Source organism: Pleurodeles waltl, chromosome 12, assembly GCF_031143425.1.
Source record: "Pleurodeles waltl isolate 20211129_DDA chromosome 12, aPleWal1.hap1.20221129, whole genome shotgun sequence".
NCBI classification, from domain to species: domain Eukaryota; kingdom Metazoa; phylum Chordata; class Amphibia; order Caudata; family Salamandridae; genus Pleurodeles; species Pleurodeles waltl.
Genome location: NC_090451.1, coordinates 451,531,784 through 451,603,872, shown reverse-complemented (window position 1 = coordinate 451,603,872; position 72,089 = coordinate 451,531,784).

Here is a 72,089-nt window from a genome sequence, read left to right as displayed (position 1 = left end):
CACTGTCATTAGTTGCTTTAAAATATTGACAGTATTTAAACAAAAAAAGGTGTACTCTGTTTTGTAACTTTTTATTTATCCTCCAGATTATAGCCAGACCAAACTCTTTGGTCTTCACATTTGTCTGTACTCATATTTTGGAATAATACCCATGTTTAGTATCTCAAAAAGATTTTCTTTTTTTGAATTCTAGGGTGTGGTGTCATGACACTAGGTACGCTAGAATCCTTGCGGATCGGGGCAGATTTATTCAATATATCATGGTACTTATTGGGAGAGGTTAAGGTGTGGCTATTAACAGTTATGATGTAAACAGTGAACAGTGTGTGATTGTATGCTGAGGATTGAAGATGTCTAATCCAGAGCCCCACTTGTGGCATGTTCTTCTGCATGATCTTGGGCTAGGGAGGACGCTACAACTGGTGACATGTAGGGAATCTGTACCCAGAAGAAATGAGACTGCTCTCCAACAGAGTTTGCAACAAAATATCAAACTGCTTGTGCATGCCACATATGCCCACATTGATCAGAGGCAATTTGAAGTTAACATGTGTGGAGCCGAAACCCAGCTCTAGCCCCTCAAAGAAGTGGAAGGACTGATGCAGTATCGTACTGAATGTCAACTGTGAAAGGTACATTTTCAATCAAGTGAGACAGAAAGCTGATGAAATGATGGATGAGTTTGTTGAAAGACTTGATGTGCTCATTAAACACTGCAAGTTTGGTGAATTTAATTATGAAATAGCCATACACCTTAGAGTCATTGATGGCTGCCTGTCAGACTCTTTCAGAAGATACATCTTGAGAGAGGTTCTCAGTTTAAAAACATTCTACGGGCTGCGGGCTACAAGAGCTGATAAAGGAGCAGACTGACAGGCTGTTGATATAGAAGCAGTAACAGCCAAAAATGAATCAACGATGGTCATGAAAAGCAAGTACGAGTCAAGCAGATGCATGCAAGTCGACATCTTTGAAAAAGGAAAGGTCGTGTTTCCGATGTGGGTTTTCATATCCCCACAAAGTTAAATGTCCAGCCATAGGACAGGCATGCAAAGGTTTCAGAAAAGCACTTCTTGATGTTTGCAAAGCGAAAGAGAAACCAAATACATCACAGCGAGAAGAGAACATTGACAATGACATTTCCAGAAGCATTCTCGCCATCCCACCAAGGCCAAAAAATGACAGCAGTTACAACAAGTAGAAAATAAACAAAGTCAATCATCGTCAAGCTCATTCTGCAAAGCCTCTTCAATGTCATTATCAAGGCCCAGCGAAGAATATGAATGTGAAATGATAATGTCAACCAAAGGATGCCAGGCGCATATTGATTTAGATGTGTGCAAGGAAGAACACAAGACAAAGACAGATCATCAAATCATACAAACAAGTTCATTTGAACACTGCCCCAAGATTACAACAACGGTCAACTGTTGCCCCATAACCAACATCATAGACAGTGGTGCAGTGATGAACATCATGACAGTTGAGAAGTATAATAAAGTGTCTCCTGTGCCACACCTAAACCTGTAAACCTGAAGGTAAACACATGGGCTGCTGCTAAACCATTACAAAGTTAAGGGTCTTTCACAGCGACAATGTGATACAAAACAGTGCCCATGTAAGAGCCAATTCATTTTCTTCAGGTAACTTCATCCAGTGGATGTCTATTCTGTTTTGCCACTACTGCTGACATGGATATCTCTCAATTACACCCTACACATTCAATTCAAATTTGTGAATCAGTTTCTGTCATTGTTTCATGGCCTAAGAAGCCTGAAAGGAATGAAAATGCAACTTCACATTAATGAGGACATCCGTTCTGTTGCCCAGCGAGACTTCAGAATTGCCTTTCATTTGGAAGAAGCTGTTGAGAAAGAACTGAACATTGTTGTTCAAGCAATACATTATTGAGCATTCCACCGGTCCTACACAATGGGTTTTGCTCATAGTGGTGGTGCCAGAAAAGGAAACATGAGGTGCAGTGTGCATCTGTGTTGACATGCACCAGGTAAACAAAGCAATTGAGAAAAAAAGATATCCAGGTCCACACAGAACAGACATGATCATACAACTGATTGGTTCCAAAGTCTTTTCTCATCTTTTCCTGAACAAGGGATGCCACAAACCTGAGCTGGAAGAGAACTGCAGATACATCACAACTTTTTTGACTCATGCTGGTTTGTTCAGATATTAAAGGTTGAGTTTTTGAGTGTGGTCAGCTGCAAACATATTTCAAGATGTCATACGATGAATAATTCAACCAGTCATGAATGATTTTAACTACAGTGGTGACATACTGAGAAACAAAAGAGGAGCATAACAAGGCTCTATTACAAGTGTGCCAGTTGCTTGCTGATACAGGTCTCACTCTGAATGCAGCAAAGTGTGAGTTTCGCAAGAATAAGTTGAAATTCTTTGGACACATAGGAAGTCATTACAACATTGGCGGTAAAAGCCGCTTACTGCTGTGCAGAAGACTGCCAACACACCGCCGCAGCCGCATAATTCCGCCACAGCTATTATGACCCACAGCACGGAATCCACCAAAATTCAGACACCCACACAAGTCCGCCACACCAAAGGTCAGTGATAAACTGGCGAAAACAAAAACCTCCACCGTCACGGCAACAGAAATACGCCCACACTATCACGACCCACGAATCCACGTGTCTTTCAACCGCGGTATTCCATTGGCGGTACACACTGCAGCGCTCAAAATACACACACACATACAAAACACAGCCACATTGGACAATTCGAAATACACACACCTGATACACATACACACACCACTCCCACACACCCAATACAATATAAAACACACACCAACATCACCCACAAACCCCTATGACCACAATTGAGAAAGAAGCACAGAGAGAGACACCACCATCAACAATACTAGCACCCACAGGCACACAACACCATCACCCACATAACTTCCACGCACCTCACAAAACACCCCACTACATATCAGCACACTTATCACCACACACACCACCCCACACATCACCCACACCACCCCATGGCACGGCAAAGACACCCCAGGTTCTCGGAGGATGAGCTCAGGGTCATGGTGGAGGAAATCGTCCGGGTAGAGCCACAGCTATTCGGATCACAGGTGCAGCACACCTCCATTGCAAGGAAGATGGAGCTATGGCGGAGAATAGTGGGTCAACGCAGTGGGACAGCACCCAAGGAATCGGGATGACATCAGGAAGAGGTGGAACGATCTATGGGGGAAGGTGGTTCTGTGGTATCCAGACACCACCTTGCGGTACAGAGGACTGCCGGCGGACCCCCACCTCCTCCCCCACAACTAACAACATGGGAGGAGCAGGTCTTGGCAATTCTGCATCCTGAGGGCCTCACAGGACTAGATGGAGGAATGGACTCTGGTAAGTCAAAGCTTAACTATTACATCCCCCACCCTACCTGCATGCCATCACATACCCCCACCCTCACCCTCACCCCCATCATTCCAACTCCTCACAAATGTCCCAATATCACAAACCACACATCCTAACACAAAGCCCTGCATGCAACAACAAAGCATGGACACCCATCACTAAAGCATGTCCACTGCACATACCCATACACCCCCCTAAACCATCATCACACAAGGTCCCACACAGGAATGCAAGCACTGGGGTACACGGTCACCGACCCATTGCACACCATGCCACACACAGATGTAGTAACCATCCTTTTATACCCCTGCAGGACCCCTACCCAACGTCACCGGACAGGAGGGTCCACACATGTCCACACCACCAACAGAAGAGGCCCACAGTGATGACAGTACCACTGTCCAACTGAATCTAGATGACCAGCCCGGCCCATCGGGGACCTCGGGACAGTCGGTACCCATCCCACAGTCACAGGCCACTACAGAGCTTCCCCCCTCTGGAAACACCAGCACAGCACCCACCCAGCGGGCCCATACCTCCGTCCCCAGGACACGTCAATCAGCAGTGTGTCCACCACTACAGGGAACCCAGGCTAATACACCACCCCAACAACAACAGGGACCTGGGGGCAGTGGCAGTAGGCACACGGTCCAGGGGACGGAGGCACAGGAACACAGGGGAACTGGGAGGGCTGCTGTGTGACAGGGGGAGGACAAGCCAAGGGAACCCACTCTCCACGAGGCCCTCTCCAACATCATGGGAGCCTACCACCAATCCCAGGAGACAATGGCAAGGGTACTGGCCAAGTTTCAGGAGATCCAGCGCCTGCAGGTGGAACAGTATTTGGGCATCAGGGAGGAACTCAGAGCCATCAATTCCACCCTGGGCACCATCGTAGGAGTGCTGAAGGAAGTACTCAACACCAGGAGGGACACTGTGGCACAACAAGGGGCCCCTGACACTAGCATAGACGATGAACTGCCCACCACCTCCGCCGGCGCTAGTGGACAGGACACCCCGCCACAGGACCACCACACCAGCACCCCACCCCCTGGAGAGGGAGAACCACCCCGCAAACGTTCCCTGAGATCCAGGACAAAGACAGAGAACGATGCCAAGACCCCCGCCAAGAAATGAGACCACCCTGAATGTCATCCTTCTCTCCCACTTTGTCACCCTGTCCATCCTTAAAATGCCCCAGCTCCACTTCCTATGCCCTTTTGGACAATGCACCTGTGAGACTAATAGCTCGGACTCTGCCATGGACATTCCTCCACCATCCCCCCTCACCATTTTACAACCCCCTCCAATATTGAGCACTTAAATAAACACACTTAAAGCACAAAACAATCTGGAGTAGGTCTGTAATTTTGAAAATGTGTATTAGCAATGACAGTGACAAAATGCTCTTTCAATTGTAATGTCAACATACCCATGTCACACAGCTGTAGTCCATGTGGAATCAAAGCAGATGTCACACTGTGGGACCCACATCTGTGAAATCGTAAGGGAAAGTGACAACTCAGTGACCATACAGTGGGTGAAAAAGACAGACGGTTGAGAGGTAGTAATGTTAAAGTACATGTAGTAGGCAGGTTTGTATTCTTACCTGTGTTTCACTGGAACTATTGCTTGATCACTGAGTCCCTGTTGTCCATGTCTTCTTCTTCTGCTTCCTCGTCTTCACTGTCCACAGGCTCCACAGCTGCAACAAGACCGCCAACTGGACCATCCTCCTGCAGAAAAGGCACCTGTCGTCGCAAAGCTAAGTTGTGAAGCATACAGCAGGCCACGATGATCAGGAGGCCAAAGGTCCGTTCTATAATCCCCAAGTTCGCCCATGGGCCTCATTGTAACGTTTCTCTGCCCTTGTCCTGGGATTCCTCACTGGGGTCAGTAGCCATGACAGGTTGGGGTAACCAGAGTCACCTGCAAATGACGAGGGACAACTGTTAGACACACACTAACCTACAGGGATATCCCCAGACCCAGACAACCATTCCCACTGTCTTGCTTCCAGGTGCTCACCTGATAGCCACACATGGTGCCTCTAGAGTTGACCCATCACATAAGGGATGCTGCTATTCTGCAGGATGTAGGCATCATGCACTGAGCCAGGGAACTTGGCATTCACATGGGAGATGTACTGGTCTGCCAAACATAACATCAGTACATTCATGGAATGGTAACTCTTCCGGTTTCTGTACACCTGTTCACTCCAGCGGGGGGGACCAAAGCTGCATGGGTCCCATTAATGGCACCTATGATGTTGGGGATATGTCCCAGGGCATAGAAATCACTTTTCATTGTAGGCAAATGCTCCACCTGAGGGAAAACGATGTAGCTCCGCATGTGTTTCAGCAGGGCAGACAACACTGGACAACACGTTGGAAAACATAGGCTGGGACATCCCTGATGCTATGGCCACTGTTGTTTGAAATGACCAACTTGCCAGGAAATGGAGCACTGACAGCACCTGCACTTGAGGGGGGATTCCTGTGGGATGGTGGATAGCTGACATCAGGTCTGGCTCCAGCTGCGTACACAGTTCCTGGATTGTGGCACGGTCAAGCCTGCAGGTGATGATCACATGTCTTTCCTCCATTGTCGACAGGTCCACCAACGGTCGGTACACTGGAGGATGCCGCCATCTCCTCACATGTCCCAGCGGACGGTGCCTATGAAGGACAACAACGAGCACAGAGTCACCCAACTCAGAGGTACGTACCCACAGCTTACACAGAACACGAATCATAATCCAAAATGTGGCCTGTATGTGTGTTGAGTCTAGGTCTAGGCCCAGGTATGTGTGACACAGCTAAAAATTAAGCCATGTGGGCCCCTGAAATGGCAGCTGCCTGACCTCTAAAGTTGGACAATGGGATGTGAATTAACTGCGCTGGCGTTGTACACCGTCACGGTGGGCGGTCTAAGACCGCGGCGCAATGCTGCATTGGTTACCATTGGACCCTATGGGTCCCAGGAGCCAATGACGTTGTACGCCGGCGGTGCCGGTATGCACCGCTGCGGACGTGACTGGCATTTTCTATCTGTTCAATCACTCGATACCTGATCTTCGACAGGAGAGGACCTACACTGCAAGTGCTGCGGTGGCCTTGTTCTGGAAGAGACAATGGCTTGAGTGTCTGGGGAAAGGGCCCCTGCCTTCACATCGGCGGAGTTGGAGAAACTCGTGGATGAGGTCCTCCCCCAGTACACGCTACTCTACGGTCCTCCAGACAAACAGGTAAGAACACTCGGAGCATGCTGTATGGGCTATGCCTGTGTGGAGTGGGGTGGATGTAAGAAGGGGGGAGATTGCTGCGTGCATGAAAAGACGGTGAGTGCATGTGCCCCATGGCAAGGGTAGGGATGGGGGCCAATGACTGTGACGGTGCAGTTGGTAATAACTTTTCCTTTCCCCCTGTACAATTAATGTAGGTCAGCGCCCACCAGAAAAAATATATTTGGCGTGCCATCGCCAAGGACGTCCGGACCCTTCAGGTCTACCACAGACGGAGCACCCATTGCCGGTAAAGATGGGAGGACATTCGCTGCTGGAGCAAGAAGACGGCGGAGAGTCAGCTGGGGATGGCCTACCAACGGGGGAGGGGTTCCCGTAGCACCATGACCCCCCTGATGTTCAGGATCCGGTGGCGTACCCGGAGTTGAATGGACGCTTGAGGGCATCACAGCAGCCACAAGGGGGTGAGTACACTCTCATCCTACTGATTTAGCGCGCAGTGGAGGTGTCTGGGTGGGGGTGGTGGGCTGTGGGTTTCCCTAGGCCAGGGCGAGTTTCGTAGGCAAGGTCCCTCCGTAAGGCAGGCCATGTGGCACACTACCCCACCTCTGTAGAGTGCCAAGTACACCTAGTCATGCCCCTGTGTCATCCATGTGTGCAGATGTCGTCCATAGACTAGTAGGCCATTTCCCAGGGATTGAACAGTGGAGCCAAAGAGCGCGGCGTAGTGCAGGGGGCTTCTGTGTCTGTGTCACCGGAGCAAGAGGGGGCTGCATCCCACATGGCCATGGGGGGCCACACTACAGACTTGGAATTCACCAGTGGGACGGAGGGCGAGGGGAGCTCCATGTAAGGGACAGGAGCTGAGACCAGCGACACAGACTTGTCCTCTGATGGGAGCTCCCCAGTGGTGGCAGCAACATCTGTGCCCCCCCATCTACAGGTACTGCCGCCAACCCCCCTACCAGCACCGCCCTCCCAGCAGCCCCTCAGCCTTTGCCCCGTGCCCGCTCACCCGGGAGGGTGGGCATCACCTTCGCCTAAGGCACCTCAGGCCCTGCCCCTGTCACCCCTGCTGCCCTCAGTGAGGAGGCAATTGACCTCCTCAGGTTCCTCACTGTTGGGCAGTCTACCATTTTGAATGCCATCCAGGGTGTAGAAAGGCAGTTGCAACAAACAAATGCATTCCTGGAGGGCATTCATTCTGGTCAGGCGGCCCTTCAGCAAGCTTTTCAGACTCTGGCCTCAGCACTGATGGCAGCCATTGTCCCCGTCTCTAGCCTCCCCCTCCAACTACCCCCACCCAGACCTAATCCCCTGTACCCCAGCCTATCACGAGCACACCTACAGACCAGCATGCACACACGTCAACACACAAGGGAAGCTCTGGCAAACATAAGCACCACACAACCCACAGGCACTCACGCAAACATCACACACATGCAGACACTCCAACATCCACTGCCTCCACTGTGTCCCCTCTCCTCCTCGTCTCCCTCCTCCCTCCCAGTCTCGTCTACACTCACACTTGCATGTACTACACCTACAGCCCCTACTGCCATCACCAGCACACCCACCACCACACACCGCTCATGTGCAGTCACCACCCCCACTACCATTCACACGTCCCCTGTGTCCTCTCCCAGTGTGTCTGTGACGCCACCTCCCAAGATACACAAACGCAGGCACACACCCACCCAACAGCCATCCACCTCACGACAGCCTCCAGCCCATGCACCTTCACCCAAAGTCAGCAAACGAACACCTCCTACAACCACAACCTCTTCCTCCACTCCCAAAACCCCTCCAGCTACCCGTCCCAGTGTCTCCAAAAAACTTTTCCTGTCCAACCTTGACCTCTTTCCCACACCTCCCCCACCCCGTCCATCTCCTAGGTACCAACCTAGCACCTCAGCCACAATATCTCCTGGACCAGTGGTGCCTGTAGTCGCCGGAATCTGGAGTGCACCGGCCACCAGGGCAGCCAGTGTGGCACGGAGCCACAGCACCGACAGTCCCCCACCTGTGAAGCATCAAAAGTTGGCCAGTGCCCGGCGGGAGAGGGGGAAGACTCCAGCCACCAAAGCCGCTCCCAGGGGTCGCGGTGGGAGTGTGGAGTCAGCTGCGACATCTTCCAAGGTGGGGAAGGGCCACAAGAAACCAGGAAAGTCTGAGAAGAGCAGCACAGCGGAGGCCACCACCACCATCGCCGCTGCCCAGGAGGCCACCGCCATCATCCCTGCTGCCCAAGAGGCCACCGCCATCATCCCCGCTGCCCAGGAGGCCACCGCCAACATCCCCGTTGGCCAGGAGGCCACCGCCATCATCCCCGCTGGGCTACAGAGGACCGCCAGCACAATCCCCGCTGGGACAGAGAGGACCGCCAGCACAAGCCCCTCTGGGACAGAGAGGACCGCCAGCACAAGCCCTGCTAGGCTAGAGAGTACCGCCAGCACAAGCCCCGCTGGGCTAGAGAGGACTGCCAGCACAAGCCCCGCTGGGCTAGAGAGGACCGCCAGCACAAGCCCCGCTGGGACAGAGAGGACCGCCAGCACAAGCCCCGCTGGGCTAGAGAGTACCGCCAGCACAAGTCCTGCTGGGCTAGAGAGGACCGCCAGCAAAAGCCCCGCTAGGCTAGAGAGGACCGCCAGCACAAGTCCCACTGGGACTGAGAGGACCGCCAGCACAAGCCCCGCTGGGCTAGAGAGGACCACCAGCACAAGCCCCGCTGGGACAGAGAGGACCGCCAGCACAAGCCCCGCTGGGACAGAGAGGACCACCAGCACAAGCCCCGCTGGGCTAGAGAAGACCACCAGCACAAGCCCCGCTGGGCTAGAGAGGACCGCCAGCACAAGCCCCACTGGGCTAGAGAGGACCGCCAGCACAAGCCCCGCTGGGACAGAGAGGACCGCCAGCAGCTGAGTCACTGCAAAGGAGCCTGTTGCCTCAAGCACCGCTGAACAGGGCACCACCGCCTCAAGCACCGCTGAACAGGTCACCGCCACCTCAAGCACCGCTGAACAGGGCACCGCCGCCTCAAGCACCACTGGCCCATGAGCGCCAAGGGCACTGACTCTACTGAGTCCGTCACGAGCAGGATGCAGCACTCTGGGTACCATGCCCCCTCTAGAACCAGTGGAGAGATACATCCACCACCTCTGTCCTTAGCAGGATGAAGCACTCTGGGCACAAGGCCCCCTCCAGAACCAGTGGAGAGATACATCCACTACCTCTGTCCTTAGCAGGATGAAGCACTCTGGGCACAAGGCCCCCTCCAGAACCAGTGGAGACTGTTATCCACTTGAGAGACTGTGGCTTTGCACTCCCCAGGATTGAACAGTGGGCAACCCACCCCCTGTATAGACTTGTGAAACTGTGGCTTTGCACTCCCCAGGATTGAACAGTGGGCAACCCACCCACTGTATAGACTTGTGAGACTGTGGCTTTGCACTCCCCAGGATTGGACAGTGGGCAACCCACCCACTGTATAGACTTGTGAGACTGTGGCTTTATACTCCCCAGGATTGAACAGTGGGCAACCCACCCACTGTATAGACTTGTGAGACTGTGGCTTTGCACTCCCCAGGATTGAACAGTGGGCAACCCACCCACTGTATAGACTTGTGAGACTGTGGCTTTGCACTCCCCAGGATTGGACACTGGGCAACCCACCCACTGTATAGGCTTGTGAGACTGTGGCTTTATACTCCCCAGGATTGAACAGTGGGCAACCCACCCACTGTATAGACTTGTGAGACTGTGGCTTTGCACTCCCCAGGATTGAACAGTGGGCAACCCACCCACTGTATAGACTTGTGAGACTGTGGCTTTGCACTCCCCAGGATGGAACAGTGGGCGTGTGGCCCTCTCGTGGATTTGGCATTGTGCACTCAACCGGCTGAGGTGCCCCTCTTCCTTGCTCTCTGATGCCCCTGCAGTGTTCTCTCCGTCATGGTCGGGGATCTTGTGTGGGGCTCGCCCATACCGCGTGGGCCCAGTGTTCCACGGACTTCATTGGAGCACTACCTGGACTCATGAACTTGGTGTATATTTTGTTTATGGTGTATATATATATTTTTGCCTACTTGATTTTAATATATTACAATGGTTACACTCATTTTCTTTTGTCTTTGCATTCTTCCGGGGGGTTGGGGGTGTAACTATCATGTATAAATATGTATTAGTGTGTGTGTTGTAGTGGGTGAGGGTGGGGGTGGGGGTGTTGCGTGTGTGTGTCACTGTTTTTTCCCTCCCCCTTGCCCTGTGTCGTAGGTGCAGTACTCACTGTGGTCTTCGCCGCCGGCATTCATGCTCCTGTAGAGGAGCAGGAAGACTATCGCAGGGAGAATTTGGGGTTCCGGCTACAAGGTGTCCTGGTTCCTCATGGGGTGTGTAGAGGTGTGTGTTTTCCCTTCGGAATCCTGTTTCCGCCGTGTTTTTATCCGCGGTGTATCCGCCCCGGAAAAGGTGGCAGATTGGTAGGTTGTGATACTGTGGGCGGTACTTTGTCTTCCGCCTGTCTGTTGGCGGTGACCGCCAAGCTGCTTGTCTGTACCGCCATGGCGGTCGGAATGTTAAAGTGGCTGTCTATGTTGGAGGTTTCCGCCACGGTCGTAATTCCAATTTTTTTACCACGGCCTGTTGGCGGTCTTACCGCCGCTTTAACACCGTCCGCCAGGGTTGTAATGACCACCATATTCTCTGATGGGGGAATTACTCCTGACCCAGATGAAGTGAAAGCTATGTGCCTCCCACAAAATGTCAATGTGCTTTCTTGGGCATAACCAGTTACTGCTCAAGGTACATTTGTAACTTTGTTACAGTGAGTACCCCATTGAAGGAGCTGACACAATGAGTTGTTCCTTTTCAGTGGTCTGCTGTATGTGATCAAAATATCAAAAGGATAAAACATGAGATTGAAAATGCAACTCAGATGGCCTATTTTGACCTCAAATTGTATACTGACATCATGGTGGTTGCGAGCACAGTAGAGCTAGGGGCAGTTCTTGTTCAAAATGATGGTCAACTGAATGCACACTGTGGCCTATGCCAGTTGAAGTCTGTTTAACACAGTAGGTGCCTACTTTCAACCTGGGAAAAAGAGTCTAGCTGTAGTATGGGCTTGCAAACATTTTCATGTGTTCCTATACAGAAAAAAAGATTCACTATCATTACAGACCATCCAGCACTGCTCACTCTTTTGGAAAACCAGAAAGCCAAGATGCCCCCTTGCATTGAGAGGTGGGGATTGCGGATGCAAGACTAAGACAATGTTATTATGCACAAGCCGGGTAAAGATCAGAACCCTGCTGATTACTTTGCATGAGATCCTCATCACAGACACAGTTTGACATCCAAAACAGCTGAAGAGTATATACATTTTATTGTGAGGTCTAGCACACTGGCAGCTTTCTACAGCAAACAGATTACTGCTGCTACTACTGCTAATAAGAACATGCTTATTCTTAAAGACACCATTTCCACTTAATCGTGGAAGAAGAGTATTCAACCTCATGATATTGAATTTCAGAATTTCAAAAACATTCAAGGTGAACTATCTGTCACCAAGGAAGCACTATGTTGAGAGGCTTGAAAATAGTCATACCTGCGAGCCCAAGACAGCACGTCATTGAAATAGACCATGAAGGACATGGTGGTATTGTAGCTACCAAAAGTGCCCTGATAGACTGAGGCCCATATTTATACTTGTTTTGCACCATATTTGCATCATTTATTTTAGAAAAAATGGTGTAAACGTACAAAATATATTTGTATTTTGTAAGTTTGCACCACTTTTGCGTAAAAAAATGACGCAAATGCGGTGCACAAAAAGTGTAGATATGGGCCTGAGTGTGGTAACAGCACCTAGGTGAGGGAGTTGAGAAGGAACTAAAGGAGTGCCATTTTTGCAACTGCCTTTGCCCTAGAGTAATACAACATCCACTGACAATGTCTGACCTTCCCACATAGGATTGGGAAAGAGTTGCAGTTTATTTCTTTAGGCCCTTAGGAAATGGTCATCATCTCATGGTAGTCATTCATGAGTATTCGCACTTTCCTTTAGTGGTGGAGTTATCCTCATCAACCCATAACAAGGTCATTGAGCAGTTGGACAACATCTTTGCAGCATGGGGTATCTCCATCATTCTCAAATCTGACAATGGCCCACCATTCAATAGTCCAGTAGTTTCTAGTCAAACTAAGAGTCAAGCCTTAAAAGAGTACACTTCTGTGGCCCCAAGCCAATGGTGTTGTTGAACGATTCAAGAATACCCTCAAAAGGGTAATTCAGAGAGCTTGTATAGAGGGAATTGGGCTGACTCAGGCCCTGTGTCAAGCCCTCTGTGCTTATTGCTTAACTCCTCACTCCACAACTGATGATAGTTCTGTCACTTTCCTGTTTGGGACAGCCATCAGAACCAAATTACCACAGTGGATAATCGACTGATCCTTAAAGGCTGATAAGGTTCGTATCCTGGACACTTCTCCAAATTGCAAAATGAAAACATATGCTGATCGGCGTCGACGATCCCAAGAAACAGTCTTCAATGGAGGTGACTGGGACCTTGCCAAGCAGAAACAAAAGCTGAAAAGAGACGCTCCGTTTACTGTGGATCTTCTGAGGGTGATGAGGTGCAAAGGACACATGGTGACAGCACATTGCCCCGGAAAGTCCGTCACATGGGACTCGTCACATTTTAAGCATTGTTCATCAGCTCCTGCAGACGATTCAGCATAACAGTCCAGATCAAGCATCAGAACCTGTGCCGTCGAGGCAGTACCAGAGTGCATCTCAGCTACCTCATAAAACTCAATCTGGCCATGTGACCACCTCAAGGACTTATTGAAGATATTTGATATATGTAGGAAACTTGCTCTTTATATAGTGGAAAAAATAAAGTACACTGTTCAAAGAGGTTATGTTATCCTATCTGGGAAAAATATGTATTGCATTTGGGCACTTCACAGCGACTTAAGGGACTGTTCTCTAGGACTTAAGGTAAGTATGGGGCAGGGCAAAAGGCCACACCAACAGGTGACTTTGGGAGGCACTGGTGCCTCCAGGTGCAGAGGTGTGTTAGGACATCAGGAGTCTTATTCACTTTAATGGGAAACAATCCGGTTGGATAGTTGCTGAAAGTTGGGACTGGAAGGCTAGTCATGGGGAACACACAGGGGATTGAGTTTGTCAGTCATGTGGGGATACCATTGGTCCACTTCTCCTGAGGCTGTGGGGCTTGGTGCAGTTGTGTCTTTTGGCATCAGGTCTGGTGCTGGAGTTCCTCATGGTAACAGAGAGACCTGCAGTATGTAGGTGTGGAATGGGGGTTCAGTCTGACCAAACCAACAAATGGGTTGAGGCTGGGAGACATGGGGACACCCTTGTTTCACTGGGGTGGACCAGTGCAGAGATGTTCTGAGGTGTGTGCTTTCTGTCTTTTGGCCATTCACGGTTGCATGGGGGTCTGCCGAAACAGGCTGCAGATGCTGGCTAAAAGTCCACAGTGGGTGAACTCAGGGTTGGCTTCATCTCTGTAGGGCCTGGTGACCACACTGAGACCATTGCCCCATCTCAGCATGGGCTAGGCAGCTCGGGTGCAGTGGTGAGGTCCTGTGTCAGGCTTTTGGTGGTAATGGTCCTCACAGTTCTTTCTTGGGTGCCTGTGAATGCAAGGGGGCAGCTCATCTACTCCAGGAAGTACTGAAACCAGTCCCAGGATGCTTGTTTCCAGTCCAGGGAGGACCTACCCTGGCAGTTGGGGCAGGACTGTCCCCCTGGGGAACAGGGTCAAGACTGATTTCCATATGGCTGGGTACAAACTGGGGTGCATGGGGAACAAAACAATTGATGCATTAAACCCAGATCTGTGACCAAGGGTGAATGTTTGATTGGTTCTGCTTTCTGTCCATTATTTGTGTCTGTTTGCTTTTGTCGCCCTAAGTGCGCCGGGTATGCCGAGATGTGGGACCCGGGCTCACTATGCCACTGGATTCAAGCTAGCCTGGCTGATGGAGGGTGATACCCTGAAACTGATCCCAGGATGCCTGTTTCTGATCCAGGGAGGACTGTTCCTGTGGGGAGCAGGGTCAAGACTGATTTGCACATGGCTGGGTCCAAACTTGGATGGCATGCTGAGCAAAAGAATTGATGGATTAAACCCAGATCTGTGACTGGGGGTGAATGTTTGATTGGTTCTGCATTCCGTCCATCATTTCTGTCTCCTTACTTTTAGAAAGTGGGCATTTTGTTGCTTAAACCGTTCTGTGACTGCCTGTGGATTCCTTGTTTGGGTCAGACTGACAGTTGGGCTGTTTGTGCATCTCCACTAGACAGTGACACGAAGGGTGCTGGCATGTAACATGCATATCCTGATAGGCCATCTGGGCTAGGCTGGAGAGAGGAGTGGTTACTTACACCTTAAGGGGCTGTGCCTGCCCTCACACACTGCGGTCACCAACCCCCTGTGTGTGCCTGGAGCCAGGCCTGGGCAAGGCAGGATCCTGTAACAAAAGAGAATTTTATTTGAAGTTGGGCAACTTCAAAGGCAGAAAGGTGTCTTTCCTTTACCCTTACAAGAGTGAGGGTCCCTGCTTGGACAGAGTGCAAACTGAAACTCCATTTCTAACAAACTCAATCATTTAGCGTTAACTATAATTCAATGTATTTCCATGAATATCAATTGCAATGATTAATAACAACCACTGTCACATTAGTATTCTAAATATACATTTTGTGCAAAACAACTGAAAATATGTGTTGCCTTTCTTTACCATTCTTCAAACCACAAAATGCTGCCATTGAACTAACCACAAATGGTACCCACACTCTAGTTGAAGAGCATATGGTTCCAGATCAAAGTGCTTTAAAAAAGATGGTATGCACTCCTGGGGTCATGAATTCAATGACCCAAGAGATTTAGTTCAAACTTTTTAAAAAAATGTTTAAAAATTCCTAGGGGGGCTTTTGTGCTCCCTGCAGAACTCCTTACGGCATTTAAAAAAAGCTTGGTAGTGCCTTAACCCCTCTAGGGACACCTCAGGCATAAAACATCTTAAAGAATGCCCTTGCAGGGCATCATGGGGCTCTCCCTAGCTGGAGTAGTGAATATGAAATGAGCGGTTACTGAATTAATTTCACATTTCTGCTTTCTAATAAAAAAAAAATTATTTGGGTAAAGGGCATGTGGTTCATCTTCCTGAGTCATTTAATGGCCCCTGGGCCCCATCTCCTGGAGACTGATCCAATTTTTAGATGGAGAGGGGGGTGTGCCCACCCTCCTCGAGCCTTTTGAACTCATCAGGGACCCCATCCTTTAGGTCCAACATTTTAATGGTTAGAGGGGTTTTGGGTCCCCATCCGTATGCCTTCTGAAGGCCCTGCAGACCCCATCCTCTTGAGGCTGATATACCACTCTGAGGGTTTTTCACTGTTTGCATTCTAGGAGCAGTAAAGTACAAAGCTAGCTGATTAAAAAAGGGTGATTAAATACATGTTGCTTATTTTATGTTGTTATTATTAGCCAAGAAGTCACACAGAGATAATGTGACACTTAGTAGATCTTGGTGAATAGAAAGAAGATTGTCATGCATAGATGCTATGTGGTGCAGTTTGAGAGTATATTTGTTATTAGCTAGCTCAGCATCCTTTGGTAACCTGTGAGGGATAGGATCAATTGAAAAATGCTACCATAGTAGTAGAATGTTGAGGCTTAAGGTATTGTGATCACTCTCTAATCTCCTTTAAATTATGTGTCTAACTTTCTCCTATATACTCAGATCAACCAAGATTTGGTCAATATGACCCTCACAGTTGGGTCTGTTGAATGTAGCGCAGCCTGACTTCCTGAGTGAAAATTCGATGCAGCACCTGCCACACAACAGAAAATTTGATGCAACACCATTCTGGATTGACACAACACCTGTGACTTCTTCCAGAGCTTCCAGGATTTTCCTACATCATCCCTGGGCATCAAAAAGAACCCAGCATCGCAGTGAGGAACCAAGACTGTTCGCCGAAAAATGACGCAAGCCCCTTGCAGGGTGAAAAGAAACAACGCAACATCTGCGAAGCGTCAGAAAATCCAACACACACCTTATTTTTCTATGCATCTCCTCCTCTGCGGTCTCCATGCATGTTTATCATCATCATCATCATCAGCTTTATTCGATCAATTGACCATAAAAGCAGCATAAAAAACAAAAATAGTAAATAGTACATGAATAAATAGTCATTATTTTTTTTAAATACATCATCTACACATCTATAAATTAGTTTAAAATCGTTAAAACAATAGTAAGCTCAAATTACACGTAAAAGTCTGTAACTTATCTATAAGAGAAATGGAACCTTAGGTTGCTTTTTGAAGATGACAACGTATGCGCCAAGCTGTTGCTAGATACTTGCTTACTGAAAGAATTACATCGACTGAATTATGACTTTTTAGGACCCGTAAAGCCAAGGAGCAATTCTTAAATCCCATAGCCCTAAAAGTATTTGCGAATCCATTTTGATCGCGGAATCGCATAGGCTGGACAGAAGAACATAAAATGTTCAATAGTTTCAAAAGTACTGCCACAAGCAGGGCATATATCGGGAAGACTGATCGGCCCCCACCTATGAGTCAATGACATCAGGGGCAAAGAGCCAAAACTAAACCTTGCATATAGACTTTTGCCCTGCAAATCCGGTATAATGTCCAGATAAGATTCAAACTTTGGAGACCATTTAAGATCAATAAAAGAATTAGTTAAACGACTGTGAGATTCACAGGTTATATTGTTGTTCCTAACGTAAGACCAATAAGTTAGCTTTAAAACGTTTTTATGCCATCTCTATAGTTTGTGGGGATTTTCCCAATAATCAATACTAATCAATCAATAATTGAACTATGGGACCTCCTGGACTCCACCGCACCGGACGTCGCCTTCATCACTGAGACCTGGATGAACGCCTCCTCGGCCCCCGACATCGCCATAGCCATCCCCGACGGCTACAAGATCACCAGGAGAGACCGCACCAACCAAGTCGGAGGAGGAATCGCCATGATATTCAAAGACTCCATCAACGTCACTACTTCCACCGAAGACACCCCCCTCGCCGCCAAACACATGCACTTCCAGATCCACACCGACCCCCAGGACCACCCTCAGTGGAACTCTCATCTACAGACCCCCTGGACCACGCGCCCTCTTCAGCGAATCCATCGCTGACTTCATTTCCCCGCATGCCCTAGCCTCGCCGGACTACATCCTCCTCGGAGACCTCAACTTCCACTTGGAGCAGAACAACGACACCAACAACACCACCACCACCCTTCTCGACAACATCGACAACCTCGGTCTCAAGCAACTGGTGAACACCCCAACCCACATCGCCGGACACACTCTCGACCCCATCTTCTCCGCCAGCAACCACGTATCCTTCATCCACTCATCCGTAATACACTGGACCAACCACAGATGTGTCCACTTCACCTTCAGACGCAAGACTCTCCACCTCCACACACAACCCATCCCACGCAGACATTGGAACAAAATCTCCACGGAACAGCTACTCTCCACTCTCAGCCACAACCAACCTACCATCTCCACAGACGCCAACAACGCAGCCCTCAGCCTCACACAATGGATCACCAACTGCGCGGACAACCTTGCATCCCCCAGACGCCTCCCAAGACAGACCAACGCCAGGAAACCTCAATGGTTCACAGACACCCTCAAGGAATCAAAAAAAAACTGCCGTACCCTCGAGAAAGCCTGGCGCAAAGACCACACCGTAGAAAACATGTCTGCCCTCAAAAACGCCACCCGCGAACACCATCAGCTGATCCGCACCACCAAAAGAACATCCTTCAAAGACAGACTGCACAAGAACACTCACAACAGCAAAGAACTCTTCAACATCGTCAAAGAGCTCTCCAATCCTAACGTCAACTCCAACTCCATCACGCCCTCACAAGATCTCTGCAACTCCCTCGCCACCTTCTTCCATCGAAAGATCACCGACCTACACAACAGCTTCGGTCCTCAGACCCAGCCAACCACCACAGAACCCACAGCCCCAGCCAGCACCCTCAACGCCTGGACACACATCACAGCGGAAGAGACCAAAACCACCATGAACACCATCCACTCCGGTGCCCCCTCAGACCCCTGCCCCCACTTCATCTTCAACAAAGCCGACAACATCATCGCCCCCCATCTCCAGACCATCATCAACAGCTCGTTTGCCTCTGCCACCTTCCCCGAGAGCTGGAAACACACAGAAGTCAACGCTCTCCTGAAGAAACCTACGGCGGACCCCAGCGACCTCCCCTTCCCTGCCAAAGTCATCGAGAAGACCGTCAACAAGCAACTGACCAAATTCCTCAAAGACAACAACCTACTCGACCTCTCCCAGTCCGGATTCCGAGCCAACCACAGCACAGAAACCGCGCTCATCACAGTCACCGATGACCTAAGAACTCTGCTGGACAACGGAGAAACAGCCACCCTCATCATCCTTGACCTCTCGGCTGCCTTCAATACCGTATGCCACCGAACCCTAATATCCCACCTCCGCTCCACCAGTATCCAAGGACAGGCCCTGGATTGGATCACCTCTTTCCTCTCTAACCGCTCCCAAAGAGTCTACCTCCCGCCGTTCCGCTCGGACCCCACTGAAATCCTCTGCGGCGTCCCACAAGGCTCCTCGCTCAGCCCGACTCTCTTCAATGTCTACATGAGCCCCCTCGCCGACATCGCACGCAAACACAACATCAACATCATCTCTTACGCCGACGACACCCAGCTGATACTTTCCCTCACCAAGGACCCTACCATCGCAAAGACCAACCTGCAGGATGGAATGAAAGACGTCGCCGAATGGATGAAACTCAGCCGTCTGAAACTGAACTCAGACAAAATGGAAGTCCTCATCCTCGGAAACACCCCATCCGCCTGGGGCAACTCTTGGTGGCCCAGTGCCCTAGGCACCGCACCAACCCCCTCAGACCATGCACGCAACCTTGGATTCATCCTGGACCCGCTTCTCACCATGACCAAACAAGTCAACGCCGTATCGTCTTCCTGCTTCCTCACTCTCCGCATGCTCCGAAAGATCTTCCGCTGGATCCCCGCGACACCAGAAAAAATGTGACCCACGCCCTCGTCACAAGCCGCCTGGACTACGGCAACACCCTATAGGCAGGAACCACCGCAAAACTCCAGAAACATCTTCAGCGAATACAAAACACCTCCGCTCGCCTCATCCTCGACATACCCCGCAACAGCCACATCTCCGCCCACCTGAGACACCTGCACTGGCTACCCGTCAACAAAAGGATCACCTTCAGGCTCCTCACCCACGCACACAAAGCCCTCCACAACCAGGGACCCGAATACCTCAACCGTCGCCTCAGTTTCTACATTCCCACCCGTCAACTTCGCTCCGCCAACCTCGCACTAGCTGCCGTCCCTCGCATCCGCTGCACAACCGCAGGTGGGAAATCCTTCTCCTACCTGGCGGCCAAGACATGGAACTCCCTCCCCGCCAACCTCAGGACCACCCAGGACCACTTCGCATTCCAGAGGCAGCTCAAAACCTGGCTCATTGAGCAGCAGTAACCCCCTCCCCTAGCGCCTTGAGACCCTCAAGGGTGAGTAGCACGCTTTATAAATATCATTGATTGATTAATTGATTGATTGAATCACCCAAACCCAACAAACAAAACCAATGGGACACATGACGAATCCAGAGAAGAGTATTAGCATTTTTACATTTTAATAGGTCAAGTAATGAGGTCTTATATATATCTAGTTCAGGGGTAATCCATAACCTGATCCAATAAAGGAGGGGTCTTAAAATAGCTAGATCTGCTACTCGACTTAACCCCGAATCTAAAAATAATGGAAGCAGGGGTGTGGTGCGTGGACACACTATTAGAGCCCTTGCAAAATTGTTTTCCCCCACTGAGATCTTATTGCAGTTGGAGAAACCCCATACTTCCGCTCCGTACAGGGCTGCACCTTGTGCCGTAGCTATATAGATTTTTTATTGCTGGGGAAACAACTTTTGTAAAGAAACTTTGATAAAAGCGCAGTATGGATGAGGCTCTATGTTGTAGGAGCCCTGCGCTTTTTATGATCTGCTCTTCCCATGATAGTTTACTAGTTAGCCTGACTCCCAAGTAGTCTATAGAGCTAACTTCCTTCAAGGGGACTCCGTCAATGTGAATGGAACATTTTTTGCTAGGTCCTTTGGATAACACCATCAGTTTGGTTTTATTAATGTTAACCTCCAGCCCATGATCGCTACAAAATAGATTAAACTGGTCAACAAGGATTTGCAGCCCCATTGGTGTCTTAAAAATGAGGAGCGAATCGTCAGCAAAAAGCAGGATAGGGATTTTGTGTGTATTCAAGGAGGGAGCATCATTCTGGCATATGCATGTTATTTTTGACGCAAACTAGGCACTTTCTGTAATCAAGAGAAAATTATTGATTTCTAAGATTTAACACTCTTTTAAAGCTGCAAAAGTGACTAGGATTGTGGCCCCTACTTAGACAAGGGTGTATACCCCTGCCAACTAGAGACCCCATTTCTAACATTGGTGACAGCGGTGGGATAGGACTTGTGTTTGTGCTGTACCATACAACAGCTATGTGTACACTACCTTCCCACAGTTAAAGGGCAGTTTGATTTGTTCTCTTTTCGCTGCAACTTTCCTGCTTGATATTCTAATCTAATCCTATACATGTCTCTGGCTGGGCCAAAAGGAGGAGCTGGAGATTTTGACTTTGCCTAGCTGGAAACATACACTGTTAGCCAGCTGCAAGGGTTCTGCAAGGTGATGGGAGTACCTACCCGTGGAACCTCCAAGAAGGAGGAGTAACAAAAGACGCTGAGGGCCTGGCCACAAGCCTGTTCACAAGAGCATGTTGAGTTGGGCGAGCAAGAAGATGGCTCTCCAGAGTATTTGCCAACAGTAGTGGGGGATGACACCCCTGGATTTATGCCCCTGCTAAACCAGGGAGCAGTGATTCAAGTCATGGCCTGACCACAGAGCAAAGGAGGGAGGAGAGAGAATTTAGGCTACAGTTGGCCGGATTAAACATGGAGGCAGAGGAGAGGAAAGAAAAAGCTGAGAGAGAGAAGCCAAACAAGCTGCGGTTGCAGCTGAAAGGGCCGTGACTGAAAAGAGACTACATCTGGCTCATGAACTGAGTCTGAAAGAGCTGGAGCTCAAGTCTAGGCAGTCTGAGTCCAGCACTGATGGTGGCAGCAAACATACAGAACCTGCTAGAGATAAAAAGGTTTGCTGCATATGAAGTAGCACTAAGGGCTCATGGGGTCCCTGAAGAGCTCATGGGGGGCAGGCATTTGGAAACATGTGCCAGAGCTTGGCAGGGACACTTCTTACACTAGAGGTTGGGGATCTGAACACATATGCCCCCATTAAAGCCATTTTGACTGCCAAATTTGGACTGACCCCTGAAAAGTATTGCCAAAGATTCAGGGAGAGTACCAAGCTCCCCACCCAAACCTGTGTAAACCTTTTTTGACTTTTCTAGTAAGGCGCTAAATGGTTGTGTGCAGGGCTGCAAACTTAATAATTATGTTAGGTTATACAATTTAACCATGAGAGAGTACCTGCTCAGTATCTGTTTTACAGAGTTGTGCCAGCACCTAGTTGGCAGTAAGCTGAGTGATCCCAGGACCTTGCTCAGGAGGCTTATCTCTGAGCTAGCACCAGGGTGTCCAAGAAGGTACCTTTCTTTGAGTGACTCCAATAAGGATGGTTCAGGTTCCCCCCCCAGCAGAGTGGGGGGGAGGTTAAAGATGACCCAGACAAGTCCTAGAGTAAGGGGGGAGGAAAGGGTTCCCATGCCCCATCTGAGAAACAGGGTGGTGGTTCTGGTGGGCAGTGGCCCAGGGCATCTAATTTCTAACCCCGCTCTTTGACTGCTCCCAGCTAGGACGCAAGCAGGTGGACTCTGTCTGTCCAAAGAAACCACCCACTTGTGGAACCTCTACAGGGGTGCCCAATGTGGCCTTAGGAGAAAGTAGTACCCAAGGGGCTAGGTCATAGACCACGCTCTAATCTCCATCAGTTGGGAGATAGACTCAGAGGGGGATCTGGTGATCTCTGAGGGTGGGAGTCGTCACTTCCACCAGGTAGGAGTGAATGGGGTCCCAGTCACTGCTCTGAGGGACACTGGGGATAGTCATACCATAATGGTGGAGAGACTAGTTTCCCCTGAGCAATACAGTGCCCAGTTGTGCAGGGTTGACTCCAGTCCATGGGGAGGATTTTTTCTGCTCTACGGCCTTAATAAGGTGGGGAGGTGACCCAGAGCAGGGTCATAGTTATCCCCAGATGCCCATTGACTGCATTATGGGGAAGGGGGTCGTCATAGTGGCAGGAGAACTGAGAGGGGTGACCCCTAAGGGTACCCTGACAGTTCAATTGTCTGGCAGTACCACTCCCCAGAGGAGCCCAGATTTAGAGGCAAGGTGAGGGAGGACTCACCCCTGTCCCCTGTTTCACCTCAGGGTACAGACACTGGGTTGATGGACCAGTGTCAGGATATCACCCATGAACTGGAGGGAGGTAGAGTGGAAGTAGGATGGCAAACCCTTAGGGCTACTGCCCCCTACTCTGAGATACCTCAGAGGTCAGGAAAACCTCGGAAGCACATAGGGAACTCCCTGGCAGCCCCAAGGCTGGAGGAAAAGTTTACCCAATGGCACCATTCAGGGTGGTTCCACCTAGCAGTGGATGGCCTGGGGCCTGGCTCTTGATACTGATAGCCATCAGTGGCCTCTGTTGGTTACTGTCCTAATGGACAGAGTTTTCCCTGGGTTGAGGGGAGAAGTCGGACCCAAGGAGTGGAATGGGCCACATCACATTATTGGGCATGGTAGTACTGTTTGCCTACTGGGATGAATCTGTGAGCAAAGTATGTTTAGGAGCTTTACAGATAGGGTCCACAGATGAGGAGAAGGGTTCCCCATGGATCAGTTCAGTGTCCATAGACAGACAGAGAAGCCCAACTGAGTTCAGAAAGGCATGGAACTGCCAAGTGCCCCTGCAGTAGTGGGCCAGTGTCCATGTTCTATTGCCCTAAGAAGGGAAGTCCATCAAAGTATTGATTAGCCTATCCTGGCTTTAGGCTGGAGGGGGGATATGTTGGAAATGGCCTCTCTGCAGGGTCACCCTCAAAACCTTTTGCCTTCCTCCTCTTCTTTTTCTGACCTCATTTTTGCTGGCTTTAGGACTCTGGACACTTTACCACTTCTAACCAGTGCTAAAGTGCATGTGCTCTCTCCCTGAAAACATAGTAACATTGGTTCATTCCCAATTGACATATTTAATTTACTTTTAAGTCCCTAGTAAAATGCAAAACATGTGCCCAGGGCCGGTAAATTAAATGCTACTAGTGGCCTGCAGCACTGATTGTGCCACCCACATAAGTAGCCCCTTAACCATTTCTCAGGCCTGCCATTGCAAGGCCTGTGTGTGCAGTTTCACTGCCACCTTGACTTGACATTTAAGAGTACTTGCCAAGCCTTAAACTCCCCTTTTTCTACATATAAGTCACCCCTAAGGTAGGCCCTAGGTGACTTATAGGGCAAGGTGCTATGTAGGTAAAGTCAGGACATGTACACGTGTGTTATATGTCCTGGTAGTGGAAAACTCCTTAATTCTTTTTCCACTACTGTGAGGCCTGCCCCTTTCATAGAAGAGCATTAGGACTACCCTCATATTGGCCCTCATTCTGACCCTGGCGGTCGGTGATAATGCGGCGGCCAAGCCGCCAACAGGCCGGCGATCCAAAATATGCAATTCTGACCCTGGCGGGAACCGCCAACACAGCCCGCCGCATTAACACTCCGCCCGCCACGGCGGAACAAACAAACAGCGCGGCGGTCCCCGCCAACAGCCAGGTGGCAGACAATGTACCGCCCACCCTATCACGACCCACCAATCCGCCACCTTTTCCGGGGCGGGAGCACCGCCGATAAAAACACGGCGGAAACAGACTACGAACGGGAAAACGCTCACCTCTACGCACTCCACGCGAGATTCCGGCAGTATGGAACCCGAGTTGCAGGTCATCCCCGCACTCCTATACCTGCTCCTGTACCAGGAGCACGCCCGGCGGCGCGGAAGACATCGGTGAGTACTGCACCTACGACACAGGGGAGGGAAAAGATTACCGGCACACACCCACCCACCCATACCCACTACAACACACACATCAATGCATTCCCACAGATCACTGTCACAACCCACAAACCCCCCCCTCTGAAATAATGCAAAGACCAAAAGAAGAGATCATAAACGGGCAGATATATTGAAATATGGACACCAGTAATCCCAATAAATAAATAAACTATGTACAAAATATATACAGCTACTAAATGTAGTCCAACCACTGTCCGTGGACCACAGGGGTCCTGTGCAAAGGGGCAAGGCCCAGTCCCACGACAAGAACTCCACGGAGAGAACACTGCAGGGGCATCAGAAAGAAAATAGGACAGGCACCTCAGGGGGAAGGGAAGGGGGGGCACCTCAGCCACTTGAGTACACGACGCCAGATCCACGAGGGGACTCCATGACCACTGGCCCATCCTGGGGAGAGCAAAGCCACAGTCCATACAGTCCATACAGTGGGTGGCCTGCCCACTGGGCCATCCTGGGGAGTGCAAAGCCACAGTCCATACAGTCCATACAGTGGGTGGCCTGCCCACTGGGCCATCCTGGGGAGTGCAAAGCCACAGTCCATACAGTCCATACAGTGGGTGGCCTGCCCACTGGGCCATCCTGGGGAGTGCAAAGCCACAGTCCATACAGTCCATACAGTGGGTGGCCTGCCCACTGGGCAATCCTGGGGAGTGCAAAGCCACAGTCCATACGGTCCATACAGTGGGTGGCCTGCCCACTGGGCCATCCTGGGGAGTGCAAAGCCACAGTCCATACGGTCCATACAGTGGGTGGCCTGCCCACTGGGCCATCCTGGGGAGAGCAAAGCCACAGTCCAAACAGTCCATAACAGACTCCACTGCCACTGGAGGAGGCATGTTGGCCAGAGGACATCCTGCAGCCCTGCCCGAGACAGATCCTGCCCTGCCACGTCTGCCAAAGGGCCAGCGGTTCTTGCCTGGAAGGGCCCACTTCTGCGCTTCTTGCCTTGAAGGGCCCAGTTCAGTGCTTCTTGCCTTGAAGGGCCCAGTTCAGCGGGTCTTGCCTTGAAGGGCCCAGTTCAGCGGTGCTTGAGACGGCGGTCCCCAGCGGAGCGGTGCTGGAGACGGCGGGGCCCAGTTCAGCGGTGCTTGAGACCGCGGGGCCCAGTTCAGCGGTGCTTGAGACGGCGGGGCCCAGTTCAGCGGTGCTTGAGACGGCGGGGCCCAGTTCAGCGGTTCTTGAGACGGCGGTCCCCAGCGGAGCGGTGCTGGAGACGGCGGGGCCCAGTTCAGCGGTGCTTGAGACGGCGGGGCCCAGTTCAGCGGTGCTTGAGACGGCGGGGCCCAGTTCAGCGGTGCTTGAGGTGGCGGGGCCCAGTTCAGCGGTTCTTGAGACGGCGGTCCCCAGCGGAGAGGTGCTGGAGACGGCGGGGCCCAGTTCAGCGGTGCTTGAGACGGTGGGGCCCAGTTCAGCGGTGCTTGAGACGGCGGGGCCCAGTTCAGCGGTTCTTGAGACGGCGGGGCCCAGTTCAGCGGTTCTTGAGACGGCGGTCCCCAGCGGAGCGGTGCTGGAGACGGCGGGGCCCAGTTCAGCGGTGCTTGAGACGGCGGGGCCCAGTTCAGCGGTGCTTGAGACGGCGGGGCCCAGTTCAGCGGTTCTTGAGACGGCGGTCCCCAGCGGAGCGGTGCTGGAGACGGCGGGGCCCAGTTCAGCGGTGCTTGAGACGGCGGGGCCCAGTTCAGCGGTGCTGGAGACGGCGGGGCCCAGTTCAGCGGTTCTTGAGACGGCGGGGCCCAGTTCAGCGGTTCTTGAGACGGCGGTCCCCAGCGGAGCGGTGCTGGAGACGCCGAGGCCCAGTTCAGCGGTGCTTGAGACGGCGGCCGGTCTATGGCCAACTGCTCATTGCCTGGTGGTGCCCTCCTGGGCAGCGGGGATGGTGCTCCTTCAATGCCCACCTGGGCTGTGGGTGGTGGGGCCCTCCTGGCCAGCTGGGCTGGGTCCTCCCCGGGCAGCGGCTATGGGGGTGGTGGGCTCCTCCTGGGCAGCAGGCCTGCAGCCTGACCTCTCCGACTTGCTGCCCTTGCCATCCTTAGTCGGGAGTTTGTGGCCCTTTCCTCCCTTTGGAGCTGTGGCTGGTGACTGTGTCTGGGTGGTGTCCGGGGGGGATGTAGAAGCCGGTCTCCTGCGGCGCCCCTTCCGCCTTCTGCTCCTCTTCCCAGGGGGTGGGCTGGCTGTCCCCTTGCTGCTGGGCGAAGATCCAGACATGCGGGCTGGTGGGCTCCAATACCCCTGCACCCTTGTCAAGGGGGCTGCAGGGCTGGTGGTGGCTGAGGTGCTCTTCTTACCCCGACGAGAAGGAGGGGGGGGCTCAGGGTCAGGAAAGAAGTTAGCAGTGGCGAGGAAGAGTTTCTTGGGACAATGGAGAGTGGTAGGTACAGTGGGAATGGGAGTGGAGGGAGAGGATGTGGTTGTAGGTGAGTCACGTTTGCTGTCTTTGGGTGCAGGTGCAGGAGGGATAGGCTGTCGTGAGGTGGATGGCTGTTGGGTGGGTGGGTGGCTGCGTTTGTGTGGTGTGGAAGAGGGGGTGACAGACACAGTGGGAGAGGACACAGGGGACGTGTAAATGGCAGTGGGGGTGGTGACTGCACGTGTGCGGACTGGAGTGGAGGGTGTGCTGGTGATGGAAACACTGGCTGATGGTGAGGTGAATGGAGGTGTGAGTGTAGACGTCACAGGGAGGGAGGAGGGAGACGAGGAGGTGGGGGTCACAGAGGTGGTAGTGACTGTTGGCATGTCTGCATCGGAATGTTGCGTGTGTGAATGTCTGCGTGATCTGTGGTGCTTATGTTTGGATGAGCTTCTCTTGGGTGTTGAGGTGTGTGCAGGCTGGTCTGATGGTGTGGGTGGGACAGGCAGAGGAACAGGAGACTGGGAGGAGGGAGTTAGTAGAGGGAGGCAGGAGACAGGGACAATGGCTGCCGTCAGTGCTGAGGCCAGAGCCTGGAACGATCGCTGATGGGCAGCCTGACCCGAATGAATGCCCTCTAGGTACGCATTGCTGCGATGAACCTCCCTCTCCACCCCCTGGATGGCATTCAAAAGGGTAGTCTGCCCAACAATGAGCGTTCGGAGGAGGTCAATGACCTCCTCACTGAGGGCAGCGGGGGTAACAGGGGCAGGGCCTGAGGTGCCTGGGGCGAAGGAGATGCCCGGCTTCCTGGCAGAGCGGGCACGGGGCGAACGCTGAGGGGCTGCTGGGAGGGCGGAGATGGTGCGCTGGGTGGCGGCTGTACCTGTAATGGCGGGGGGCACGGATGGTGCCACCCCCGCAAGGGAGCTCCCTTCCGAGGACGTGTCCGTGTCGCTGCAGGGTCCAGTCGTCCCCGTTGTGGAGCTCCCCTCGCCCTCCGTCTCACTGGTTCAGTCAGACTCTGTGGCATGGCCCTCCTGGGCCATGTGAGATGCAGCTCCCTCCTGCCCCGATGCCACTTCTCCTCCGCCTGATGATGCTGATGCACACAAGCACAGAAAGACAAACAAAAAGGGGGGAGGAGAGAGAAATAAAGGGATATTGAGTACATGGATCTCCGGTACAGTTAGCGGACATGACAGACACAGATGCCCCCTGCACTAAGTTGCGCACTTGGGGTCCACTACGCATTCCGTGGAACATGCCCTACACGCCTAGAGTTGACAACTGCACCCATGGATGACACGGCCCAGGGATGGCTGTACTGACAAACTACTGAGGGTGGTGGCTGGGGACACAGGGGCTTACGGGGGTGCCCAGCCTACAGATATCGCCCTGGCCTAGGGGGACCCACAGCCCTCCTCCCCCACCCAGACACCTCCACTGCGCGACAACAGAGTAGATAATGCTTGTACTCACCCCCTTGTGTCTGCTGTGCTGCCCTCACGCGCCCATCCAAATCAGGGTAGGCCACCGCCAGGATCCGGAACATCAGGGGGGTCAGTTGACGGCAGGCACCCCGCCTACGTTGGGAGGCCATCCCCAGCAGAGACTCGGCGGTCTTCTTGGTCCCGCGGCGGATGTCCTCCCACCTCTTGCGGCAGTGGGTGCCCCGTCGATGGTGGACCCCCAGGGTCCGGACTTCCTTGGCGATGGCACGCCAAATCCCGATCTTCTCATGGGCGCGGACCTATGTGACACGTACAGGGAGGGAGAAATACCACGTTCAAGTTTGTCTGCATTTTCGTTGCCAGTGGCCCAACGCCCCCCATCCCCGCCAGGCCCCCCGCCATGCCCCCCACCAGGCCCAACATGCCCCCCATCCCCGCCAGGCCCCCTGCCAGCCCCAAGATGCCCCCCCATCCCCGCCAGGCCCCCCGCCATGCCCCCCGCCAGCCCCAACATGCCCCCCATCCCCACCAGGCCCCCGCCAGCCCCAACATGCCCCCCCATCCCCGCCAGGCCCCCCGCCATGCCCCCCGCCAGGCCCAACATGCCCCCCATCCCCGCCAGGCCCCCCGCCAGCCCCAACATGCCCCCACATCCCCGCCAGGCCCCCCGCCATGCCCCCTGCCAGCCCCAACATGCCCCCCATCCCCGCCAGGCCCCCCGCCAGCCCCAACATGCCCCCCATCCCCGCCAGGCCCCCCGCCAGCCCCAACATGCCCCCCATCCCCGCCAGGCCCCCCGCCATGCCCCCCGCCAGCCCCAACATGCCCCCCATCCCCGCCAGGCCCCCCGCCAGCCCCAACATGCCCCCCATCCCCGCCAGGCCCCCCGCCAGCCCCAACATGCCCCCATCCCCGCCAGGCCCCCCGCCAGCCCCAACATGCCCCCCATCCCCGCCAGGCCCCCCGCCAGCCCCAACATGCCCCCCATCCCCGCCAGGCCCCCGCCAGGCCCCCCGCCAGCCCCAACATGCCCCCCATCCCCGCCAGGCCCCCCGCCATGCCCCCCGCCAGCCCCAACATGCCCCCCATCCCCGCCAGGCCCCCCGCCAGGCCCTCCGCCAGCCCCAACATGCCCCCCATCCCCGCCAGGCCCCCCGCCATGCCCCCCGCCAGCCCCAACATGCCCCCCATCCCCGCCAGGCCCCCCGCCAGCCCCAACATGCCCCCCCATCCCCGCCAGGCCCCCCGCCATGCCCCCCACCAGGCCCAACATGCCCCCCATCCCCGCCAGGCCCCCCGCCAGCCCCAACATGCCCCCCCATCCCCGCCAGGCCCCCCGCCAGGCCCCCAAGCCAGCCAGTGGCCCCAAATCCAGATTGAATTAAACTCACTTGTTGGTCTGGAGGACCGTAGAGTAGCGCATACTGGGGGAGGACCCCATCCACAAGTTTCTCCAACTCCTCTCCAGTGAAGGCAGGGGCCCTTTCCCCAGGCGCAGCAGCCTTTGTCCCTTCCAGACCGAGGTCACAGCAACACTTGCAGTATAGGTCCTCTCCTGTGAAAGTTCAAGTCGCAAGTGGATAAGTAGATAGAAAATGGCGGTCACGTCCGCGGCGGTGCGTACCGCGGCGGTGCGTACCGCCACCGCCGGCGCCCTTCGCCATTGGCTCCTGAAACCCATAGGCTTCAATGTTAACCAATGCGGCTTCGCGCCGCGGTCTTCGCCCGCCGCCCGCCGCGGTGTGCCACGCCAGCGCATTGACCTCACATCCCATTGTCACACTTCACAGGTCAGGCAGCCGCCATTTCGAGGGTCCACATGGCTCAATTTCAACTGCGTCACACAGGCCTAGGCCTTGCATAGCCACTCAGACACGCCATTCACTGCATAGAGAATCGTTTACTGTGCTAGCTGTGAGTACGTACCTGTGGGTTGCTTGACTGTGTGCTCCATGTTGTCCTTTCTAGGCACCGTCCGCTGGGTTTGGCGAGGAGACGGATGAATCCTCCCGTGTACCGACCGCTGGTGGACCTGTCGACAATGGAAGAACGCCACATTATCCTGACCTACCGTCTTAACCGTGCCACTATACATGAACTGTGTGCCCAGCTGGAGCCCGACCTGATGTCCCCCATCCGCCAACCCACAGGGATTCCCCCTCTGGTGCAGGTCCTGTCAGTACTCCATTTCTTGGCAAGTGGGTCAACTCAGACAACAGTGGGAATTGCTTCTGGGATGTCTCAGCCCATGTTTTCGAAGGTGTTATCCAGAGTGTTGTCTGCCCTGATGAAATACGTGAGGAGCTACATCCTTTTCCCTGAGGTGGGCGAATTGGCTGCAGTGAAAGGTGATTTCTATGCCCTTGGACATATTCCCAACGTCATTAGTGCCATTGATGGGACCCATGTGGCTTTGGTTCCCCCAAGAGACAGGGAGCAGGTGTACAGGAACAGAAAAAGTTACCATTCAATGAACATCCAGGTGGTGTGTTTGGCTGACCAGTACATCTCGCATGTAAATGCCAAATTCCCAGGGTCAGTGCATGACGCCTACATCCTGAGGAATAGCAGCATCCCTTACGTGATGGAACAGCTAGAGAGACACTGTGTATGGCTATTGGGGGACTCTGGGTACCCCAACCTGTCGTGGCTACTGACCCCAGTAAGGAATCCCCGGACCAGGGCAGAGGAACGGTACAATGAGGCCCATGGGCGTACTAGGAGGGTGATCGAACGCACCTTTGGCCTCCTAAAGGCCAGGTTTCGGTGCCTGCATATGACAGGTGGATCCCTAATGTACTCACCTAAGAAGGTGTGTCACATCATCGTGGCCTGCTGCATGCTTCACAACCTGGCTTTGCGCCGCCAGGTGCCTTTCCTGCAGGAAGATGGTCGAGACGGTGGTGTTGTGGCAGCGGTGGAACCTGAGGAGAGTGACGAGGAGGAAGACGACGGGGCTGAAACAGACAACAGGGACAGAATCATTGAACAGTACTTCCAATAGGACACAGGTAACAATTCAAAGATAATTTAGTAAATGTGAACTACTCTCCTGCATCTCTGCTGCCTGTCTATTTGCCCCAGTGTATGATGACTGAGTTGTGGCTTTTCCCTCCCTATTTCAGATCTGGGGTCCCCACTACGAGTCCTGTGCTTCGTTTCCCCATGGACTACAGCTTTGTGGCAGCTGTTTGTTGAGTTCACTATGTACAAGGACATATTTGCACTGTCATGTCAATTACAATATTTTGAAATCACAGCCAGACTCCAGATAGTTTTGTGCAAAATAGGTGTTTATTTAAGTGCTCAAAATGGGATGGGTGGTTTCAAGTGGGTGGGGGCTATGGTGAAGGAATGTCCATGGCAGAGTCCAGAGTAACAGTCACACAGGTGCATTGTCCAGAGGCCTGTGGAGAGATGGAGCATGGGCAGTTCAAGGATGGACAGGGTGACAATGTAGGACAGTGGGATGACATCAGGTGGTATCCTTTGCTGGCGGGGGTCTTGACATCCTACTCTGTCTTCTTGCGAGATCTCAGGGCCCTCTTGCGGGGTGGTTCTTCTCCTGCAGGAGGTGGGGGTCTGGTGGGCTGCTGCTGTGCGGGGGCCTCCTGTCCACTAGCGCCAGCGGAGGTGGTTGGCTGTTCTTGGTCCAGGCTAGTGGCAGGGGCCCTTTGGTGTTGTTGAGTGTCCGTCCTGGTGTTGATGAGGTCCTGCAGCAGCCCTACCATGGTAACCAGGGTGGAGGTGAGGGCTCTGATGTCCTCCCTGTACCCCCGATAGTGTTCCTCCTGCAGTACCTGGATCTCCTGGAACCGGGCCAGTACCGTCGCCATCGTCTCCTGGGAGCGGTTGTATGCTCCCATGATGGTGGTGAGGGCCTCGTGGAGAGTGGGTTCCCTGGGCCCGTCCCCCCCCTGTCGCACAGCTGCCCTCCGAGTTGCCCTGTTTCCCTGGGCCTCTGCCCCCTGGCCGGTGTGCCCACTACCACTGCCCCCAGGTCCCTGTTGTTGTTGGGGTGGTGGGATATCCTGGGTGCCCTGTAGTGGTAGACACACCGCAGATTGACGCGCCATGGAGACAGAGGCATGGGCCCGCTGGGTGGGAGCTGTGCTGGTGTTCCCAGAGGGGTTTGGGTCTGTAGTGGCCTGGGCCTGTGTGAGGGGAACCGACTGTCCAGAGGTCTCCGATGGTCCGGGCTGGTCATCGGTGTCCAGGTCGACAGAGCTGCTGTCATCGCTGACGGCCTCTTGGGTGGGGGGTGTGGAGAATTCTGGGCCCTCCGCGGCGGTGTGTTGACGGTCGGGTCCTGCAGGGGTATAGAGGTATGGTTATAGTTTCAATGTGTGGCATATGGGTGTATCTGTGGGTTCCCGTGTCCCCAAGTGCTGGCATTCGTGTGTGGGGGCTTTGGTGAGGGTGGCTTGTGGGGGGGATGTGTATATGCATTGGGCATGCTTTGGTGATGGGTGTCCATGCTTAGTGGACGCATGCAGGCCTAGGTTTTTGGATGTGTGGGTTGTGATGGTGAGACATTGGCAGGGAATAGGTGTGCTGGGGGTGGGGTTGAGGATGGTGGTGGGGGTGAGGATGGTGGTGGGGGTGAGGGTGGGGGTGAGGATGGGGTGGGGGTGAGGGTGGGGTTCGAGGATGGGGGTGAGGGTTGGGGTATGATTTGGCATGCAGGTGGGGGGGAAGCAGTATTGAAGCTTCAACTTACCAGTATCCATTCCTCCGCCGACTCCTGCGAGGCCGTCAGGATGCAGGATGTTCAAGACTTCCTCCTCCCATGTTGTAAATTGTGGGGGTTGAGGTGGGGGTCCTCCGCCAGTCTTCTGCACGGCGATGTTATGCCTGGATACCATGGAACGCACCTTCCCCCGTAGGTCGTTCCATCGCTTCCTGATGTCTTCCCGATTTCTGGGGTGCTGTCCCACAGCGTTGACCCTGTCGACAATCCTCTGCCATAGCTCCGTCCTCCGGGCAATGCTGGTGTATTGGATCTCTGTGCCGAACAGCTGGGGCTCTACCCGAACGATTTCCTCCACCATGACCCTGAGTTCTTCGTCTGAGAAGCGGGGGTGTCTTTGGGGTGCCATGGGGTGGTGTGTATGATGTGTGGGGTGGAGTATGTGTAGTTAAGTGTGTTGAGTGTGGTGGTGTGTGTTGTTTTGTGTGTGGATAGTGTGTGGGTGATGGTGTTGAGTGGCTGTGGCTGCTAGTTTGTGGATGGTGGTGTCTCGCTCTGGCCTTCTTTCAGAATTTTTGGTCGTAGGGGTTTGTGGGTGATGTGGGTGTGTGTTTTATATTGTATTGTGTGTGTGGGAGTGGTGTGTGTATGTGTATCAGGTGTGTGGAATTCAAATCGGCCAATGTGGCTGAGTTTTGTTCGTTTGTGTGTATTCTGACCGCGGCGGTGTGTCCCGCCAATGGAATACCGCGTTTGAAAGACCGCCGCGTGGATTCGTGGGTCGTAATGGCATGGGCGTATTTCTGTTGGCGTGACGGTGGAGGTTTTGTCACCTCCACTTTTCCGCCGACCGCTGGTCTGGCGGTCTGTTGTGGCTGTCGGATTTTCGGAGGTTTGCCTTCTGCGGGTCAGAATGACCGTGGCGGGTTTCCGCGACCGCGGCGGGATTATGGAGGATTTCTGACCGGCGGTAGGCGCCTTTTACCGCCGAGGTCAGAATGACCACCATAATGTTTAAGTGGTAGATTCTGATCAGAAAGGGGTATCCAGGCCATATTTAATGTGGCCAGAACGGTAATAGAAAATCCTGTTTATTGCTGAAGTTGGATTTTATATCACTATTTTAGAAATGGCACTTATAGAAAGTCAGCATTTCTCTGCACTTAAAATCCATCTGTGCCTTACAGCCTGTCTCCAATCAACGTCTGGGCTGGGCTGGTTGACAGCTTTCTTGTGCATTTCACCCAGACGACCACAAACACAGTATACTCAGTCGCACCTGCACTCATTGGCATGCTGAATGGGTCTTCCTGGGATGGAAGGGTGGGGGGCCTGGTACTTACATTTCAAAGGCTAGTGGCCTGCCCTCACACAATGGACTGCCAAACCCCCTACTGGGATCCTGGCAGACAGGTGTGTACTGAAAGGGGAACATTTTCACTTCAGAACCACCCTTTGAAGTCTCCCCCACTTCAAAGGACATTTTTGTGTATGTAAACTGGGTCTCTGACCCTACCAACTCAGACACTTTTGAATCTGAACCTGCAATGTGTCAAGAGGAACTGCCTGGCTGCCCAAAGGACTCATCTGGACTGCTTTGCTGAGAAGGATTGCTGCCCTGCTGTTGCCCGGCTGACCTCTGATTTGCTGAGAGGTGCTCCCCAAGGGCTTTGACTGAGCTTGCCTCCTGTTTTCTGAAGTCACAGGGCCAAAAAGACTTAGGGGGTCATTCCAACCTCGGCGGTCGGTGTTAAAGCGGCTGCAAAACCGCTAACAGGCTGGCGGTAAAAAAAATGGAATTCCGACCCTGGCGGAAACCGCCAACAGAGCCCGCCATTTCAACACACCGCCCGCCACGGCGGGACAAACAAACAGTACGGCGGTCACTGCCAACAGAAAGGCGGGAGACAATGTACCGCCCACCCTATCACAACCCACCAATCCGCCACCTTTTCCAGGGCGGTAGCCCCGCCGATAAAAACACCGCGGAAACAGCCATTTCAAACGAAAAACGCTCACCTCCATACACCCCACGAGGAATCTGGACAGCATGGAACCCGAACTCTACATCCTCCCAGCGATTGTCTTCCTGCTCCTCTACCAGGAGCACGAACGCCGGTGCAGAAGACAACGGTGAGTACTGCACCTACGACACAGGGGAGGGGGGAGGCAAAAAATTACGGGGACACACATATGCGACACACCCACCATCACCCTCACCCACTACAACACACACATCAATGCATAGCAACACATCACAGTTACCCCCCCCAAACCCCCTGGAAGAATGCAAAGACAAAAGGAAATGATTATAAACTTTGGAATATATTGTATGACTGAGTATAAAATATATCACACATCTAAAACTTTATATACATAAATTGTCAAGTCCGATATGTGTATCAGGCATTGTTCGTGGGCCACTGGGCCCAAATCACATGGGCAAAGCCCACACAGGATACCTGACTCCAACGGAGAGAACACTGCAGGGACATCAGATAGGAAAACTACAGGCACCTCAGGGGGAAGGGAAGGGGGGGCACCTCAGCCAGATGAGTCCACGACGCCAGATCCACCAGGGGCCTCCATGGCCACTGTTCCATCCTGGGGAGTGCAAAGCCACAGTCTCTCAAGTCTCTACAGTGGGTGGCTTGCCCACTGTGCCATCCTGGGGAGTGCAAAGCCACAGTCTCTCAAGTCTCTACAGTGGGTGGCTTGCCCACTGTGCCATCCTGGGGAGTGCAAAGCCACAGTCTCTCAAGTCTCTACAGTGGGTGGCTTGCCCACTGTTACATCCTGGGGAGTGCAAAGCCACAGTCTCTCAAGTCAATATCAGTCTCCACTGGTACTGGAGGGGGACTAGTGCCCGGAGTGCTTCGTGCAGCCCTGCCCGACACAGATGCGGGCCTGCCCCTTCCGCCAATGGGCCAGCGGTGCTTGAGATGAAGAGCCCAGCGGAGCGGTGCTTGAGATGAAGGGCCCAGTTCAGCGGTGCTTGAGGCAGCGGTGCCCAGCGGAGCGGTGCTTGAGATGAAGGGCCCAGCGGAGCGGTGCTTGAGATGAAGGGCCCAGCGGAGCGGTGCTTGAGATGAAGGGCCCAGTTCAGCAGTGCTTGAGACGGCGGTGCCCAGCGGAGCGGTGCTTGAGATGAAGGGCCCAGCGGAGCGGTGCTTGAGATGAAGGGCCCAGCGGAGCAGTGCTTGAGACGGCGGTGCCCAGCGGAGCGGTGCTTGAGATGAAGGGCCCAGCGGAGAGGTGCTTGAGATGAAGGGCCCAGTTCAGCAGTGCTTGAGACGGCGGTGCCCAGCGGAGCGGTGCTTGAGATGAAGGGCCCAGTTCAGCAGTGCTTGAGACGGCGGTGCCCAGCGGAGCGGTGCTTGAGATGAAGGGCCAAGCGGAGCGGTGCTTGAGATGAAGGGCCCAGCGGAGCAGTGCTTGAGACGGCGGTGCCCAGCGGAGCGGTGCTTGAGATGAAGGGCCCAGCGGAGAGGTGCTTGAGATGAAGGGCCCAGCGGAGCGGTGCTTGAGATGAAGGGCCCAGTTCAGCAGTGCTTGAGACGGCGGTGCCCAGCGGAGCGGTGCTTGAGATGAAGGGCCCAGCGGAGCGGTGCTTGAGATGAAGGGCCCAGCGGAGCGGTGCTTGAGATGAAGGGCCCAGCGGAGCGGTGCTTGAGACGGCGGTGCCCAGCGGAGCGGTGCTTGAGATGAAGGGCCCAGCAGAGCGGTGCTTGAGATGAAGGGCTCAGCGGAGCGGTGCTTGAGATGAAGGGCCCAGCGGAGCGGTGCTTGAGACGGCGGTGCCCAGCGGAGCGGTGCTTGAGATGAAGGGCCCAGCGGAGCGGTGCTTGAGACGGCAGTGCCCAGCGGAGCGGTGCTTGAGACGGCGGTGCCCAGCGGAGCGGTGCTTGAGACGGCGGTGCCCAGCGGAGCGGTGCTTGAGATTAAGGGCCCAGCGGAGCGGTGCTTGAGATGAAGGGCCCAGCAGAGCGGTGCTTGAGATGAAGGGCCCAGCGGAGCGGTGCTTGAGACGGCGGTGCCCAGTTCAGCGGATCAACCCATGGCATGGAGGTCATTCGCCACCTGACCTGTGGCTGGCTGCGCCTTCCTGCCCACCTGGGATGGGCCTGGTGGGGCCCTCCTGGGCTGCAGTACCGGGCCTGTTGGTGTCCTCCTGCCCACCTGGGATGGGGCATGCGGGGCCCTCCTGCACAGCTGGGCTGCTGGCGGTCTTGTCGGGCGTGCTGCCCTTCCCAGCCTTCCCTGGTCGCCTGTGGCACTTCCCCACCTTTGGCGGTGTGCCAGGTGGCACCACACTCCCTGCCGGAGCCATGGTAGGGATTTTGGTCCCAGGTGTTTTAGGCCTCTCGTGCCGGGCACTGACAATCTTTGCATGTTTTTGCGGCGGTGGGCTGACCGTGCCTGGGCTCCCTACTGAGCTGTCTGACCTTGAAGGTGGGGGACTCCACAGTCCATGGCAGACTGTCTTCACAGGGCCCGCTATTGTGGTGGCTGAGGTGCTGACTGGAGTCTTTTTAGATGGACGGGGTGGGGGAGTTGTTGGGAAGGGGTCAAGTTCTGAAAGGAAAATAAGTTTAGTAAGAGAGGGACGGGTAGGTGTAGTAGGTATGGGAGTGGAGGAAGAGGTTGTGGTTGTAGGAGTTTGAAGTCTGGTGTCTTTGGGTGCAGGTGCTTGGGCTGGAGGCTGTTGTGAGGTGGATGGCTGTTGGGTGGGTGGCTGCCTGTGTTTGTGTATCTTGGAAGAGGGGGTGACAGACACACTGGGAGAGGACACAGGGGACGTGTGAATGGTAGTGGGGGTGACTGCACGTGTGCGGGGGGTTCTGGTGGGTGTGCTGGTGATGGACGTAGTGGCTGAAGATGTTGTGCATGCAGGTGTGAGTGGAGACGTGACAGGGAGGGAGGAGGGAGACGAGGAGGAGGGGGACACAGTGGAGGCAGTGGCTGTTGGTATGTCTGTATGTGGATGTTGCTTGTGTGAATGCTTGTGTGATGTGTGGTGCTTATGTCTGGATGAGCTTCCCTTGGGTGTTGAGGTGTGTGCAGGCTGGTCTGATGGTGTGTCTGGGATAGGCAGAGGTACAGGGGATTGGGTCTGGGTGGAGGAAGTTGGAGGGGGGAGGCTAGAGACAGGGACAATTGCTACCATCAGTGCTGAGGCCAGAGTGTTGAATGATCGCTGATGGGCAGCCTGACCCGAATGAATGCCCTCCAGGTATGCATTACTCTGGTGCACCTCCCTTTCTACACCCTGGATGGCATTCAAAAGGGTAGACTGCCCAACAATGATCGTCCTCAGGAGGTCAATGACCTCCTCACTGAGGGCAGCAGGGGTGACAGGGGCAGGGCCTGAGGTGCCTGGGGCGAAGGAGATGCCCACCTTCCTGGGTGAGCGGGCACGGGGCAAACGCTGAGGGGCTGCTGGGAGGGCGGTGCTGGTGCGCTGGGTGGTGGCTGTACCTGTTGTAGCGGGGGGCACGGATGTTGCCGCCACCACAAGGGAGGTCCCTTCGGAGGACGAGTCACTGTCACTGACATCCGCACGAGTCCCTGCTGTGGAGCTCCCCTCGCCCTCCGTCTCGCTGGTGAAATCCGAGTCAGTTGCATGGACCGCCATGGCCATGTGAGATGCAGCTCCCTCGTGCTCCGATGCCACTTCTCCTCCGCCTGATGATGCTAATGCACAAATGAACAGGAAGACAACAAAAATAGGGGGTGGGGAAAAATAAAGAAATGTTGAGTGCATCCATTGGCGACACCGTTGGCGGACAGGACAGACACAGAAGCCCCCTGCACTACGCCGCGCACTTGGGGTCCACTACGCAATCCGTGGGACATGGCCTACAAGCCTATGGGTGACCCCTGCTCACATACATGACACAGGGCAATGAATAGCTGCACTTGGCACCCTACAGAGGTGGTGGGCGGGGGCACAGGGCCATGCCTTACGGAGGGTCCTAGCCTACAGATATCACCCTGGCCTAGGGATACCCACAGCCCTCCTCCCCCACCCAGACACCTCTACTGAGCGCAAAGTCACCAGGATTTGAGTGTACTCACCCCCTTGTGTCTGCTGTGATGTCCTCACGCGCCCATCCAAATCGGGGTAGGCCACCGCCAGGATCCGGGACATCAGGGGGGTCAAAGTACGACTGGCACCCCTCCCACGTTGGGAGGCCATCCCCAGCTGAGCCTCCACCGTCTTCCTGCTCCAGCGTCGAATGTCCTCCCATCTCTTCCTGCAGTGGGTGCCCGTCTCTGGTGGACCCCCAGGGTCCGGACGTCCTTGGCGATGGCACGACAAATAGCGATTTTCTGGTGGGCGCTGACCTATGTGACATGTACAGGGAGAGAAGAATAATCATCACCTTCTGCATGCTCGATGTGAGTGGCCCCCCCATCCCCACCCTTGCCATGTGGCACATGCTCTCATCCGTCGTTTGATCCATGCCTCAATCGCTCCCCTCCCCACCATCTTTCATCCACCCCACTCAACACAGGCATTGGCCACAAAGCATGGTCCCAGTGTACTTACCTGTTGGTCTGGAGGACCGTAGAGTAGCGCATACTGGGGGAGGACCCCATCCACGAGTTTCTCCAACTCCTGAGCAGTGAAGGCAGGGGCCCTTTCCCCAGTCGCATGAGCCATTGTCTCTTCCAGACCGTGGTCACAGCAGCACTTGCAGTGTAGGTCCTCTCCTGTGGAAGATCAGGTATCGAGTGATTAAGCAGATAGAAAATGGCGGTCATGCCCATGGCGGTGCGTACCGCGGCGGTGCGTACCACGACCGCCGGCCCACATCGTCATTGGTTCCTGAGACCCATAGGCTTCAATGTTAACCAATGCAGCTTTGCGCCGCGGTCTTCGACCGCCTACCGCCACTGTGTCGCACGCCAGTGCATTGACCTCACATCCCATTGTCGCACTTCACAGGTCAGGCAGCCGCCATTTCAAGGGCCCACATGCCTTATTTTATACTGCGTCACACATACCTAGGCCTTGCATCGACACTCATACAAGCCATTCAATGCATTGGGAATCGTGTTATGTACAAGCTATGGTTACGTACCTGTGGGTTGTTTGACTCTGTGCTCGCTGTTGTCCTTCATAGGCACCGTCCGCTGGGACATGCGAGGAGATGGAGAAATCTTCCCGTGTACAGACCGCTGGTGAACCTGTCGACAATGGAGGAAAGACATGTCATACTGACAAACAGGCTTGACTGAGCCACTATACAGGAACTATGTACCCAGTTGGAGCCAGACCTGATGTCACCAATCCGCCAACCCACAGGGATCCCCCCTCTAGTGCAGGTGCTGTCAGTACTCCATTTCCTAGCAAGTGGGTCATTTCAAACAACAGTGGCCATCTCATCAGGGATGTCCCAGACCATGTTTTCCAAGGTGTTGTCCAGAGTGTTGTCTGCCCTGCTCAAACACATGCGGAGCTACATCGTCTTCCCTGAGGTGGGGGATTTGGCTACAGTGAAGGCTGATTTCTATGCCCTTGGACATATACCCAACATCATTGGTGCCATTGATGGGACACATGTTGCTTTGGTCCCCCCCAGCCGGAGTGAACAGGTGCACAGGAACAGGAAGAGTTATCATTCCATGAATGTCCAGATGGTGTGTTTGGCTGACCAGTACATCTCCCATGTTAATGCCAAGTTCCCTGGGTCAGTGCATGACGCGTACATCATGCGGAATAGCAGCATCCCTTACGTGATGGGTCAACTCCAGAGGCACCGTGTGTGGCTATTAGGAGACTCTGGTTACCCCAACCTGTCATGGCTACTGACCCCAGTGAGGAATCCCAGGACAAGGGCAGAGGAACGGTACAATGAGGCCCATGGGAGAACTAGGAGGGTGATAGAGTGGACCTTCGGCCTCCTGAAGGCCAGGTTTAGGTGCCTCCATATGACTGGTGGATCCCTAATGTACTCACCAAAGAAGGTGTGCCAGATCATCGTGGCCTGCTGTATGCTTCACAACCTGGCTTTGCGACGGCAGGTGCCTTTTCTGCAGGAGGATGGTCCAGATGGTGGTGTTGTAGCAGCTGTGGAGCCTGTGGAGAGTGAAGAGGAGGAAGGCGAAGAGGACGACATAGACAACGGGAACACAGTAATACACCAATATTTTCAATGACACACAGGTAAGAATCCACACCGGCATATTACATATACTTAACCCCTACTACCTCTCTACTGTCTGTCCTTTTCCCCCAGTGTATGGTAACTGAGTTGTGACTTTCCCTTCCGATTTCAGAGATGTGGGCCCCACTGCGTGACATCTGCTTTATTTCCCCATGGACTACAGCTGTGTGACATTGGTATGTTGGCATCACAATGTGTATATGCCATTTGGCACGGTAATGTCTAATACATTTGTACAAAATCCCAGCCAGACTCCAGATTGTTTTATGCAATAAGTTTGTTTATTACAGTGCTCAAAATTGGTGGGTGGTTGCAAATCGTTGAGGTGTGATGGTGGAGGATTGTCCATGGCAGAGTCCAGACTATCAGTATCACAGGTGCATTGTCCAGATGCCTGTGGAAAGTGGAGCAGGGGCTGTATGCTTCACAACCTGGCTTTGCGACGGCAGGTGCCTTTTCTGCAGGAGGATGGTCCAGATGGTGGTGTTGTAGCAGCTGTGGAGCCTGTGGAGAGTGAAGAGGAGGAAGGCGAAGAGGACGACATAGACAACGGGAACACAGTAATACACCAATATTTTCAATGACACACAGGTAAGAATCCACACCGGCATATTACATATACTTAACCCCTACTACCTCTCTACTGTCTGTCCTTTTCCCCCAGTGTATGGTAACTGAGTTGTGACTTTCCCTTCCGATTTCAGAGATGTGGGCCCCACTGCGTGACATCTGCTTTATTTCCCCATGGACTACAGCTGTGTGACATTGGTATGTTGGCATCACAATGTGTATATGCCATTTGGCACGGTAATGTCTAATACATTTGTACAAAATCCCAGCCAGACTCCAGATTGTTTTATGCAATAAGTTTGTTTATTACAGTGCTCAAAATTGGTGGGTGGTTGCAAATCGTTGAGGTGTGATGGTGGAGGATTGTCCATGGCAGAGTCCAGACTATCAGTATCACAGGTGCATTGTCCAGATGCCTGTGGAAAGTGGAGCAGGGGCAGTGTAAGGTTGGACAGGGTGTCAATGTGGGACAGTGGGATGACAATCAGGGAGATATCCTTTGCTGGCGGGGGTCTTGGCCTCTTACTCTGTCTTCTTTCTGGATCTCAGGGCCCGCTTGCGGGGTGGTTCTCCTTCTGCAGGGGGTGGGGTTCTGGTGGCCTGTTGGTCTTGTGTCGGGGCCTCCTGTCCACTAGCGCCGGCGGAGGTGGTAGGCAGTTCTTGGTCCATGCTAGTGTCAGGGGCCCTTTGTGGTGCAACAGTGTCCCGCAATGTGGTGACTACCTGATTCAGAGCCACTACGATGGTGCCCATGGCGGTACTGATGTTTCTTAGTTCTTCCCTGCACCCCATATACTGTTGCTCCTGCAGAAGCTGGATCTCCTGAAACCTTGCCAGGACCATGGCCATCGTCTCCTGGGAGTGGTGGTATGCTCCCATGATGGAGGAGAGGGCCTCGTGGAGGGTGGGTTCCCTGGGCCTGTCCCTCCCCTGTCGCACAGCAGCCCTCCCAGTTCCCCTGTTTCCCTGTGCCTCTGTCCCCTGGACTGTGTGCCCACTACCACTGCCCCCAGGTCCCTGTTGTTGTTGGGGTGGTGGGTTAACCTGGGTGCCATGTAGGGGTGGACACACCGCTGATTGACGTGTCCTGGGGACAGAGATATGGGCCCGCTGGGTGGGTGCTGTGCTGGTGTTCCCAGAGGGGGGAAGGTCTGCTGTGGCCTGTGGCTGTCTGAGGGGAACCGACTGTCCAGAGGTCCCCGATGGGCCGGGCTGGTCATCTAGATCCAGGTCGACAGAGGTGCTGTCATCACTGTGGGCCTCTTCTGGGGGTGGAGTGGACATTTGTGGACCCTCCTGCGCGGTGACATGACGTTCGGGTCCTGCAGGGGTATAAATGTATGATTATTGCTTCTGTGTGTGCCATAGCGTGCAATGGGTGGGTGCCCCTGTACCCCTGTGCTTACATTCCTGTGTTGGGGCTTTTGTGACGGTGGTTTGGGGGGGGGATGGGTATGTGCAGTGGGCATGCTTAGGTGATGGGTGTCCATGCTTTGTGGTCGCATGCAGGGCTTGGTGTTGGGATGGGTGGGTTGTGAGGGTGAGACATTTGCAAGGAGTAGGTGTGATGGGGGTGGGGGTGAGGGTGGGGGTATGTGTTGGCATGCTGGTGTGGTTGGGGGGATGAAGTAGTTAAGATTTGACTTACCAGAGTCCATTCCTCCGCCTACTCCTGCGAGGCCGTCAGGATGCAGGATCGCCAAGACCTGCTCCTCCCATGTTGTAAATTCTGGGGGAGGAGGTGGGGGTCCGCCGCCAGTCTTCTGCACCGCGATGTTGTGCCTGGATACCATGGAACGCACCTTCCCCCGTAGGTCATTCCACCGCTTCCTGATGTCGTCCCTATTTCTTGGGTGCTGTCCACTATTCTGCTCCATAGCTCCATCTTCCTGGCAATGGTGGTGTGCTGCATCTGTGTCCCGAAGAGCTGTGGCTCTACCCGTACAATTTCCTCCACCATGACCCTGAGTTCTTTGTCAGAAAACCTGGGGTGTCTTTGCGGTGCCATGGGGTGGTTTGGGTGATGTGTGGGGTGGATTGTGTGGTGCTAAGTGTGGTGATGTGTATTGGTGTGTAGTTTGAAGTGCGTGGTAATATTGCTGGGTGACAGTGAATTGCGTGTCTGGGTGCTCGGGTCTCTTATCTCTGTGCGTGTTCATGAATCTCTAGGAGTAGGGGTTTGTGGGTGATGTGGGTGTGTGTTTTATATTGTATTGGGTGTGTGGGAGTGGTGGATGTATGTGTCTCAGGTGTGTGTATTTCGATTTATCCAATGTGGCTGTGTTTAGTAAGAGTGTGTGTATTTTGAGCGCGGCGGTGTGTACCGCCAATGGAATACCGCGGTTGAAAGTCCGCCGCGTGGATTAGTGTGTCGTGATAGTGTGGGCGTATTTCTGTTGGCGTGACGGTGGAGGTTTGGACATCGCCAGTTTCTCGCTGGCCTTTGGTGTGGAGGACTTTTGTGGATGTCTGTATTTTGGCAGTTTGCCTGTTGTGGGTCAAAAGTCCCTCTTACCGCCGAGGTTGGAATGACCCCCTTAATCTCTTCAAGAAACTCCTTCTGCACCAAAAATCGACACACAGCCTGCTGAAAATGATGCACAGCCTGCTTTGCAACCAAGAAATCACCACACAGCTGAATCGTAACGATGCAGCCTGACTTCCCGAGTGGAAATTCAATGTAGCACCTGCCTTGCAACAGAAAATTCCATGCACCGCCCTACCACATCAACGCATCGACGCACAGCCAAACCGGAATGATGCAGCCAATTCTCTGAGTGGAAAATTGACACAGCACCTGCCATGCAACAGAAAATTCAATGCATCACCCTACCGGATAAACGCAATGCCTGTGACTTCTTACAGCACACCCAGGATTTCCCTGTATCATCCCTGGGCATCAAAAAGATCTCCGTGTCGCAGTGAGGAACTAACATTGCGTGGTGAAAAAAATCGTAAGCCCCTTGCAGCTTGGAAAGAGATGACGCAATGTCTGTGACGCATCAGAAAATCCGATGCACACCTTATTTTTTCATGCATCTCCTCCTCTGCGGTCTCCATGCATGTTATTTTTGACACAAACTAGGTACTTTGTGTGATTAAGAGACAACTATTGAGTTCTAGGATTTAAAACATGCAAAAGTGATATTTCAACTTGTGGTAATTGAATCTTTATAGTTTTTTACCTTATTTTAACTAGAAAAATATATTCTATTTTTCGAAACCTGTGTGGTGTTTGAGTGTTTTCACTGTGTTACTGTGTGAGTTATTGCACAAGTACTTTACACATTGCCTTCTAAGTTAAGCCTGACTGCTCAGCGCCAAGCTATCACAGGGTGGGCACAGGATAATTTGGATTGATTGTGACTTACCCTGACTAGGATTGTGGTCCCTACTTGGACAAGTATGTTTACCTCTGCCAACCAGATACCCCATTTCTAACAGTCCTCAATAAAATTATTCCATTGCAGCAGCTCAACTTTTGGCTTTGGGCCTGACACATTCCAGGGGACAATTATTAGTGCAGTGCTCTTGTCTGGTTTGTTTATGCCTTATGAGGTGGAAGACTGCATTAGGGGGACCATGATAATGTTAGAAGGGTCAATGTTCTGGGCATTTTACAGCATACTAATTGAAGTCTGTTAGTCCCTGCTCCTGGGTGCTAGGGGAGAAATCAAATTAGTCAGATTCAACACAGGGGTAGCTAGCCTCATGCTTGGGCTCTTATCTCTAATATTACTTACAGTGTGTGTTTTGCCGATGTGAAAGTAAAGCCCTGTGTTAGTGCAGTTTTGCACCACAAAGTTTAGCACCGGCTTTCACCATTTCTGTGCACCAGCCGGGCATCATATTTATGGAATGGTGCAAGCCGGTGCGAAGGGTAGGCTAGCGTAAAAAAAATGACGTTAGCTGGGTGGTGCTGGCAGTAAGGAAAAAGGGGGTTTTGCACCAAAAAATAACATTAAGCAGGTTTGAGTAAACAAAAATGACTCTAACCTGCCTAGAGTCATTTTCTGATACACAACCACCCATACCACATAACTCCTGTCTTAGAGAAGACAGGAGTCATGCCCACCACCACTGGGCATGGCCATTGCATCCAATGCCATGTAGGGGGGGCATTTCAGGGCCCCCAATGGCACTTTAAAAAAAATACTTACCTGTACTTACCTATACTTACCTGAAATGGGGTCCCGATCCTCTGCTGTCCCTCTGGTGAAGCGGGGGTGTCCCTGGGGAGGGCACCTGTGGGCTTATTCCATGGTCTTCCATATATATATGGATATATACATATAGATGATATAGCAGTGTGTTCTATCAATCTATAAGCATTTGCTTAAACCAAGGCCCACCTTGAAACTGTAATTATACGCAACCACCTCTTTATTGATCACATTGTGTCACTATCTTGTTGGAAATTATCCCATAAAGGCCCCGACTATCAACAGACAGCTTACTTGTGATATGTACATTAACTGCTGTTACACTAAATACTATTTTTTTTTTAGAAATGCTGGCAGTTCAAACCTGCTAGTGTGTATCAGGGGTTACCAACCAAATAATGTGGATATTGGTACAGGAAGCACCAAAATTAGCCTTTTATTTCTTCAAAATTAGCAATTAGATAATATTGGAGTAGTGGTGGAGTTGGATTTTATCAGGTGCAATAAATATCATGGCAATAACTGGGCTACAAATCCCAAAATGCAAAGAAAAAACCTGGACTGGATTATCACAAGTTAACCTGGAAAACATCAGTTCTCTGCTTTTGATATCTTAATTTAATAAATGCAGCAATTTACACAACAAATCACTACACAGAAGAAACATGCACGGATCTGCAGATATATCTTTAAATGGATTTTGGTTACTGGAGTAGTTTATGTTTACCTTAAGCTTTCTGATGCCACAAACTTATTTATTTTATAATTCACAAATTACACTCAGTGCTGATCAATATGCTTTACTCTGTGGCCGTTTGGTAAGCAGCTCTGGGTCATCATAGACTCTTTTCCCTCCGAGCCAGTGACATACCAAAACCTTGAGTGGTCCCTCTGCAAAACACTGGGAGGGACCCCACACATAATATCATCAATCAAAAACGAAATTTCTGTAGGAAAATCATTATTTATCCTTCCACTTTGATATGACCTTTGCTGTGAATTTTAAGACAAAGTTGGTAAATGGTTTCAGGGACAATTTTGTAAACTGCTCCTAAAAAAAAAAACGGCAGCCTCAGTAAACATGGCATGATGCTGCATATTTTTTTTTAGTTAGCAGCATGCTCAGATTTTGGAGTTTGCACTCAGAATGATTAAAATGAAACTTCCATTCCTATGATGAATAGTGGTGCTGATTAAAGCACCAGGGGGCATATTTATACTCTGTTTGCACCGAATTAGTGTCATTTCTTTTAACTCTAATTCGGTGCAAAACTAACTCCATATTTATACTTTGGTGCTAGACCCCTCTAGCACCAGATTTATGGAGTTAAAGTCATTTTTTGAAAGTGGAGACCTACTTTGCCTTAATGAGATGCAAGGTAGGCGTTCCCATGCAAAAAATGACTCTATGGCCTTAACGCCATACTTAGGGGCATATTTATACTCTGCGGCATATTTATACTCTGTTTGCACCGAATTAGTGTCATTTTTTTTTTACTCTAATTCGGTGCAAAACTAACTCCATATTTATACTTTGGTGCTAGACCCATCTAGCACCAAGGCCCTAATTTAAACTTTTTTTGCACCGCATTAACGTCATTTTATGACACAAAAGTGGCGCAAACTTACAAAATATTGGCCCTTATTTCTACTTTTTGCTGCAAAACTGCACTAACTCAGTTTTGCACCAAAAAGTTTAGCACCGGCTTGCACCATTTCTGTGCACCAGACGGGCACCATATTTATGGAATGGTGCAAGCCGGTGCAAAGGGTAGGCTAGAGTTTAAAAAAATGACTTTAGTCGGGTGGGGCTGGCAGTATAGAAGAAAAGGGTTTAGCACCAAAAAATGGCTTTAGGCAGGTTAGAGTAAAAAAAAATGACTCTAACCAGATTAGCGTCATTTTATGGTGCTAAACCTACCATGCCACATGACTCCTGCCTTAGAAAAGGCAGGAGTCATGCCCACCACCCCAGTGGCGAGCACAGAGGACAGGGGTCCCCTGGGCATGGCCATTGCACCCTGTGCCATGTATGGGGGCCCATTTCAGGGCCCCCTATGGCACTTTCAAAAATAAAATGCACTTACCTGTACTTACCTGGGATGGGGTCCCCCATCCTCGCAGTCCCTCTAGTGTGGGTGTGGGTGCCCCTGGGGCCTAGGGAGGGCATCTCTGGGCTTATTCCATGGTGTTCCATCATGGAAATAGGGCCACTGGTCCTCTAACGCCTGCCCTGACCCAGGTCTTAAAAAATGGGGCAAAGCAAGCTTTGCCCCATTTTTTGACCCCTCCTCCCTCCCTTGCACCATTTTTACATGGGAGTATAAATATGGTGTTAAGGCCATAGAGTAATTTTTTTGCACGGGAACGCCTACCTTGCATCTCATTAAGGCAAGGTAGGTTTCCACTTCCAAAAAATGACTTTAACTCCATAAATTTGGTGCTAGACGGGTCTAGCACCAAAGTATAAATATGGAGTTAGTTTTGCACTGAATTAGAGTAAAAAAACCTTGACGCTAATTCAGTGCAAACAGAGTATAAATATGCCCTTTAGCGTAAAAAAATGATGCTAATCTGGTCAGAATAATTTATTTTGACTCAAAACTGCCTAACGTCATTTTTTGTTAATCTAGCCTACCCTTTGCACCGGCTTGCACCATTCCATAAATATGGTGCCCAGCTGGTGCTAAAAAATGGTGCAAGCCGGTGCAAAACTTTTTGGGGCAAAACTGCCTTAGTGCAGTTTTGCACCAAAAAGTATAAATAAGGCCCCAGGAGATACTCAGGGGCATATTTATACTCCGTTTGCGCCAAATTAGCGTCGTTTTTTTCGACGCAAATTCGGCGCAAAACTAACGCCATATTTATACTTTGGCGTTAGACGCGTCTAGCGCCAAAGTATGAGGAAAGAGCGTAATTTTTTTGCGTGAACGCCTTCCTTGCGTTAATGAGATGCAAGGTAGGCGTTCCTGTCCAAAAAAATGACTGCGACACAAATGCGTCGTATTTATACTCCCGGGCAAAAATCACGCCCGGGAGTAGGCGGGGCAAAAAACCCTGCATTTGCGCCTCTTTTGAACGCCTGGGTCAGGGCAGGCGTTAAGGGACCTGTGGGCTCAAAATGAGCCCACAGCTGCCCTCCCATGCCCCCAGGGACCCCCCCTGCCACCCTTGCCCACCCCAGGAGGACACCCAAGGATGGAGGGACCCATCCCAGGGACATTCAGGTAAGTTCAGGTAAGTATAATTTTTTATTTTTTTTATATTTTTTTTTGGCATAGGGGGGCCTGATTTGTGCCCCCCTACATGCCTCAATGCCCAATGACCATGCCCAGGGGACATAAGTCCCCTGGGCATGGCCATTGGGCAAGGGGGCATGACTCCTGTCTTTACTAAGACAGGAGTCATGTAAATGGCGTCTGGGCGTCGTTAAAAATGGCGCAAATCGGGTGGAGGCGATTTTTTAGAGTCAACCTGACTTGCACCATTTTTAAGACGCCCTAACGCCATTTTCCCCAACGCCGGCGCTGCCTGGTGTACGTGGTTTTTTTCCACGCACACCAGGCAGCGCCGTTCTGCTAGCGCCGGCTAACGCCATTCAATAAATACGGCGCCCGCATGGCGCTTCAGAATGGCTTTAGCCGGCGCTAAACTTTTTGATGCTAAACTGCGTTAGCGCAGTTTAGCGTCAAAAAGTATAAATACGGGCCTCAATGTCCCACATAGAATGTGGCAACTTGGCAGTTTTGCCAAAGAAGTGAATGTGCTTTTCCATTTTTGACAGTCCAAAGAAAGCTAAATTGCTGATTTACTTTTTCTAGTTAATCAAGGCGCATGGCATACTACCCCCAGTAGTACAAAGAACTATACAAAGAATATCCTAAGCCCTAGATGGTCTGTGCTTCTGTGTTCTCAATTAAGCTATGTGGAAAACTGCAGCAGAAAGCCTATTTACTTAGACAAAATTGCTGGCTGCATCCTGACATTATATTTTCTGTCCACTGAGGGGGGGTCAAGCATACACCTTAGGACGCATTTTTAAAATGTAGAGAGAAATGCTAAAATAACGTACAAAGCTAATGATGTTAAAACGTATGTTAGATCCTAAAATGTAGTAGGTAATCATACTTAAACGTGCTAGGCTTGAAACACTAAGGGGCAAATTTATAGGCCCGTAGCGCCACCTTGGGCCACATTAACTTCATTTATTTTGATGTTAATGTAACCCAATGAGGCTAAAATCCCCACGCCGCATTTACAGAGTAGCACAGTGCATGCATTGCGCCACTCTGTAACCCTTTGCGTACATTATGCCTGCGCCAGGCAAAATTTATGCAAAGGGGCCATTCCCCTGTTAGGGGAGCCGGTATGATGGTGCAAGGAAATCTATGGGATTTCCATGCACCATGTATTACAGCACTTTTAACGCCTGCTCAACAGCAGGCATTAAAAGGGGGCTTCCATTCTTTATAATGGGTCCCTACGTACTCTACAAGAGTAGTTTCAATATTTTGGCACTACTCCTGCAGAGTACATCAATATCGTCATAAAAAATTACACTACTGCCCCCTACCCTGCACCATGGTGTGCCATATTTTAAATACAGCGCACACATGGTGGCGAAGAGGGCTGCTAAGGGGTGCAGGGAAAGAGACGCTGCACTCGGTGCAGCACCACTTTCTATGAATCTGCCCCTAAGACACTGCCATACTACCGCTAACTAAACTAAAATAATTGTAGAGTCAGCACAAGGTTTGATGTTGGCTTTCTGAAAAACATCTTTTTCACAATAAATGGTTGCTGTGCAAAATGGTTTTCTTCTTCTTTAAATAGATGTTTCTACTTCTAAAAAGACTACTGCTAATTAATTAATAGACTTTTATTTAGAAAGAGAGATGAAAGTTCATACACTGGGATGCGGTCTTGAATGAGAGGAGAAATCCTGAGAAACTAGGCAAAATAGTTACACGATTAGACAGAGTGGCAGCCTTAGAATTTGCTGTCTGAGGTTTATTGTTTTACTGTGAGTAGACAGAGAGTGAACACCTCCTCATGGGACCCATGGGCACATCAGGAGCTGACTAGTTATCTGAAAAAAAGGAAGAGCAACATGTTGCAACACTGACTTTGATTCTATTATAGTGTGTGTTCCTGGAGTAGATCACAATTCCATTTCCCCATTCTTTCCTTTGTCTTTTCCCCTGCCCATTCTATTTCATACATGCTGGAGACTCTACTGAGTTTCTTGAACCTCTCTTCATGAGACATTCTACTTTGATTGATATTTGAATTATTCAACTGTCCTTTGGTTGCCGAAGCTTTTTGCTTTGTGCTTGATTTATCTTGTATCAGAACTCTTTTTCTGTTTTGGAAACTGACACCTTTTCGTTCTCATTCTTAGAAAGGGGATATTTCCTTTATGGAACTAGCATAACTTATTTTTTTGAGATGTATTGATTACTTATTGAGTTGAAGGCTGTGGGGGTTTCCCTAATAAGCTGTGAACCGAAATGTAAATGAAAAATCCCGCACGAGAACACCTCTGCCCCAGAAAGGTACCTCGAAGACAACAACATCCTTGACCCGTCCCAGTCCAGCTTCAGACGCAACCACAGCACCGAAACCGCCCTCCTTGCCGCCACAGAAGACATCAGAAGCCACCTCGACAATGGAGAAACATCAGCCCTCATCCTCCTAGACCTATCAGCCGCCTTTGACACTGTGTATCACCACACCCTAAAATCTCACCTCCACGCAGCAGGAATCCAGGACCAGGCCCTCGAATGGACCCCATCCTTCCTCGCTGGCAGATTCCAAAGAGTCCGCCTCACCCGTACCAATCCAAAGCCTTCAACATCATCCGCGGTGTACCCCAGGGCTCATCCCTCAGCCCGACGCTGATCAACATATACATGGCCCCCCTCGCACAAGTGGCCCGTCAGCACAACATCATCTCCTACACCGACGACACCCAACGCAACCTCTCCCTCACCAAGGACCCACACACTGCCAAAACTAACCTCCACGAGGGACATAATGCCATTGCCGACTGGCTGAGAGACAGCCGGCTAAAACTGAACTCGGACAAAACAGAGGTCCTCATCCTTGGGCGGACCCCCTCCACCTGGGACAACTCATGGTGGCCGTCCACGCTGGGTCCCCCACCGATGCCCACTGACAGAGCACAAAACCTCGGCTTCACCCTCGACTCCTCACTCTCCATGTCAAAGCAGGTCAGCACCATCTCCTCCTCCTGCTACAACACCCTTGCATGCTTCACAGAATTTACAAATGGATCCCAACAGAAACAAGAGAAACAGTAACCCAGGCCCTCGTCAGCAACAGACTCGACTACGGCAAAGCCCTCTACACCGGTATCTCATCCAAACTCCTCCAACGCCTCCAACGCATCCAAAACGCCTCCGCCCTACTCATCCTCAACATCCCTCGCCACTGCCACATCACCCCACACCTAAGAGACCTTCACTGGCTCCCCGTCAACAAAAGGATCACCTTCAAGCTCCTCACCCACGCACACAAGGCCCTCCACAACACCAGACCATCATGCCTAAACAACAGACTCAGCTTCTACACCCCCAACCGGCATCTCCGCTCCGCTAACCTCTCCCTCGCCTCCGTTCCCCCGCATCCGACGCAAATCTTCCGGTGGCAGATAATTCTCTTACCTCGCCGCCAAGACGTGGAACACCCTCCCGCCGGATCTACGACAGACCCAGGACCTTCTTTCCTTCAGAAAACTACTCAAGACTTGGCTCTTCGAGCAGTAGCAGCACCCCCCCACCCCAGCGCCTTGAAACGGGTATATAGCACGCTTTACAAATTAATTGATTGATTGATTGGAAGAACACTGTTGTTGATTCAGTATCCAAGCTAGTCTGCTGCCCTTGCAAAATCTTGTGATTCATCATCTGTTTTTTGATTATGTGGACATAGGGTGCAAACCAATTACTACACGGCATATGTCAAGACACTTGGCAGGTCGGTTCGCTGTAACTTCTTAGCTGCTTTTTGTGTTATATTTTTGTTATATTTCTTGCAGCGGCCAGTAGGATCCATGATGGACCACTATGAGATTTAATGTGTGGGTCACCCTGCACCTCGGAGGCTGTAAAGGACTCTGTTATGCCCCTGCTCTGAGATGAGGAGGGAAATCAGAGGATAGCTTCCTTTAGTCTATGACATGTAGGGTTACTGAGTTAAAACATAAAAATGCTTCAGCTGTGCGCTCAGAGAAAGCATAATAGGTGCCCTTTTTTCATTGTACCCATTCTGTGACAACCTTGAGACTGCATGCTTGGTCTGCACAATCGAGAGACACCAAAAATACAGAATCTGGGTAGCGGGGAAGGTAAACGATTACAGTTGTAATGAATTTGAAAAGCAGCGTTCATTTGTAAAATTGAAGTCACTTGTTACAGGACTCACACTGTTTTTAAAAGTGAATTGTTTACCTTTCCGTTATAAATGTATCCACTTTTTTTAACCTACATACTGGTACGGAATTCTGGAGTACTATGGGAACAGTAAAGAAATCTGGGAGCCGAGTCTTGGCCCCTTTCACACACTGAATAGCTTATCTTCTGGTATGAAGCACTGAATAGATAACAAGTTACTTAACATTAGTTGGGAAGAATGGCCACAACCCATATACAGGCGCAACAGTATCTAAAATCTGTTCTTGACAAAGTTGGTTGTCCCAGTGATGCAAAATCCACTGGATTAAATGGGTATATACCAACTGAAGTCCATCAATCTTGGATTGACAGAGTACATTGCTGATTTTTTGTAGTCTTAACACTGGGCTTCTCCCAATACTTTTTGTTTATTTGGAAAAGTGTGATGTCCTAGAATGTACTTGTAAGAAAAGCCTAAATATAACATTTAAATACACTTCTGCAAACGCAAATATTACTTGCTTTCATTCTTATATAGAACATCTAAAAGATTCTATTTTTTGACATTCAACACTGGCTGTACACTGGCAATCCCTTTTACTGCAGCTCCCGATCCATTTTTCATGGTGATACAATCCATTCATTATTAAAGGCAAATTTACATTTACTTGCTACCTTAATGTATATTTTACATCATTTTTTTGTTAAAGATCGAGTATTCCCTCACAAGAGGAGCATTTTAATAGGCACATACTGGTCATTTCGATTGGAAAATTGAATTGTGGTAAAACAATAAAGAAACTACCCATTTGTGAACTTCAACCAGAATACATTTCAAGTAAGCCTTTATAAATTCATCATGTGGATTAGTAAGATTGGAAGCACTTTTAAATAAATCTATATGAAAATGTAATTTATCTTCAAAAGCAGAAAGATAAATATGTATAGTAAGCATTTCTGCTTCTGTAAGAACACCACTTCCAGGGAATATCAATATACTTCGAATTTTAAAGGAAATAAGAGCATTGTTTAGAAGTTCAATGCAAGGTTTAGTATTTTACAGTAAGTTGTGCCTGCGTATAAATCTTGAATCAAATAAGCATAATATTGCCCTATATTGCCTTAAAAAAGTGTTTTTTTTTTATCAATCATGCTCTGAATCAGTAAACAACATACATTTCAAAATAAAACTAAGTAATTACCTTACAGACATGTTAATCGCACATCCAGATACTACAGATACAACCTTACATGTCCACTCAAGCTTCCCTTTTTCTAATTAACAGAATTAAACACGTTTCGTTTTTAAGTAGTTCAACAGTGTCACAACAGGAGGTAACTTAGTGAGTTTTGTTACATTTTTTAACTGTCATATGGCATAGCGAGACACCAAACTAACAAATTAGTAAAACACTTTGTCCTTCGGTTTTGTGCCCCCTCAGTGCACATAGATGTTATGACTTGTGCATATTGGATCACCTGTGCGTGTCCCAGGATGCAAAAATCGGATTTTTGAGGTATTTACAGGCTTAACTTCTGAATGTTTGTTTAAAATAGGTACCTGGTAGATAACTTACACATGGGTAAATGGTACATGTTCATTTTACACCTGTGGGAGTGTGCACCTGAAATGGAATTAGCACCAAGGTTGTAATCAGCGACCATAAAATGTGAGATGAGTAGGACGGGCCAACATTTGTTATATAGGCCCAACCTTCAGAACGAGAAATGAAGATAAAAGTTCACTATATAAGACTGGCAAATAATAATGGACAAGAAATAAAGATTATGAGACAGATTTAAGAGCTCCTTGCGCCATATATATTGCCACATTTGTGTCCTTTTTTTATGCTAATGTGGCGATATTATGTCAATAACCCATGCCATATTTACAAAGTGGTGCAATGCATGAATTGCGCCACTTTGCAATCCTTTGTGCCAGATTATGCATGCACCATGCATAATGTATGCAAAGGGGGTGTTCCCTCATTAGGGGGACAGCAAAAATGGCTCAGTTGAATCTAAGAGATTCCACTGCATCATTTTTTGCAGCTACTTTTAACGCCTCCCTTGAGCAGGCGTTGAAGGGGGCACACCATTGCTTAGAATGAGCCCTAAGAGCTCCTTGAGCCATATATATTGCCACATTTGTGTCCTTTTTTTACGCTAATGTGGCGATATTATGTCAATAACCCATGCCATATTTACAAAGTGGTGCAATGCATGAATTGCGCCACTTTGCAATCCTTTGCGCCACATTATGCATGCACCATGCATAATGTATGCAAAGGGGGTGTTCCCTCATTAGGGGGACAGCAAAAATGGCTCAGTTGAATCTAAGACATTCCACTGCGTCATTTTTTGCAGCTACTTTTAACGCCTCCTCAGAGCAGGCGTTGAAGGGGGCACACCATTGCTTAGAATGGGCCCTAAGAGATCCTTGAGCCATATATATTGCCACATTTGTGTCCTTTTTTTACGCTGATGTGGCGATATTATGTCAATAACCCATGCGATATTTACAAAGTTTTGCAATGCATGAATTGTGCTACTTTGCAATCCTTTGCGCCCGATTATGCATGCACCATGCATAATGTATGCAAAGGGGGTGTTCCCTCATTAGGGGGACAGCAAAAATGGCTCAGTTGAATCTAAGACATTCCACTGCGTCATTTTTTGCAGCTACTTTTAACGCCTCCTCAGAGCAGGCGTTGAAGGGGGCACACCATTGCTTAGAATGGGCCCTAAGAGATCCTTGAGCCATATATATTGCCACATTTGTGTCCTTTTTTTACGCTGATGTGGCGATATTATGTCAATAACCCATGCGATATTTACAAAGTTTTGCAATGCATGAATTGTGCTACTTTGCAATCCTTTGCGCCCGATTATGCATGCACCATGCATAATGTATGCAAAGGGGGTGTTCCCTCATTAGGGGGACAGCAAAAATGGCTCAGTTGAATCTAAGAGATTCCACTGCATAATTTTTTGCAGCTACTTTTAACGCCTCCTCAGAGCAGGCGTTGAAGGGGGCACACCATTGCTTAGAATGGGCCCTAAGAGCTCCTTGCGCCATATATATTGCCACATTTGTGTCCTTTTTTTACGCTAATGTGGCTATATTATGTCAATAACCCATGCCATATTTACAAAGTGGTGCAATGCATGAATTGCGCCACTTTGCAATCCTTTGCTCCAGATTATGCATGCACCATGCATAATGTATGCAAAGGGGGTGTTCCCTCATTAGGGAGACAGCAAAAATGGCTCAGTTGAATCTAAGAGATTCCACTGCATCATTTTTTGCAGCTACTTTTAACGCTTCCTCAGAGCAGGCGTTGAAGGGGGCACACCATTGCTTAGAATGGGCCCCTATGTACTGTTCAGGGTCCAAGCGCCCAAATTTTGGCCCTCACCCTGAACAGTACATCAATAGGGTAAAAAATGTTGAAGCTTTTACCCCCTACATGGTGCTCTGTATTTAAATACTGCGCACACACTGTGACGCTAGGGGGCGCTAGGGGGTTCAAGAAAAGTGGCGTTGCACTAGGTTCAGTGCCACTTTTCTTAAATCTGTCCCTATGTGTGGCCGTGATAGATGGTAAAGAGCGATATGAAAGCTAGTGTAAGACGATATTGAGAAAGAGGCAAGCAAATGAGAACGGTCAATAAAGTGAGGGTAAAGGCATAGATATTTATAGGCAGAGATCAACAGACAATGCTCGGAGAAAGGGAATGAATGCCTGTGAGAATAAATAGTTACAAGAAGGACGAAGTCAAAAGGGAAGTAGAATTTGGGTGGAAGGGATAGTAGCACAAAAGGGAAGCTGAGGATACAGGTGGAGCTAAATAAATGAGTCTATTTCATCTTCGCAGCTTAAATATTCGTCTTGCCATTGTAGTAGATAAGTATGGGGCTGTAATTGATTTAACAAAATAGTTTTCTCAAAGATTGTTTAAGGTTTGAAGGTGTCTCATCCCTTGAACGCGGGTGGAACGTGTTTAAGACTTGTCTTGCTAAGCAAATAAAACATGTACGCATTTACAACTGAAAGGCAACAATTGGTTTGCAAAATAATTAAGAGTCCCGTAACTTGTTTTTCCACTTTAAAAAATGAATGCTGAATTTCGATTTAAAGTCGTCTTTCCAATGAATCAATTTCGTTTCATTTTATTGTATCTCTCGATTGCACAGGACCGGGCAGAGGGTTACAAGGCCGTCACAGTGTGTGGGGTGAAAGAAGGGCATGCGGATATTCTTTCCCTAGCAGCTCTGCTGAAACCGTATTACGTTTTCTATTCTGGATCACTACTGCTCCCATCACAAGGGATGCGCTCCAGCAGCCTCCTGTCTCAGGCACAAAGAGAGAGAACAACTTATAGGGAACCTGAGCTGCTACACATCGAGCGCCCATGGAGCACGGAACACAATACGTGAGCAGCAGGGAATGTCTCTTGGATGTACTACAAACTTACCTGGACGAATTTTGCACATCTCATATGCATTGTATAAATCCATGCAGCTCGTGAGTCAAACGTTTTTGGCTTTTTACGTCGTTTGATCTTACCAATTGTTTACCCTTTTCAAAACAGGGGCAAGCTGTCAAAACTCCTTAAGCAAAGTTGCTATTCCTACCTTATAACTAATTTCCACCCTTTTCACCTTTTTAACGTCTTGATTATGATTTTATTTGCTGTAATGGTGAAAAATGTTAATTCTAAAATTAATACGTTTTTGTAGCAGAAATGGTAATGGTATGTGTAAGAAGTTATGTTATTATTTGAGAGGGGTCAAAGTCCCACTCTAATAATAAACACAATGCTTGTCAGGGTGATTAAAAAAAGCCACCAAATATACCTGTGAATAACCCTATGTAGCTTGCACAAAGCAGTCAGGTTAACTTTAGAAGCAACATGTAAAGTATTTATGCAGTACACAAATAGTAATAATTTTAAAACATAAAACAAAGAAGATCCCCAACCAATTTATAAAAATAGAGTAAATTTAAATACATAAAACTACACTCAAATGATCAAAACCCAATAAGTAGAATGAAAAAGTGCCACTCGCTGTTATCTGATCGTGCTAGACCAGAGAAAAGTCACAAGTTCTGGCCTACCACAGTGGAGTGCTGGTCAGTTACAGAGGCCAGGTGAGTCATGCTGAAGAGTTACCTTCTCAAGTCCGGTGTGAAGAGATACGTTCATGTTGGAGTTGCCGTATGAAGGGGGCTTTCAGTGCAAAGAGCAGATATAGCAGTGCAGACAGTCATTGGTGTAGTACAAAGAACGGCTCTTCGCTGAAGCTTTGCATTGGCTGATCATCACTGATGATCACTGTTGTCACGAAGTGCAGGTCTCTTGTTTGTGGTTATGAAGGACAGTTGCTGTTAGCGCAAAGAGCGTGCTCCACTTGAGCTTCATGGTGCCCGTCATTACGGGCAGCGGAGTAGTATCACAAAATGGCCAATTCACAATCAAGAACAGTACAAACTTCAGGATTTTCACCTCAGAAGGAGCTCGCCCTGATGCCAGCCATGAGTTTAGGAACTGAGGGTACTTTTTGGGGATTGCTTACTCAAGGTGGATCATCTTGCTGGGACTAAGGGGGTCATTACAACTTTGGCGGTAAAAGCCGCCTACCGCCGTGCAGAAGACCGCCAACACACCGCCGCGGAATTCCGCCATGGTCATTATGACCCAAAGCCCAGAATCCGCCAAAATCTAGACACCCACACAAGTCCGCCACACCAAAGGTCAGTGATAAACTGGCGATAAGAAATCCTCCACCGTCACGCCAACAGGAATACGCCCACACTATCACGACCCACGAATCAAAATACACACACTTTTACAAAACACATCCACATTGGACAATTCAAAATACACACACCTGATACACATACACACACCACTACCATACACCCAATACAATATAAAACACACACCCACATCACCCACAAACACGTATGACAAAAATTTAGAATGAAGCACAGAGAGAGAGACACCACCATCTACAAAAAAGGATCCACAGGCACTCAACACCATCACCCACATAACATCCACGCACCTCACACAACACAGCACTAAATATCACTTCACTTCAGACATCACAACACACATCACCTCACACATCACCCACACCACCTCATGGCACGGCAAAGACACCACAGGTTCTCTGAGGAGGAGCTCAGGGTCATGGTGGAGGAAATCATCTGGGTAGAGCCACAGCTATTCAGATCACAGGTGCAGCACACCTCCATAGCTAGGAAGATGGAGCTATGGCGAAGAATCGTGGACAGGGTCAACGCAGTGGGACAGCACCTAAGAAATAGAGATGACATCAGGAAGAGGTGGAACGACCTATGGGGGAAGGTGCGTTCCGTGGTCTCAAGACACCACATCACGGTACAGAGGACTGGCGGCGAACCCCCACCTCCTCCCCCACAACTAACAACATGGGAGGAGCAGGTCTTGGCTATTCTGCATCCTGAGGGCCTCGCAGGAGTAGCTGGAGGAATGGACTCTGGTAAGGCAAATCTTTACTACTAAATCCCCCACCCTACATGCATGCCATCACATACCCCCACCCTCGCCCTCACCCCATCACTCCTACTCCTCACACATGTACCAATATCACAAACCACCCATCCCAAACCCAAGCCCTGCATGCAACGCCAAAGCATGGACAACCATCACCAATGCATGGCCACTGCACATACCCATATACCCCCCAAAACCATCATCACACAAGGTCCTACACAGGAATGCAAGCACTGGGGTAAAGGGTCACCCACCCGTTGCACACCATGGCACACACAGAAGCAAAAATCATGCTTTTACACCCCTGCAGGACCCCTACCCAACATCACCGGATGACAGGAGGGTCCAGACATGTCCACTCCACCCACAGAAGAGGCCCACAGTGATGACAGCAGCTCTGTCCAACTGGATCTAGATGACCAGCCCAGCCCATCTGGGACCTCAGGACAGTCGGTTCCCCTGACACTGGCACATGCCATCACAGACCTTCCCCCCTCTGGAAACACCAGCACAGCACCCACCCAGCGGCCCCATACCTCTGTCCCCAGGACACGACAATCAGCAGTGTGTCCATCACTACAGGGAACCCAGGCTAACCCACCACCCCAACAACAACAGGGACCTGGGAGCAGTGGCAGTGGGCACACCGTTCAGGGGACAGAGGCCCAGGAACACAGGGGAACTGGGAGGGCTGCTGTGCGACAGAGGGAGGACAGGCCCAGGGAGCCCACTCTCCACAAGGCCCTCTCCAACATCATGGGAGCCTACCATCATTCCCAGGAGACGATGGCAACGGTACTGGCCAAGTTTCAGGAGACCCAGCGGCTGCAGGAGGAGCAGTATTTGGGGTTCAGGGAGGAACTCAAATCCATCAATTCCACCCTGGGCACCATTGTAGGGGTGCTGAAGGAACTCGTCAACACCAGGAGGGACACTGTGGCACAACAAGGGCCCCTGACACTAGCCTGGATTATGAACTACCCACCACCTCCGCCGGCACTAGTGGACAGGAGGCACCGCCACAGGACCACCACACCAGCACCCCACCCCCTGCAGACGGAGAACCACCCCGCAAACGGTCCCTGAGATCCAGGACAAAGACAGAGAACAATGCCAAGACCCCCCGCCAAGAAATGAGACCACCCTGATTGTCATCCATTTATCCCACCTTGTCACCCTGTCCATACTTAAACTGCCCCAGCTCCACTTCCTATGCCCCTTTGGACAATGCACCTGTGAGACTAATAGACTGGACTCTGCCATGGACATTCCTCCACCATCCCCCCTCACCATTTTACAACCCCCTCCAATATTGAGCACTTAAATAAACACCCTTACAGCACAAAACAATCTGGAGTCTGTCTGTGATTTTTAAATAGTGTATTAGCAATTTACAGTGCCAAAATGCTCTTTCAATTGTAATGTCAACATACCTATGTCACACAGCTCTAGTCCATGAGGAAACAAAACAGATGTCACACAGTTGGACCCACATCTGTGAAATCGAAAGTGACAACTCAGTGACCATACACTGGGTGAAAAAGACAGACAATAGAGAGGTAGTAGATTTAAATTAGATGTAGCAGGCAGTGTTGTCTTCTTACCTGTGTCTCACTGGAAGTATTGCAGGATCACAGTGTTCCTGTTGTCAATGTCCTCTTCTTCTGCTTCCTCGTCTTCACTGTCCACAGGCTCCACAGCTGCCACAACACCTCCATCTGGATCATCCTCCTGCAGAAAAGGCTCCTGTCGTTGCAAAGCCAAGTTGTTAAGCATATTGCAGGCCATGATGATCTGGCACACCTTCTTTGGTGAATAGAATAGGGAACCACCTGTCATATGTAGGCACCGGAACCTGGCCTTCAGGAGGCCGAAGGTCTGCTCTATAATCCTCCTAGTTTGCCCCTGGGCCTCATTGTAGCGTTCCTCTGCCCTTGTCCTGGTATTTCTCACTGGGGTCAGTAGCCATGACAGGTTGGGGTAACCAGAGTCACCTGCAAATGGCGAGGGACAACTGTTAGACACACACTGACTCATAGGGACATCCACAGACCCAGACAACTATTCACACTGATTTGGGTCCAGGTGCTCACCTAATAGCTGCACACGGTGCCTCTGGAGTTGCCCCATCACATAAGGGATGCTGCTATTCCGCAGGATGTAAGTATCATGCACTGAGCCATGGAATTTTGCATTAACATGGGAGATGTACTGGTCTGCCAAACACACCATCAGCACATTCATGAAATGGTAACTCTTCCAGTTTCTGTACACCTGTTCACTACTGCGGGGGGGACGAAGGCCACATGTGTCCCATCAATGGTACCTATGATGTGGGGGATATGTCCCAGGGCATAGAAGTCACCTTTCACTGTAGGCAAATCCTCCACCTGAGGGAAAACGATGTAGCTCCGCATGTGTTTCAGCAGGGCAGACAACACTCTGGACAACACGTTGGAAAACATAGGCCGGGACATCCCTGATGCTATGGCCACTGTTGTTTGAAAAGACCCACTTGCTAGGAAATGGAGTACTGACAGCACCTGCACTTGATGGGGGATTCCTGTGGGATGGCGGATAGCTGACATCAGGTCTGGCTCCAACTGGGCACACAGTTCCAGGATTGTGGCACGATCATGCCTGTAGGTGATGATCACATGTCTTTCCTCCATTGTCGACAGGTCCACCAGCGGTCTGTACACCGGAGGATGCCACCATCTCCTCACATGCCCCAGCGGACGGTGCCTATGGAGGAGAACAGCGAGCACAGAGTCAACCAACTCAGAGGTACGTAAACACAGCTTACTCTGAAAATATTAATAAATCAAAATTTGCCTGTATGAGTGTTTAGGCAAGGCCTAGGTATGTGTGACGCAGTCAAAAAAAAAGTCATGTGGGCCCCTGTAATGGCGGCTGCCTGACCTGTAAGGTGGGACAAGGGGATATGATGTAACTGCGCTGGCATTGTACATCGTCGCTGTAGGCGGTCGAAGACTGCGGCGCAATTCTGCATTGGTTAACATTGGACCCTATTGGTCCCAGGAGCCAATGACGATGTACGCCAGCGGTGACGATACGCACCGCCGTGGACGTGACCGCCATTTTGTCTCTGGTCAATCACTCGATACCTGATCTTCGACAGGAGAGGACCTACACTGCAAGTGCTGCTGTGACCTCAGTCTGGAATAGATAATGGCTTGTGTGTCTGGGGAAAGGGCCCCTGCCTTCAGCACAGAGGAGTTGGAGAAACTCGTGGATGGGGTCCTCCCCCAGTACACGCTACTCTACGGTCCTCCAGACAAACAGGTAAGTACACTGTGAGCATGCTGTATGGGCAATGCCTGTGTGGAGTGGGATGGATGAAAGGTAGGGGGGTGAGAATGAGGCGTGCATGAAACGACGGTGAGTGCATGTGCGTCATGGCAAGGGTAGGGATGCGGGTCAATGACTGTGACGGAGCAGTTGGTAATTACTTCTCTTTTTCCCCTGTACAATTCCTGTAGGTCAGGGCCCACCAGAAGATGGACATCTGGCGTGCCATCGCCAAGGAAGTCCGGACCCTGGGGTCTACCACAGACGGAGCACCCACTGCCGGAAAAGATGGGTGTACATTCGCCGCTGGAGCAAGAAGACGGCGGAGGCCCAGCTGGGGATGGCCTCCCAACTTGGGAGGGATGCCTGTCGTACCATGACCCCCCTGATGTTCAGGATCCTGGCGGTGGCGTACCCGGAGTTGGATGGGCGCTTGAGGGCATCACAGCAGCAACAATGGGGTGAGTACACTCTCATTCTGCTGATTCAGCGCACATTGTGGGTGTCTGGGTGGGGGAGGTGGGCTGTGGGTTCCCCTAGGCAAGGGGGAGTTTGCTAGTTAAGTTCCTTTCTTCAGGCAGGCCCTGTGGCACCCCACCCCACCTGTGTACAGTGCCAACTACACCTAGTCACGCTCCTGTGACATCCATGTGTGCACAAATCGTCCATACCCTTGTAAGCCATGTCCCAGGGATTGAATAGTGGACCCCAAGTGCCCGGCGTAGTGCAGGGGGCTTCTGTGTCTGTAGTGTCCGCCAACGGTAGCGATATTGCATGTACTGAACATGTCTTTCTTCTGTCTCTCCCCCCTTTTTGTGGTCTCCCTGTACTTGTGTGCATTAGCATCATCAGGCGGAGGAGCAGTGGCACTGGAGCAGGAGGGAGCTGCATCCCACATGGCCCTGGAGGGCGAGACTACGGACTCCGAATTCAACAGGTGGGAAGGAGGGCGAGGGGAGCTCCACAGCTGGGACAGGAGCTGTCACTAGTGAGACGGACTCCTCCTCTGATGGGAGCTCCCTTGCAGTGGCGGCCCCTCTGTGCCCCCTGCATCTACAGGTACAGCCGCCACCCCCCCTATCAACACCGCCCTCCCAGCAGCCCCTCAGCCTTTGCCCCGTGCCCGCTCACCCAGGAGGGTGGGCATCACCTTCGCCCCAGGCACCTCAGCCCCTGCCCCTGTCATCCCTGTTGCCCTCAGTGAGGAGGCCATTGACCTCCTCAGGTCCCTCACTGTTGGGCAGTCTACCATTTTGAATGCCATCCAGGGTGTAGAGAGGCAGTTGCAACAAACCAATGCATACCTGGAGGGCATTAACTCTGGTCAGGCAGCCCTTCAGCGAGCTTTTCAGACTCTGGCCTCAGCACTGATGGCAGCCATTGTCCCTGTCTCTAGCCTCCCCCCTCCAACTTCCTCCACCCAGACCCAATCCCCTGTACCTCAGCCTATCCCAAGCACACCATCAGACCAGCATGCACACACCTCAACACACAAGGGAAGCTCTGGCAAACATAAGCACCACACATCCCACAGGCACTCACGCAAGCATCAGACACATGCAGACACAACAACATCCACTGCCTCCACTGTGTCCCCCTCCTCCTCATCTCCCTGTCTCGTCTCCACTCACACTGCATGCACTACATCCTCATCCACTACGTCCATCACCAGCACACCCACAACCACACCCCGCTCACGTGCAGTCACCACCCCCACTACCATTCACACATCCTCTGTGTCCTCTCCCAGTGTGTCTGTGAGGCCACCTCCCAAGGTACCCAAATGCAGCCACACACCCACCCAACAGCCATCCACCTCACGACAGCCTCCAGCCCATACACCTTCACCCAAAGTCATCAAACGTACACCTCCTACAACCACAACCTCTTCCTCCACTCCCAAACCCCCTTCAGCTACCTGTCCCAGTGTTCCGAAGAAACTTTTCCTGGCCAGCCTTGACCTCTTTCCCTCACCTCCCCCACCCCGGTCAGTCTCCTAGGGCCCGACTCTCCAGGTCCCAACCTAGCACCTCAGCCACAACATCGGTGGGACCAGTGGTGCCAGTAGTCACTGGATTATGGAGTGCACCAGGCAGCAGGGCAGCACGTGTGGCAAGGAGCCACAGCACAGACAGTCCCCTACCTGTCAAGCATAAAAAGTTGCCCAGTGCCCGGCGGGAGAGGGGAAAGAAACCAGCCACCAAAGCCGCTCCCAGGGGTACAGTTGGGAGTGTGGAGACAGCTGCGACACCATCCAAGGTGGGGAATGGGCACAGTAAAACCGGCAAGTCTGGGAAGATCAGCACGGCGGACAAGACCGCCAGCAGCTACACTGCCCAGGAGGTGACCGCCAGCAGCCACACTGCCCAGGAAGTTACCGCCAGCAGCCACACTGCCCAGGAGGCGACAGCCAGCAGCCACACTGCCCAGGAGGCGACCGCCAGCAGCCACACTGCCCAGCAGGCAACCGCCAGCAGCCCCGCTGCCACAGACAGGACCACCAGCAGCAGCCCCGCTGCCCAGGAGGCAACCGCCAGCAGCCCCGCTGCCACAGACAGGACCACCAGCAGCAGCCCCGCTGCCCAGGACGCGACCGCCAGTAGCCCGCTGCCACAGACAGGACCGCCAGCAGCAGCCCCGCTGCCCAGGAGGCGACCGCCAGCAGCTCCGCTGCCACAGACAGGACTGCCAGCAGTAGCCCGCTGCCCAGGAGGCGACCACCAGCAGCCCCACTGCCAGAGACAGGACCGCTGCCAGAGACAGGACCGCCTGCAGCAGCCCCGCTGCCCAGGAGGCGACCGCCAGCAGCCCCGCAGGCCAGGACAAGACCGCCACCAGCTGAACCGCTGCTAAGGACACCGCCGCCACAAGCACAGCTGGCAAGGACACTGCCGCCACCAGCACCGCTGAACAGGACAAGACCACCACAAGCACTGCTGCCAAGGACACCGCCGCCACAAGCACCACTGCCAAGGACACCGCCGCCATGAGCACCGCTGCCAAGAACACCGCCGCCACCAGCACCGCTGAACTGGACAAGACCACCACAAGCACAGCTGCCAAGGACACCGCCACCACAAGCACCGCAGGCCAGGACAAGACCGCCACCATCTGAACCACTGCTAAGGACACCGCCGCCACAAGCACAGCTGCCAAGGACACCGCCGCCACCAGCACCGCTGAACAGGACAAGACCACCACAAGCACTACTGCCAAGGACACCGCCGCCACTAGCACCACTGCCAAGAACACCGCCGCCACCAGCACCGCTGAACTGGACAAGACCACCACAAGCACAGCTGCCAAGGACACCGCCGCCACGAGCACCGCTGCCAAGGACACCGCCGCCACAAGCACCTCTGAACAGGACACTGCCGCCACCAGCACCGCAGGCCAATGAGCGCCAAAAGCTCTGACGCTACTGAGGCTGCCACGAGCAGGATGAAGCACTCTGGGCACCAAGCCCCCTCCAGAATTAGTGGAGAGATACATCCACTACCTCAGTCCTTGGCAGGATGAGGCACTCTGGGCACCAATCCCCCTCCAGAACCAGTGGAGAAAAGCATCCGCTACCTCAGTCCTTGGCAGGATGAAGCACTCTGGGCACAAAGCCCCCTCCAGAACCAGTGGAGAATGTTATCCACTTGAGAGACTGTGGCTTTGCACTCCCCAGGATTGAACAGTGGGCAAACCACCCACTGTAGAGACTTGTGAGACTGTGGCTTTGCACTCCCAGGATTGAACAGTGGGCAACCCACCCACTGTAGAGACTTGTGAGTCTGTGGCTTTGCACTCCCCAGGATTGAACAGTGGGCATGGAGCCCCCTCGTGGATCTGGCGTTGTGCACTCAACCGGCTGAGGTGCCCCGCCTTCCCTTCCCCCTGAGGTGCCTGTTTTATTTCCAACTGATGCCCCTGCAGTGTTCTCTCCGTCTTGTTTGGGTATTGAGTGTGGGCCTCGCCCATGCCTTTTGGGCCCAGTGATCCACGGACTATGATGGTGGAATCCCTTGGACTTGTGTTCTTGGTGTATATAATTGTATATAGTATAAATGTATATATTTGTAAATGTTTTTGATGTATGTAATTGAACATGTCACAATTATTCGACTCATTTCCTTTTGTCATTGCATTCTTCCAGGGGGCTTGGGGGTGTAACTGTTATGTATCAATATGTGTTAGCGTGTGTGTTGTAGTGGGTGAGGGTGGGGTTGGGGCGTTGCGTGTGTGTGTCATTGTTTTTTCCCTCCCCCCTCCCCTGTGTCGTAGGTGCAGTACTCACTGTTGTCTTCGCCGCCGGCATTTGTGCTCCTGGTAGAGAAGCAGGAAGATAAAGGCCGGCAGAATCTGGAGCTCCGGTTCCATGGCGTCCTGATTCCTCGTGGGGTGTGCAGAGGTGAGCGTTTTCCCTTCGAAGTCCTGTTTCCGCCGTGTTTTTGTTCGCGGTGAATCCGCCCCGGAAAAGGTGGCAGATTGGTGGGTTGTAATAGTGTGGGTGGTACATTGTCCTCCGCCTGTCTGTTGGTTACCGCCACGGTGTTTGTTTGTACCGCCGTGGTGGTCGGAGTGTTAAAGTGGCTGTCTATGTTGGCGGTTTCCACCACGGTCGTAATTCCATTTTTTTTACCGTTGGCCTGTTGGCGGTTTTACCGCTGCTTTAACACCGACTGCCAGGGTTGTAATGACCACCTATGTGCCCCAGGTGACTTGCTACTCATCGTGTCTGCTGGGGGATGTAGGAGGTTACACTATCTTCACATTATATAGCACTGACTTCCCCCCACCAACTGTGCAAGTTATGTTGCTGCTCTCTTCGAGGGGCTACGAGGCCCAGGAGACTTGCTACTCCATTTGCCTACTGGCGAAAGAAGGAGGAGCCCATGATCTTCTTGCCTTATAGCACTGCCTCCCACCGCCGTGTGGGTCATCTTGCTACAAGGAACTACAAGTCTTAAGAGCCTTGTTACTCGTATCAGCTGGGGGAAGGAGGAGGAGCCCACCATCTTCGCGCTATATTTCACTGCTTTTCCTCTGCCGCATGGGATGTGCCGCATGGGATGTGCAAAGGACACTCTGAAGTGCCTCCAAGGGTGAAGAACAGACCAAGATCAGACCTGTCTTAGCCCCTTTGAGGCAGCAAGAGTCAGGGCAGGGCCACATTTCTGATGCTCAACACTGTTGGTCACATTACTGGGTCTAGGATATAGCAGTCTTGTGAGCATAAAAACGTGGTAAGCCTCTTGTACTGAAAGAAATGTTGATGCTGTTATTCTTAAACTAAGGTCTATAAATAGCTATTAGGCAGCATCAATTGAGCTGATTAGTTTAACGCAGCCAGTAGAATTGTTGCCAATTGTGAAAGAAAAGGGAAGAGAAAAGTACATGGATGCCTGCAGAATACAGTAAATAGCAAAAGGGCTACTCTACATTTTGCAGGGAATTGCACTATAGATGAAATGTACAATCTTATTGAAGAAGCAGAAACTGTTTTCAATGAGGGGAAGAAGACACATTGCCCTGACACAGGCCCAGAAATTGCTGGAATATTTAAGAAAGGACTTAAAACTGTCAAGTCATTTATGAGACTTTAGACAAACTTTGGGTTGACAGGCTACTGATGACAATAACAAGGAAATACAGGATGTTAACACTGGGAATGAGATGAGGCAAACTAAAGGTATTTCGACTGAATGTAATATTGCTAATACTATTCATATCCCCAAGGTACCCTATTCGAATTCAAAGTTACAGAGTTCTAAGCACCGTTTTATACAACTCTTGAAGGGTTATAAAGCAATTCTATATATTCTTTGCAGAGAGGAATCTGGGCCTATTTGTGTGGTCTTAAATCAGACAATCTGATAAAGTGCTCGGGCTCGACAAAATGCGGGCCAGTAGGTAACATGTCCAGATGCCCGGCATGGGGAGCATGTGAACAGATCACTACATGTTGCGTGTGTGTTGTGTTCTAATTAACTGAGTGTTCCCAGCTTTGTGGGGCATCTAACTTTATGGGGTTTTGGGAATGCATTCCCCTCTGGCAAAATGTGTTTTATTAGAGACCAATCCCCTACAAATATTGTGGTGTTGCTGCCTATCTGAGGGAACGATCTGGGTTTTTCCTATTTGCACTTTTGTCTATGGGCTATGTGTCACCATACCTGTGATCTGTCAATCAGTAACTTCTGGATTAGGTCACAGGGCTTGCCTGACCACTTATTTCTGAGTCTAGTTTGATGAGGAGGAAGTCAGATTGTATGGAATCGACAACAGTGAAACACGTTTGTGGTTGTGCACACACATATTGTGGGGTTTATTTACATCTTTTTTGTCGCTATCAACTTTCCACCTGAAGCTGAATTTTCAACTCACTATCCACCCCACACTTTATGACAGTCACATTGTTTGAGGTTTGGCATGTATGAGTTGTGTCTTTTACTATTTACCATTGTAAATGAGGCTTGGTTCCAGGGATCTGGAAGAGATTGAAGCTTTTGATTACCTGGGTGTAAGGCTAGCCAGCAATCTATCATTAACTGCTCAAACAATGAAAAACCAGATGGCTCTACAACATGTTGAAGCAGCAATTGTTAAATAATTGAACAGATCCAACACCCACCAAATTTCCCTGCTCTTGAAATATACTGTGCCAGAGGGCTTGGTGCAACTCTTTATGGGGCAAAAATATGGGGGGTTGATCAGACCAAAGGGTCAGAAACGTTAGAAAATAGGTTTATTCGTTCACTACTGATTTTGCCCCAGAGTGCTCACTTATACTGGTACATTTAGACCTGGGACTCAAGAATTTAACACATCTTGCTGCCCTTTAACCTTTGATTTACTGGGTAGAGCTACAAATGGGCAAGTCCCAGATGACCAATAAACAGACCGCTGCTGAGGTCAAAGAGCTGGATAAAATGGGCTAAATACCGTGGCTTAAATGTGTTAAGATGTGGCTACATAAATTAGGCCTGCATGACACCTGTGATAACCTCGAGAGCCTGATGGGTGAATGGTAATTCATTTAAAGAATAGATATTGGGGATACACGCTGGGAAGCTGGTTGTCATCACCAGCACACAACACTTTAACAGGGCGGTTCAATGAAGATTATATGTAGACACAGGATTTTGTCTGTAAATGTAGTCAAAATGCAAATGGTGGATGATATCCATCATGTCACAATGCCCCACACGTTAATTTGGCACAGAATCTGTGGAGCAATTTCTATTTTTCTGCCTTGCGTAATCAGAAGCTTGGAAGACATGGATAATCCCAGTCTGCCAGCTGCTTTCTATGACATGAATTGCAGATGCTTTTCACATACAAAGGTCTGGAAACACAGAGTGGGTTGTATTTTCAGTTTCAAGTTATTTATTGCTTGATTGGCATGCTAAATGTAAAAAAACTAAATGGTGATTAATACCTTTATGATAGCTGATGATTTTAAGTACATGTAATTTTTATGAGGGCTAATTTTTAATATTGTTACTAAAGGTTATTGTATATATAAATATTGATTTTGGACTTTAGCGAAGTCACAGTATCTAAAAATATATAATTATACTGTAGGTTTGGAGGAGTAGGTGGGTATCAATAATTGTTGATCAATTTTGTTATACCAGATGATCAACGTAAGCACTTGAACTTTAATGATAGTTTTCAAAAGTACTAATGAACAATTGTATGCACAGATGTATGCCCTAGTGTCTGACTACTGAATAAGTTGGAGAGTAATATGTACCTTAATGACACATAGCTTTAAATGTACTAATGATCAATTGTATGTTCAAATGTATTCTCTAGTTCCTGGTTACTGCACTGGTTGTAGTATATTATGCATTAAAATTAATGCTGTACCCCAAAATGTCCACAATTTATTTTATATTGCGTATTGTTTATATTGTTTATTTGTGTAAATGTTTTTTATGGTCATATTGTGACCGAACAAAGTAAACCACTGAAGTGGAAGCCAACAACAGGTCTCAGGTAGGTCTAGGCAGGTCCAGTAGGTTCTGCTCACGTGGGCAGTTGCAAGGCAGCCTCTAGAAGCTTGTTGTGTCCCTGTAGCTCACACAGTAGATCAGTAAACTGACCCTTGGAGTTACTCTGGGTAGCCTGGGGCCGGGGCAAGCAGGTCCAATCTCCTTTTTTCAAACAGAAAGGGAAGTGCTTCCAGCAGCAAGGCAAATCCTTCTGGCAGTAGGAAGTCCTTCCTTTGAATCTTTCAGTGGTCCAGAGGTGTTCTCATGAGAGGTTCTGAAGGTCCCATTTTTATACCTCGTGCCAGCCGTTGTGTGGGGAAACCCCTGAACCAACCCCCAAACTGGTTGTGGTCATTTGATTCCTTTTCCTTGGACCTGGCTTCAAACTGTCTATGGTGAAAACAAGAGATTCAGGCCTGTGTCAGGTTCCTTTGTGTGTGCTGCAGGCAGGGCCCCTACAAATGTCAGGGCAGGGTCCAGCTCCTGCCCCACCATCCTGTTGGCAAAACTATTGGAAGCAATGCTTACTGCAGGGTCACCCCACACTTTTTG